General features: G+C 43.8%; 2 long non-coding RNA genes across 3 annotated transcripts; both read left to right on the top strand.

The window, feature by feature from the left end:
* The first annotated feature begins 23,250 nt into the window (after positions 1–23,250).
* LOC118494103 lies at positions 23,251–38,024 on the top strand. Its single transcript, XR_004896160.1, has 3 exons — positions 23,251–23,263; positions 23,463–23,465; positions 37,951–38,024. It is a non-coding gene; the product is annotated as an uncharacterized LOC118494103 (long non-coding RNA).
* A 25,597-nt stretch (positions 38,025–63,621) lies between these two features.
* LOC116046754 lies at positions 63,622–64,043 on the top strand. 2 transcript variants are annotated; one of them, XR_004896156.1, is made up of 2 exons: positions 63,622–63,653; positions 63,958–64,043. It is a non-coding gene; the product is annotated as an uncharacterized LOC116046754 (long non-coding RNA). The 2 variants fall into 2 exon arrangements; XR_004104204.2 differs by having other exon boundaries at positions 63,641–63,693.
* Positions 64,044–72,089: the final 8,046 nt, after the last annotated feature.

Below are 72,089 nucleotides of genomic sequence, written 5' to 3'. Positions count from 1 at the left end.
GTGCCCCCTCTTCGGCCCCCTTGGTCCCGGTTCCCCCGCGCATTCCCAGCTCCCTCGCCATCCTATTCCCCGCTAGTTCCCTCACCATCCTAGCCCTACAGTCTCCCTCAGCATTCCCTCACCATCCTACTCCAGCCCCAGAGCCCCTTCTCCTGTCCCCGATGTCCGCCTCTCCACTCCTTCCTCTTCCCTCTCCTTTAAATAAACTTGTTTGTCTGCTGAGCCTAGCGTTTGGGTCCATTCTGTCCTCACCCTCACAGAGTGACCTTGTTATTTGTACATGCTGTGACTCTACAAATCACAACATGTAAATAGGAACATGTTGGCGTTATTTTGTCACTTATTGGGAGCAGTAGGCTAGATGGAGCCAGTTACCTCCAGGATCTGTGCTAAGCTAGGCTAGATGGAGCTGGTTACCTCCAGGATCTGTGCTAAGCTAGGCTAGATGGAGCCAGTTACCTCCAGGATCTGTGCTAAGCTAGGCTAGATGGAGCCAGTTACCTGCAGGTTCTGTGCTAGGCTAAGCTACCGGTGGAGCCGTAAGACAGAGTTACAACACGCACAGACACGAGAAGGGTATGTATCCACTTATCTAACTCTGGGGGTTATGGTGAATAAGCTAAAGTCCCAATAAGTCGGCGTGTTCCTTTAAAGTCTTATCAGACGATAAGATGTTCTGCAGAAGTAAACCGGTGATTGTTTGATGGACTATACAGCTTCCTGATTGTTGTGATGTTAATCAAAGTGGGACAGAGTAAATTGCTTCAGCTGTTTCCTCAAATATCTCAGTTTCCGATGATGTACCCAGAAGGCACATTAGCGTTATATCACTTCGGATACACAAAGCCAGTATCAGATCTAGAGCTGTCCCAAAAGGGGAAACGGTTAATCTAGCGATTATTATTTCAATTAGTCGACGATTTTAAAATCCAGAAACAAAACATCAACAGATTTCCCTAACATTAGTTATTTGTAGTTATTTATGTTAGGTTCAGGGAAGTTGAGGACCCAAAGGCAGAGAGCAGGCAGGAGAAAGTTTGAGGTGGAAGATTTATTAGTCCATTAAAACAAAGTACAAATAAACAAAGGGAGTCCTGAAAGCGGCAGGCAAAAACTAATCCAGAGTGTAGAAAACAAAAACAGGGAATCCAAAAAACAAGAGCAGAAAACAAACCAGAAACTTGAAAACAAAGGAACCACCATCACGTTCCCGTCTAAAGGGTAAAAACACAAAAGTCTGAAGACAGCGGTGTGGAGAGAGACGAGAAAAAGGCGTCCAGGTACTCTGTTGTTACGGAGTAGGCTACAGAAATTATAGGCTCCTTTATCTAAAAGATTTTCAATGTAATGGCTCAATATTTAAATGATTTCGACAATGTGGATAAGGTTGTTATAGTTCAATGACCATATGTAGGCTGTTCATGTGAGCCAGAGTAGGCTACAACGTTACGGATGAAGAGAAAGAGAGAGGGTGAGTGCCAGCGGTCACCCTCCTCTGCCCGCTGCCTCTCGCTCTCAAGCAGCGGCTCAGGATATTAGTAATGCTCCTGTGGGTGCTGTGCTGTGGCTTATCACGGTCAACTGTGCCGGTCATCATCAGACAAACATGCAACTCCACCTCCTCGTCTGTCCAGACCATAGACAGTATATATAATGGACCAGCAGGTCCCGTGTCTCTGGACGGAGACCAGTGAAGTCTCTTTCCCGGTGATGGCTGAGCGTTACTGAGCAGCCTCCAACTGAGCTTGAAGACGTAGATGTGACGTGAGCAACCTGTCTGAAAGTTGGAAGTCTTCTGGTAGCTGTGCCAAGAGAAATCTCAATCATTCCCAATCTAGCAGAGACGGAGAGCGTAGGTATATGTAAGGAGATAACATAGACACAGGCTAATTATTGATCACTAAAATGATAGTTAACATTAGTAATTAAACTTAAACAGCTAATGGAAGTCCAAACTGCCTGAGAGCTTCTCCTGTACTATACGGTAATTCCTCTACTATGAGACAGTAAGTCTCGTGGTTATGACCCAATCGTTAGCCTATTTTTATAAAAACGTCTGCTACGGAGCCATAACGTGAGGTACAAGGTAATGGAGCCTTTTATACATTGTCGTGTTTCTTTAGAAATAAACAATGGACAAATAGAGTCTTTAAACTCTTCAGATGTAAAGTTATTCTCTGTCAAAGTGACGTCAGAGCAGGGGTCATGAATGCCGTTACCGATAGTTTGGAAAATGCCTAATATCGGCCAATAATATCGGCCTGCCGATATATATCGGTCCGGCTCTACTAACGATTAATCTAACGATTAATTTTTCAATTAGCGATTATTTTCCCATTTCTCAATTATTAACAATTTACACAAAACTAATTTCAATAACATTCAAATCTGTCACGATTCTCTAAGGCGGAACCCAGAAGCAGACCAGGACAAGGTGAGTTGAGTAAAGGTGATTATTTATTTAAAGACTTAAATGTGGAAGCAGGAGAATCCAGGTGACGGAGCAGGCAGTGGAGGTGAGTAGGTGGGAGGGAATGAGCAGATCCAATGTTGTTTCTGAAGCAATCGATGACCAGGCAGAGGTGGAGTGAATATCCCGGGAGAGTAACTGCTGACAGAAGAAACGGAGGTAAGTGCACAGCAAACAAAAGAAACAGAGCAGCAAAACTAACTCTTTGAAAACTGAGGCTGATACGCAGGCACAACATACTGTTTATGGCTAACGATCCGGCAGGGAATGGAAGTCAGGTCAGAGCTTATGAAGTGGAGAGGTGATGATCAGGACCAGGTGTGCAGGTAGCTGATGAGATGCAGGTGTGGGTAGTTGAAAGATCTCCCTCCCAGCAACGTTGCCAGGCAACCAGACAGGGTGCGTTCAGGAAGCTCAGGAAAACAGACTCCAGGACAGAATACAGGCAACTCAAGCAGAAAACAGACTCATTTCATTTCATTTTCATGACAAAATCTCTATTTATTAAAATTGTTTAACACTGCACTGTTCAAGTAAAATGAATTTGTAGTGCAACCTGAAGCCAGATGTAGGTTATCAATCCAACCACAAAATAAAGTCACTTTCAGGAGGAATACACAAATAAAAACTTAAAGTAAACAGAGAAAGTGCAAAAAGAGTAGCCTGTATTTGCTTTTTTTTAACAGTAGTAGGTAAAATAATGAATAAGCTCTTGTTTAACATCCAAGCTCTTCTCCCTTTAATCTTACTGTAAAAAGTGCAATTTAAGCAACATATGAAATCAGATATATCAAATAAATTCAAAAATAAAACAAATTAACATTTCAAGTCACTTTCAGGAGGAATACACAAATATAAAACTTAAAAATAAAAATGCAAATTTCTAAGGGAATTATGAGCCCAAACCCGACAATTTTTTAATACGTGGGCCGTTATAACTTACGTTATAAAGGACTCGTGAGATATCTGAAACAATCTGGCCTTGTTGCGAAATTATCGAAGACAGTGCTACAAAATAGGGAGACGCAGCACAGTTTACCTCACAGTCAGTGCAGGACATACTGTATACGGGTTTAGGTTACTTTATTTGTACCTGGACTTCACTCCCCGAGACGCAAGAAGAAAGCAAAATATGAATAATGAATAAATAACTTTAATCTGATTACTGGTTCGGAAATAGCAACGCATTAGATTACTTGTTACTGAAAAAAGTGGTCAGATTAGAGCATCACTGAATTTAAAGGCCGTTACACACCGACCAGACGGCCGTTACACACCGACCAGACGGCCGTTACACACCGCCGTTACACACCGACCAGACGGCCGTTACACACCGCCGTTACACACCGCCGTTACACACCGCCGTTACACACCGCCGTTACACACCGCCGTTACACACCGCCGTTACACACCGACCAGACGGATGTTACACACCGCCGTTACACACCGACCAGACGGCCGTTACACACCGCCGTTACACACCGCCGTTACACACCGACCAGACGGCCGTTACACACCGCCGTTACACACCGCCGTTACACACCGCCGTTACACACCGCCGTTACACACCGCCGTTACACACCGCCGTTACACACCGACCAGACGGCCGTTACACACCGACCAGACGGCCGTTACACACCGCCGTTACACACCGCCGTTACACACCGCCGTTACACACCGCCGTTACACACCGCCGTTACACACCGACCAGACGGCCGTTACACACCGACCAGACGGCCGTTACACACCGCTGTTACACACCGCCGTTACACACCGCCGTTACACACCGCCGTTACACACCGCCGTTACACACCGCCGTTACACACCGCCTGTCAGGGTTTTGGTATTTAGTGGTGTGTATTATTTTTGTAGTCGGTTTCTGTTCTGTATTTTGCTTGTTTCCTGTTTTTACTTTGATAATCTGTTCTCTATCTTGTCTTGTTTTACTATGTTTTCCCGCTCTTGTGATTACCTTTTGTTTTCCACCTGTTCCCAGCCCTTGTGTCACCTGCCTCTTGTTTCCTCGTTACCCTGTGTATTTAGTCTTTGTCGGATCATTGTTTGTGTCTGGTTGTGTTCCTGTCAGCACGTCGTAGCCTGTACCATTTCTGTGGATTCCTCCCTGCCTTATTTTTGTAAGTTTTTCCGCTGAGTTCTTCATTGTGTCTCCAGCCTCGGTGCTGCCGTTTTCCCGTTGTCTAAATAAATTCCTGAACTCAAGCTATCTCCTGCCTGCCTGCCTCTCCCTGCATTTGGGTCCACTATTCCTCACTTACCATGACAGAATGATCCGACCAACTATGGACCCAGCAGAATTCAAGCCAGTTTTTCATCCACTGGACTCGGATGGAAAACTTTTGATTGGGTTTTACCGCTCCCTCCATGAGGAGGACCCCGCCTTCGCTAGGCACCTTATGGAGGTACGTTGGCAGGCCACAGCACAGGAGTTTCGCCTCCCCGTCTCCATGCCTGTTTTTTGTCCTGAGCCTCAGCCGACCTGTGTACCTGAGCCTGAGCTAACCTGTGTATCTGAGCCTGAGCTGACGTGCAACCCTTCTGTTCCCGAGCTGACGTGCAACCCTTCTGTTCCCGGGCTGGCGTGCAGCTCTCCTGACCCTGGGTTGACGTGCAGCTCTCCTGATCCCGGGCGTACGTGCAGCTCTCCTGACTCCGGGCTGACGTGCAGCTCTCCTGAATTCAAGCTAGCTAGCAAACCCCCTGAATCCAGGCTAGCTAGCAACTTTCTTGAGTCCCGGCTAGCTAGTAGCCTTCCTGAGCCCAGGCTAGTTAGCAGCTCTTCTGAATCCAGGCTAGCTAGCAGCCTTCTTGAGCCCCGGCTGGCTAGCAGCCCCCTTAAGCCCAAGCTAGCTAGCAGCCCTCCTGAGTCCAGGCTAGTTAGCACTCTCCCAGATCCCAGGCTTGCTAGCAGCCTTCCTAGCTTCCCCGAGTTTCCTAGTGTTCCCGAGTTTCCTAGTGTTCCCGAGTTTCCTAGTGTTCCCGAGTTTCCTAGAGTTCCCGAGTTTCCTAGTGTCCCCAAGCTGCCCAGTTTCCCAGCACTGCGCAGCCTTCCGCTGACGTGCAGCCTTCCAGAACCGCCGCTGACGTGCAGCCGCCCAGAACCGCCGCTGACGTGCAGTCTTCAAGAGTCGTCGATGACCGCTCTTCAAGAATCTACGATGACCGCTCTGCTAGAGTCTTCCAGTCGTCTAGAGTCTCCGATGACCGCTCTGCTAGAGTCTTCCAGTCGTCCAGAGTCTCCGATGACCGCTCTGCTAGAGTCTTCCAGTCGTCCAGAGTCTTCGATGACCACTCTCCCAGAGTCTACGTCGACAGCTCTTCCAGAGTCCATGTCGACAGCTCTCCCAGAGTCCACGTCTACGGGCAAGCCAGAGGCCTTGCCGGTCTCCGGCGTCCAAGAGACTGCCCCTGAGGCTTTGTTGGTCTCTGGAGTCCCAGAGACCTCCCTAGTGACTTTGCCTTTGTTCTGCCCCCATGAGACTTTGCCTGTGGCGGTCAGGCCGACTCCTGCCCCTCGTGTCCTGTCGGCGGTCAGGCCGACTCCTGCCCCTCGTGTCCTGTCGGCGGTCAGGCCGACTCCCGCCCCTCGTGTCCTCTCGGCGGTCAGGCCAACTCCTGCTCCCCGTGTGTTGTCGGTGGTCCGGCCGACTAATGCTCCAGTTACCCTGTCGGCGGAGTTGCCGACTCCTGACCCTGTTGTCTTGTTGTCTGTTACTGATCCTGTTACCTTGTTGGCAGACACTGACCCAGCTGACCCGTCGCCTGTCTCCAGCCCAGCTGACCCGTCGCCTGTCTCCAGCCCAGCTGACCCGTCGCCTGTCTCCAGCCCAGCTGCCCCTTCATCTGCTGAGCTTGTCTGGCCACCAGAGGGGATTCGCCTTCGCCGCCGGTCTTCAGAAGGAATTCGCCCTCGCAGACGGCCTCCTGAAGGATTCTGCTTTCGCTGTCGCCCTCCAGAGGGGTTTCGCCTTCGTCGCCGTCCTTCAGAGAGGCTTCGCCTTCGCCGCCGGTCTTCAGAAGGGATTCGCCCTCGCAGACGGCCTCCTGAGGGGTTTCGCCTTCGCCGCCGGCCTCCAGAAGGATTCTGCTTTCGCTGTCGCCCTCCAGAGGGGTTTCGCCTTCGTCGCCGTCCTTCAGAGAGGCTTCGCCTTCGCCGCCAGTCATCTCGGTGCCCTCGACATCCTGTACGGCCACCAGAGAGATTCTGCCTTCGTCGCCGGTGGCCAGAAGGGTTCTGCCTTCGTCGCAGGCCGCCTGAAGGTTTCTGCCTTCGATTCTGCTCTCTGCCCCCTGTTGCCGAGGCCTCTCTGCCCCCTGTTGCCGAGGCCTCTCTGCCCCCTGTTGCCGAAGCCTCTCTGCCCCCTGTTGCCGAGGCCTCTCTGCCCCTGTTGCCGAGCTCTCTCTCTCAGCCCCTGTGACTCTCTGTTCCCTGTGACCCAGGGCGTTGTGCCCCAGTGACTCTCTGCTCCTTGTTGCCGAGGCCTCTCTGCTCCTTGTTGCCGAGGCCTCTCTGTTCCCTGTTGCCGAGGCCTCTCTGTCCCTGTCCCGGGGCCTTCCTGTTCCCTGTCCCGAGTGGTCTCTCCATTCCCTAGCCCCACTTGACTTGTTTGCTGACCTGTTTGGCCCTCCTCCGGTCCCCCTCCGCCCTCCCTGGGTTGTCTTTTTGTTCTGTTTTTGGGCCATCTGGGATCTGTCCCTTGGGGGGGGGTACTGTCATGGTTTTGGTATTTAGTGGTGTGTATTATTTTTGTAGTCGGTTTCTGTTCTGTATTTTGCTTGTTTCCTGTTTTTACTTTGATAATCTGTTCTCTATCTTGTCTTGTTTTACTATGTTTTCCCGCTCTTGTGATTACCTTTTGTTTTCCACCTGTTCCCAGCCCTTGTGTCACCTGCCTCTTGTTTCCTCGTTACCCTGTGTATTTAGTCTTTGTCGGATCATTGTTTGTGTCTGGTTGTGTTCCTGTCAGCACGTCGTAGCCTGTACCATTTCTGTGGATTCCTCCCTGCCTTATTTTTGTAAGTTTTTCCGCTGAGTTCTTCATTGTGTCTCCAGCCTCGGTGCTGCCGTTTTCCCGTTGTCTAAATAAATTCCTGAACTCAAGCTATCTCCTGCCTGCCTGCCTCTCCCTGCATTTGGGTCCACTATTCCTCACTTACCATGACACCGCCGTTACACACCGACCAGACGGCCGTTACACACCGCCGTTACACACCGCCGTTACACACCGACCAGACGGCCGTTACACACCACACACCGCCGTTACACACCGACCAGACGGCCGTTACACACCGCCGTTACACACCGCCGTTACACACCGCCGTTACACACCGACCAGACAGCCGTTACACACCGCCGTTACACACCGCCGTTACACACCGCCGTTACACACCGCCGTTACACACCGACCAGACGGCCGTTACACACCACACACCGCCGTTACACACCGCCGTTACACACCGACCAGACGGCCGTTACACACCGCCGTTACACACCGCCGTTACACACCGCCGTTACACACCAACCAGACGGCCGTTACACACCGCCGTTACACACCGACCAGACGGCCGTTACACACCGCCGTTACACACCGCCGTTACACACCGCCGTTACACACCGCCGTTACACACCGCCGTTACACACCGACCACACCGCCGTTACACACCGCCGTTACACACCGCCGTTACACACCGCCGTTACACACCACCGTTACACACCGACCAGACGGATGTTACACACCGCCGTTACACACCGCCGTTACACACCGCCGTTACACACCGCCGTTACACACCGACCACACCGCCGTTACACACCGCCGTTACACACCGCCGTTACACACCGCCGTTACACACCGCCGTTACACACCACCGTTACACACCGACCAGACGGATGTTACACACCGCCGTTACACACCGACCAGACGGCCGTTACACACCGACCAGACGGCCGTTACACACCGCCGTTACACACCGCCGTTACACACCGCCATTACACACCGACCAGACGGCCGTTACACACCGACCAGACGGCCGGCCGTCGGCAGTAAAGCCAGTGTGACTGATCAGTCTCCCCGAGTTGGTCTAAAAAGTTCCTCAGAACACACCAGAGAGACGAGACGTAATACGTCTCCATAACAGCAGGCGGCGCTAATCTGTATTGTCGCCCAAAAAAATGAAAGCTGATTGGACGAACGCGTCATGTGGGTCTGGCTGCTGCTTCCGGATTTTGGATTTTTCAAACGGCCATTAATGGTGACTCGTTCAGAATACGATCTCATATTGGACTAAAATAGTTCACTGAAACGTGTTTCTGAAAACATTTGAAGAGAGAAATAGGCCGTGCAGTTGCTGAATCTGTCTTCATTTCAGATCAACAAAGGTCAGTTTAAAAGATTTTCATCAGATTTTGAGAGACTCTAGTCACGCTCATCCCGCTCGCAATTTCCGGGTGAGTCCCGACTGCCCTGTCTCCGACTGAGCATGTTAGGTCGGCCAAAATGACGACGGACGACGGCACGGAACACACCGACCAGACTCGAGTCACCGACCTCGCCAGACTGTCAGACGGCCGATTATCGGCTCGGTGTGTAACTGCCTAAGGCTAAAAAAAAGTTCCTTCAAATGTCAAATGCTGAGAAAAAAAGGTAGTGGAAAGTCATTCGTAGGTCAATCTACTGTGTTTTCAGATCCATTTTTGGTGCGAGAGTGAGAGATAATTCACCTTTTTTCAGTTCACACGCATGCAATGAGCCACGGCGATAGGATTAAGCGCCTGGAATGATGGATCCAAATCTTTTAACAAGTTAATCTGAGTCAGGATACACTCTGGCCCCTTTGGGCCTCCTTCCTCTTGATACTTCCACATTTTCTCTCTGACATTTGTTTTGAATCTTCAGGCGCTGGTTCACACAGGAACACTGGGAAACAGGAAATGTTCATATCTCTGTGTGGAGATTAGATCTTTGGACCCCTGAGGTGCCACATGAATGTCCTAACTCGACCTATTGTCAGCCTACAAAGTCACACACCAACAACCCAACATACCCAGAGTGCACACAAAGTTGAGCAAAGGGCAGGAAACATTAGTATTTCGGACCCTTTTGGCAAACATTTTCAAAGTAAACAGACTGAAAATCGCAGAACAATACTTTACTGGTCACACAGGCACAGATGTTATTGACTTCACCTATTAGCTCCGAGCAGTTTCCTCTTTCTTTGCAAAATACAGAAAACATAAATCCGGACTTGTTTAACAAGGCGCCCCAGTTGTTGAAAATCCATCAGTCTGACATGACAGTTGAAACCTCATCCACACCTTTATTTGGGGGTTGTTGTCAGATGAATGTGATGGATAATCGTGGGAGAACAGGGCTGCCTCGGAGCTGTTCGCACCACCCTGAGTCTCTCACGTTAGCCTGAATCTGACATGGGTCGGCTTTCATCAGTGGTGTAGTCTACGTGACACGCAGGTATACGCAGTATACCCACTAAGAAAGCGCCAGGATTTCCATATACCCACTTAAAAATGTACTTTCCATCATATTTTTGACATATTTTGAATTGTCATGTGTGTTTTTTTCTTTGCATAGGCTAAATAAAGGGATTTCAGCTGTGAATTGGTGCATAAAATAAGGTAGTGTATAAAAATGCAGGAAATGAAGTCCCCCCAATGTCCCATTCTGGCCCATACATATACATACATGTATACAGTACAGTATACCCACTACAATGCATTAGACCAGGGGCTTTCAAACTTTTTGTGTGTGTGTGGACCACTATTTGTGATCAAGAATTTTGAAAAATGGGTCAAACTTGACCCAGTAACATCAGGAGGGTTAAGCTAAGGATCCCGTATCTGAGAGAGGGACGGAGCAAGGACGCCCTACTACATATTTTATAAAATGAAGTTGCATATTAAACTGGGCCTGCAATACAAGCCTAAAGCTTTCATACATACCTTTTTAGTGCATAGAAAACTAAGCTATTAAAACAATTGTTGGTATGATTTTATAAATCATGTTTTAGTGTTAAACAAACATGTGACAGTGAATCCTGTATCTGTGAATCTTAGTGACTACCTGACATATACACCAATAAGCCTACAATGTAATAAGGATATTTTCCAAAAAAGAGATTTGGTGCCTAATCTTAACTTTCATCACGGCAAAATGCTCATATTTTGTGGACTACATTTAACCGTAATCTCCACCAAAACAAGCGGCAGCTCGCGGTGCTCTGTACCCGGCTGAAAGTCACCCATTTTCGGCTTAAGACATCTCCTAACTGCTGTGACGGAGGTCCGTAGCAGGCGTTGTGAAGCTCTGTATCGGCTTAAACAACAAGCAACTGCCGCTCGGCGTCATGGAGCTCGTAGCCAGCCAGCGGTCTCCTTATTTCCAACCCGTTCTCATTCCGAACTCGTAGAATAAGGACGTTTGGACAGTGGCTGTCAGCGTCTGATGCGACGAAAAAGGCGTCTTTCAGCGTGTTTGTGTAACTCACCGGGGAGAGCAGCAGTTAGAGAGGATTTAGAGAGTAGTATGTAAGGAGGTTGGTTGGGGGGGGGGATGGGTCAAACACAGGACTTTCACCAGGAGAGAGGGGTTCACGTCCCGCTGGTCACGCTGGCTATAGTCGCTTTTTACTTTCCTCCCGCGTGTCCCAGAACCGTACGCCCACCCACGACCTTTTCCTTAACATAACTGCGTCAAAAGGGACGGCAATAGTCCCGACCACGCACGTTTACCACCTGACATCTCTACACATGACGTGACCAGCAGCAGCAGCCCTCCACCTGAGGAGCGGTCGGCTCGCCGCCTCTCAAAATCTGACGAAAATCTTTTAAACTGACCTTTGTCGATGAAAAAAACAGAAGATTCAGCAACTGCACGGCCTATTTCTCGCTTAAGATGTTTTCAGAAACACGTTTCTGTGAATTATTTTATACTTACTACTATACTTAAAATACGAGCTCGTATTCAGAACGAGACGCCATTAGAGTCTGTTTTGAAATTCGGGAGCAGCAAGAACCACGTGACGCGTTCGTCCAATCAGCTGCCATGTGTTGCGTTCGTCACGCTCATCCCCCTCGTCGTTTCCAGTAAGTGTTTTAACATAGGTGTATAAAGTGGGCACTACGGCAGTAAGTGGTAAGTGCACGTTAACAGTGGACTGACGGACTGAGACAAGTGAACTGGACGGTTCGGATGTTTTTTCATGAACCGTACCACCCCTAGTATCTGTGGATCTTAGTGACTACCTTACACATTCACCAATAAGCCTACAATGTAATCAGGATATTTTCCAAAATGTCAGATTAATCCTTTAATTTCATACATCATTTGCACTTAAACTGAGCAAGAAGGAGATGTAGCCTACTCACTGCTAGCAGGTCAATGGTGGGTCACAGATTTTACGAAACAGCCGGCTTCACATCATATCGAGTGAACCTAGGGACAAGTGTCATAAATCATTTTCTATCTGTCCCTATCTAAATAAACCTTTAATAATAATAACCTACTTCAGATAAACCGTAATCCGGGAAGGGACGGAAGAGCTATTTTTAGTCTTTGTAGCCCCATGCTCAGATCTGATATGTCATCTTTTGAATTTACAGACTCAAAGGATAGCGAGACAGTGAGCAGAAAAGGCTTAACAGTCTGGCACTGTTCCTCGGCACCATTCCTCAGCATGACGCCTCCAGGATTTCATTCATCACCACAGGCTATGTGTGTGTGGGCTGGCCAGCACCCATCAAGATGCAACCCACAGTGTCTCTGTCCGTCTGATAGAAAAGAAACCTGCTTTCCGTTACTCACTCCCACATCGGCAGCCCCACATCAACACTTCTTGCAGGATCCCTGTTTATACGTACACAAAACAAGCCTTCTTCTAAAACCATAAGAGTAAAGAAAGATCACCTGAGTCATAACCATAAACTGTTATTTCTTATCTACAAATTTATATCGTATACACAATCTCTTCTGAATCTGCCTGTGTTTGGCATTGTTTATTTTGGCACCATGCTGCTTCTGGAACTGCTTCTGAAAACGCCACTTTCGCTCACAGAGAAATGTGCTACTGTGAAATGTTTGTCTTCAACGTCTCCCTTGGGAGAAGATATGTTTATATTTGGTATTTTGGAGTCTTAAACAGACTTGACTGAGAAAAGCCCTACATTTATGCACACAGCTTCCTCACTTTGTCCAGATTCCCACGTAAACAGAGCAGAGTGCAATCTGTTCTGCAGTCAGGGACGAGTCTCCGGGTGCAGGTGCCTTGTTTTAGTTGTGGGCTCCCAGGAGATGTACAGCGGAAATTAATTTCTTTGGAAAAACTGTTTTTCAGAAATGATCTAAACATATGATGACGAACGTCCAATGAATTCTGTGTCTGAGGGTAAACAGACAACCCGGTCTCACGCCAGTTCGTGAAATAGTCACGTAATTTTGATTTATTGATTTGTACAGGTCACGATTTTCTCGTTTATTTCGTGTACAGATTTTCTCGTTTATTTCGTGTACAGGTCACGATTTTCTCATTTATTTCGTGTACAGGTCAGGATTTTCTCGTTTATTTCGTGTACAGGTCACGATTTTCTTGTTTATTTCGTGTACAGGTCAGGATTTCCTCGTTTATTTCGTGTACAGGTCAGGATTTTCTCGTTTATTTCGTGTACAGGTCAGGATTTCCTCGTTTATTTCGTGTACAGGTCAGGATTTTCTCGTTTATTTCGTGTACAGGTCAGGATTTCCTCGTTTATTTCGTGTACAGGTCAGGATTTTCTCGTTTATTTCGTGTACAGGTCAGGATTTCCTCGTTTATTTCGTGTACAGGTCAGGATTTCCTCGTTTATTTCGTGTACAGGTCAGGATTTTCTCGTTTATTTCGTGTACAGGTCAGGATTTCCTCGTTTATTTCGTGTACAGGTCCCGATTTTCTTGTTTATTTCGTGTACAGGCCATGATTTTTGAACGTGACCATTTCACGAAATGCCATGACACTGGGCTGCACTGGGGGACGCAACAACGGGGAAAATTAAACGGCACACGCCAGCCACAACAACGGGACGGACCGCCAAATGCAGGACGCGATTGTCGTGCTGTGATCATGAAATATGCTTCCCATTTAAATACATTAAATTAAAATTCGTAATCACCACACGAAAAAAAACGACATAATCGTGTCCTGTTCATGAATCAATACATTCAATAACGTGACCATTTCACCAACTACTGTGAGACTGGGCTGAAACAGAATAAACAAACTTGCAGCTGGTAGGAAATGGATTGCACGTTAAACAAGGTACTGACATTTAAATACCTGACATATATTAAGTATAAATTTTGATTTAAAAAAAAAAAAGCTTCCTCCCCCGTCCCCTGAAGTCGGAACAACTAAGAAAATCTGTAAAGTCTTTGACACATGGCTTGCCGGTTGGCATCATATTAGGCAGTAACATGGCTGACGAAAGTATATATTAGGTTAATAAAAACAGTTAAATCCTTTGCTCACATATAATTTATAATATGGTATTTTCTAACCGCTAGCTTCTGTCCACGTAGAGCAGTGGTGTAGTCTAATGTATTTTAGTGGGTATACTGTACCATATATATATATATATATATATATATATATATATATATATATATATATATATATATATATATATTTGACCCCAGAACAACAGGACAAAATAAAAAAGGCTACTTATGTTAGTCTTAAATGTGGTGAAGGGAGGATGCTGGCGTTAGTGTAGGCGGAGCATTTGGGCTACGTACAGGGGCGGATTGGCCATCTGGCAATTCTGGCAAATGCCAGAGGGGCTGGACCATTTGGTTATAATAATAATAATTATTATTATATTAATAATAATAATAAATATTAAGCATTTGGCCAGTCTCTGTTTGCAGGGTTCAGGCTGTACCGGGCCCTCCCGGTGATCATGCTGCTCTGGGGGACCGGCTGTGCAGCGAGAAGCCGCTGCTGACGGGTGCAGAGCTTCACCGGAGCTCTGACTGCTGTCTGTCCGCGCGGCCGTCTGACGGCATCAGTATTAAATTGACAGTTTCATTACCGGTTAAAAATGTCTCGTTGTCACGTTAAATAGTAGTCTAATTCAGTGTTTTGGTACAGTTGGTTTTAACGCCTGATGCGAAGTGTAGGCCTATAGGAGTACACATGAAAACCTCTGCTCCGTCTTTCTGCTGTGCCCCATTCACGTAGTGTCAAGTTTTACACTATGTAGGTTAAACTCTGCAATTAATCCGCGGTTCACATGTATGCATGAACTGTGGTGGTCCATTACACCGTAGTCTCAATATCACTGATCATTTTTGATCAATAGAATATAGAAAACATTACACTTCATAACGTTTTGTATCCATAACATTATTGTGTTATTGTATAATTTAGCAGTAAAAGCAGTAGCCTCTGTAAGTCAATCCTACATTTTTCAACTTGGGAGCAAAACGTGCTCCTTGGGGGAAAAAAGTTACCATAAATCCCTGTTCATGATATTTAAACAACTGGACCTTTGGGTCAAGTATCCGGCCCATGTCCCTGATGGGGAAGCCCACTTACTGGACTACTGAATATAATAATATTCCATTATATTTTGTATATTTAATTGTTATCTGCCACCAGAATTTTGTGATTTCCTTGCCATAAATATAGATGTTTTTACCATAAATTGGTGCCTAAAAATGTATCAGAATGCAGGAATTGAAGTCTTTTACCCTCAAAACTTTATGTGTTCCCCCAAAGGCCAATTATGAGAAAGGAAAAACCCTGAAGTATAATCACAGCCATAAAAACATATTTAAATTGCAGAATTAGAGAGTTAAAACAGATGAAAAGATGGAGAACCAGACAGACAACAGTGTCAACAGAGAGAAACACGGACAATCGAACAGACAGACAGACAGTGACAACAAAGATATGTATATGTATATGTACATACTGTAGAGAATGACAGTAACAGCATACAAACGGCATAAACAGGCAGTATGTGTAAATTTGTTATAAACGTGTGCTTTTTAAAAAGTAGTAAGCATTGTTTGCCAGTTACTTACATTAATGGTTTAAAAATCTGTTACATAAGGTACTGCTTATATTATTTCACAATCTGTACACAAATGTAATTAGTGAATGCACCTGTCCGTGGGTGGGGCTGCATGGGCGTGGTAATGTGGGCTGGTGTGGCTCCAGTGCCCCAGTCCCAGTCTGCCCCTGCCAGAGTCTGGTAGGACCAGGCTAGAAATACAGCTATATTGTGAGAAAAATAGAGGGTTTTTTTTAAACATTAGAGGAAGTAAACATGTACTTGTAGAACCCAACATGCAAGCATAAACCTATTTATATATATAATATTTATTTATATAATATGCCTATTAAAGCAAATGACAGTGTCGCACTAAACTCCCTGCTTAGTTGCATCACTGATATTAAGCTGTGGCTTTCAGAAAACTTTATTAATTTGAATGAAGATAAAAAGGAGTGTATTATTTTCAATACTTCAGGCACGCAAAATGGTCCAGCTTTGAGTTTGGGAGCTCTAGCATCCTACACTAGGTCAGCTGTCAAAAATTTGAGGGTTACTTTTGATTGCAGCATGAAATTTGACAAGCAGATCAGTGATGTTGTTAGAATGAGCTTTTTCCAGCTTCGTCTCCTGGCTAAAGTTAAGCCTTTCCTCAACAGGCACGATCTAGAAAAGGCAATTCATGCCTTTATTAGTTCTAGGTTGGATTATTGTAATGCTCTTTACGTTGGTCTGAATCAGACCTCCATCGCACGTCTTCAACTTGTGCAAAATGCAGCTGCTCGCTTTTTAACAAACACATCTAGACGTGCACATATCACTCCTGTTCTCTACACCCTTCATTGGCTCCCTGTGCGTTTTAGAATCAATTTTAAGATTTTATTGTTTGCTTTCAAGGCCTTAAACGGTCTGGCCCCGGAGTATTTGTCCGAAATTTTAACTTTGCGGGAGCACAACCGGTCATTGCGGTCTTCAAACCAGCGACTTTTAGAAGTGCCAAGGTCTAGATATAAACGGTGGGGTGACCAGGCTTTTGCAGTTGCTGCCCCGAGACTCTGGAACAAGTTACCCCCTGATATCCGCACTATTACAGATGGAGCTCTTTTTAGGTCCAAACTTAAAACGCATCTGTTTAGTCAGGCTTTTAATACGTAGCAGTGGTGTGACGATTTCATTCTTCTGTTTCTCTGTAACTATTTCTGATTTTACATGTTCTTTCTTTATTTTGTATGATATGTGTTTTTATTCTTGGTTTCGATGTTAAGCACTTTGGATACCTGCTGGTTGCTCTAAAGTGCTATATAAATAAAGTTTGATTGATTGATAAACCTGAAAATGAGCATGATATGTCTCCTTTAAATAATTAAAAAAAGTGCAGGCAACAGGCAGTAAAACGGGATAGCATCTCAAACATGATTTGAGATGCTCCTGGAATGCAAAATGAATGAAAATCACTTGCAGCGCAGTCCCATCTTACCTGGGTCCTGACTTAGGCTAGAGCCAGCACATAGAGAAATGATGGCCCTCTTTAGTTAAGCTCAGTGGGTCTATGAGGTAATAACCACCGTCTGAAGAGGTGGATGCTGATTGACCGCAGCCTATAAAGATCCAAAGTCTATAATCCCTGCAACAAGATGACAGGGAAACACATTAGGCTCTGTAAATGCCACTTGTTCCACAGAGAGCATCAAGGGTTGCGCAGCTTTCTCGTAACTCTGAGTCACCATGTAGCCTTGGCTCTTATGGTTTGTCAGCTGGATATGTCCCATTAATGTCTGCTCTAATTCAAACACCAGATGCCTTTCTGGATTCAGGATTGGAAATGTTGAAGTCCTCGGCTCCCTCTTTGCAAAGCTGGGTTTCACTTGAAGTGCTAAAGTTGTCGTTAAATGTTAATGGGGTTTTTTTCAGTTGCAGGGTGTTTGCTGAGCTGCTGCTGATTAACATATGGTATTTAATAGAAGATCTATTATAACAAAAGGGCAGAATTTTAAACTCAAATACAATCCGTAGGGATCATACATTTAGCTCTGTGCTCTCACATTTTATAAATTATGCTTATTGGACTCGTGGATGCTGTAATTAAAGGTCAAAATGTCATGCTTTGAAAAGCCAGAACTGCTGTAGCAATGGTTCAATAATGATGAAACTTAGAGAGGTAGGGGATAGTACTACTGACAAGCCCATAGACTGTAGAAATAATGGACAAAGCTTCCGGGTCTGAGAAGTAATGTAGGGTGAGGGTGACACAGGAATCAATTGTTGCTCCTATCCCATCCTGAGCCCACGAAAATACTCCCGTCATATCCCGATCACGTGACTGCCCTCACCCAGAAAATCCTGTCCTGCAAAATCCTGAGAGAAAAGAGAAAGACTCCCAAATCCCGTACCGCTCCCGTTTGGTTCCCTATGTTGTCTAAAGTTATCAGACTCTGTCGCGGACACGCGCTTAACACCGTGAGCAGGCTCGCACGCCACCCGGCGGAAGAGAGAGAAAGAAAAAGAAAAGTCTCTGTCTGGAGGAGAACTAGCCAGTTGATATCGCGTGTGTGCGTTTGGTTAATCACGGTCAAATCACTGAGGTTGCCTCAGAAATGTAGGCTACACTATACATGCATTACCTGCAAGTCTAGGTAACATGTATTACCTACAGGTCTAGGTAACATGCATTACCTGCAGGTCTAGGTAACATGCATTATCTACAGGTCTAGGTAACATGCATTACCTGCAGGTCTAGGTAACATGTATTACCTGCAGGTCTAGGTAACATGTATTACCTGCAGGTCTAGGTAACATGCATTACCTACAGGTCTAGGTAACATGCATTACCTGCAAGTCTAGGTAACATGTATTACCTACAGGTCTAGGTAACATGCATTACCTGCAGGTCTAGGTAACATGCATTATCTACAGGTCTAGGTAACATGCATTACCTGCAGGTCTAGGTAACATGTATTACCTGCAGGTCTAGGTAACATGCATTACCTGCAGGTCTAGGTAACATGCATTACCTGCAGGTCTAGGTAACATGCATTACCTGCAGGTCTAGGTAACATGCATTACCTGCAGGTCTAGGTAACATGCATTACCTGCAGGTCTAGGTAACATGCATTACCTGCAGGTCTAGGTAACATGTATTACCTGCAGGTCTAGGTAACATGTATTACCTGCAGGTCTAGGTAACATGTATTACCTGCAGGTCTAGGTAACATGCATTACCTGCAGGTCTAGGTAACATGCATTACCTGCAGGTCTAGGTAACATGCATTACCTGCAGGTCTAGGTAACATGCATTACCTGCAGGTCTAGGTAACATGCATTACCTGCAGGTCTAGGTAATTGACTCCTGTACCGCGGGACTCCCGTGGGTCACGGTATTCCCGTGGGAATCCCGCAGTAATTTCACTGTTTCCCGAAAAATTGTCACCCTCTAAAGTCAAGCCGATGCTGAAGCTCCTTAAAGCTGCATTCTCTGTAACTTCCAGCAGGGGGAGACTCCTTAAAGCTGTATTCTCTCTAACTTCCAGCAGGGGGAGACTCCTTAAAGCTGCATTCTCTCTAACTTCCAGCAGGGGGAGACTCCTTGAAGCTGTATTCTCTCTAACGTCCAGCAGGGGGAGACTCCTTGAAGCTGTATTCTCTCTAACTTCCAGCAGGGGGAGACTCCTTGAAGCTGCATTCTCTCTAACTTCCAGCAGGGGGAGACTCCACTGGCTCCTGTTTCTAAAGAAGTCTATGAGAAAATGAGCCTACTTCTCTCTTGATTTATTACCTCAGTAAACATTTTCATAATGAGTTCATGGTCTCAATCACTAGTTTCTTGTGCAGTAGAAAATACAGAGCAGACTCCCCAGACTAATGTTCAATCTTAAAAGACTGAGCTTGGTCTGGTGATAGCCAGACTACAATGAAGCGTTAATACTTGACAATGTCCATAAAAAAAGATACTGTGATGAACCACACCAGTGTGAGTGGGAGGAGTTTCATCCTCATTGCCCAAAAATATAGAGAAATTCTCTAGAAGGTTCCTAAACATCTTGTCTGTTATTCTTCATCCCTCACTTGTGGATTCTGTTGGACGCTGGTCGTTATTTTCTGCAAAACAATCAGTGGAGCAAATGCTTTACGAGACATTACGAGGCCCGAGGCTGAGAGACGTTTTACACTGGCAAACTGGAGCCCGTCCAGTTTCAAAAGCGTAGGCGAAATGAGTCTGGTCAAAGCTATTTCCGTGTTATTTACAGACCTGTATCTAACAACAAGCTTTCAGCTCTGCGAGCCAGTATCGATCGGTGCTGATGCTCTCTGAAGTCTGGGGATGCATTAAGAAGAGGAGCGCTCCCAGAGCCACTCCACGGATAATAAGCAATACACTGAAGTGTTAATTAGGCACCAGGGCTATAAGAATAGAATAGACTGCAAAATGATATCAGTGATACTCTCAGCTGAAACACTCTTTTTGGTTTAATTATGAATGTGGTGTGATTTTTTTCTTTTACTATGATTCATATTTAAATGTTTATTGAACGCCTGACAACGTGGAACCAACAAATGGTTAGAAATTAGACTCCTAACGGCTGAATATTGGTCTTTTTGACGGGATTGGGTTTCTGCCGAACCTTCGATTTTTTTTCCACCGAACCGAACCCTACACTTGCACTACGCGCGCTACGCTGGTCGACGTCGGCGTACCCCCACAGACCCCTCTGCATCGCCGCGAACCCCTCTCCGAGCCCTCCGACGTAGCTCGACGTGCACCTCCAAAAATGTGTAACTTTGCGTCGAGGCGACGCAGACCGCAAGGACTGTGATTGGTCAACTGGTCCTGTGTGTTGATAGTGGGTGTTTCCAGCAGCCTACTGTGGGAAGTAGCAACATGCTAGTTCACTGACATCAGCTTTGCAAATAAACTCAGACATATTTTGGTTACATGACGGGGTTATCTGTTTGTAAAGGGTCTATATGTCAGTAACGTTTTGAAATTAGCCAGCAAGCAGTACTTTGTGGGCGGTTGTGCTAAAGTTAGTTTGCTAACATAACATAAACTGGCTCTGTCTCTTTCGCCGGAAATGGCAGAGTTTCGCGATTGATCATCCGGAAACCACACCCCCCCTAGCATTGTGAAATGAACCGCGATGCAAAGAAACGTGTTCAACCCTGACGCAGAATTCCAAAAGGGTCATGACGCCGTAGGAGCGATGGTGTAGCTACGGCGTGGAGTTGATGCAGAAGCATAAAACAGCCTTTAAAGCTCATGAACACACTAAGTTGGAAGAACGACTTCCCATCTCTCAAGGAGCACGTGGCTGCAGCATAGTGTAAGCTGCAAATGTTAACACGTCTGGCAAACTAGCTTGACGATAGCAGCAACTTAACCAAGGCCAGCGTACGTCACATCTATGTCTTCAAGCTCAGTTTGAGGCTGCGCAGTAACGCTCAGCCATCACCGGAAAAGTGCTGCTAATAGACTCCACTGGTGTCGGTGTCACTTTGTCCATTCTTTTACTGTCTTTGGTCTCTGTGCTGCTTGTGTGTGTGTGTGCTGCTGGCCACCAGGCTTGCTTGCTTGTTTGCCCGGCGCCGCTGAGTCACGTGACGGTACAACATCAAATCACCAGAGGGGGGAGGAGGAGCAAAGTGTGCCTGCTCTACGCTGTGACAGGAGCGGCACTTACCCCCAATTTCCACCAACTTAGACACTCTTTCTCATGGGCGGGCTATATTCTCTGGGTGGGTAAAGCAGAGAAAGGGGAGGTAACCTTTCCCCTTATGACCTCATAAGGAGCATATTCCAGATCGGCCCATCTGAGCTTTCATTTTCTCAAAGGCAGAGCAGGATACCCAGGGCTCAGTTTACACCTATCACCATTTCTAGCCACTGGGGGACCATAGGCAGGCTGGGGGAACTCATATTAATGTTGAAAAACCTCATAAAGTGACATTTTCATGCCATGGGACCTTTAAACAACAGTTGGCCATGGCCGCCACTACAACCGAAGCTTCCAATACTCACTATTGATTAGTACCGAAGCTTCGAAGCGCAAAAAATAGTATATATGATTATATATGATATATCTGATTCGTCCAACTCAGTTTTACCATGGAAATGTTTACAGTACCCGCGAACCACGAACAGCTATAGAGTGAGCATCTACCATTGAACTATGTTAGTTTCTCTACACAGTCTTGTACCTTTTTCCCTTTTTTGCCATTTTCAAAATGTTTTATTGCGCTGAATCAAATGTTTTATATTCCCGATTCATCTCGTAGCACATCAAACATGATTTGGCCTCTGAAAAACAGCAAATTGCAATCAATGCTGGCTTCTTATTCTGGGGAAATCTGGAACCAACTTAGTTTAATTACTGTGATTAGGAATCAGTCCGTATGAAGTCATTTAAACCTCAATTAAGATTAATATACAGAATGTTATCAGTGACTTCATAATAGCCACTGAGCTAATGAGCTAAAGAAAAATCTATTTTAACAGCGATTTGGTTGATGAGTTCACTTTCACAGAAATACAAGTATTTATTTCCAGTCACTGTTCCCTACATGGTTATTATAATGTTACTTCAAAGTCAACTCAAGTTTAACCCAAAACAAGGTGCTAGCTAAAAGGTGCATTTGACTTCTGAGGAAACGTACTACTAGACAGCTAGATATTAAGATAAGTACTTACTTTACTTGGGTTCTGCTGCTTTTTCTACTTTTTCTACTTCTGCTGTGTGTGTTTGCTGGATTTGCTGTGTTTTTTGGCAAGAATATAGGGGTTTTACTTAAAATGACTGAAACTGTTTAGTTTCAGCCTAGCTTAGTGTGAAGTGTGGAGTTGGGAGTGGAGCTTAATGACTGTCCAGGTGCTTTGTTGACTGATTAGCTGGGTGGGACCTCCTCACCTGCAGCCAACACCAACCACCTCCTTGTATTTAATATTGGCATTTGCGTGAAGTGGCAGCGGACGAAGACTCAGAGGACAAAGACAAAGGAGTCTTCGCAGGAGTCTTCGTGGGCGTCTTTGTGGGAGACTAAGTGGGAAATTAAGTGGGCTTGATATCTTCTTGATATCTCAAATCTTACTTACACTGCTCGGTGTCTTTATCTGTTTTTTTCTCCAAATCAAATTCTTACTTTGATTACGTCTGCCCGCCCAACCATCTGCCCGCTGGATCCTATCCCTTCTCACCTTCTCCAGTCCATTGCTCCTGACCTCCTTCCTTTCCTCACCCATCTCATTAACATCTCCTTGTCAACTGGCTGTTTCCCGGATTCCCTCAAAGAGGCAAGAGTGACCCCACTGCTCAAAAAACCAACACTCGACTCGTCTGAAGTAAATAACTACAGACCCGTCTCCCTTCTTCATTTCTTTCCAAAACTCTTGAGCGTGCCATTTATAATCAACTCTCTACCTATCTCCACCAGAACAACCTTCTTGATCCCCACCAGTCTGACTTCAAGGCTGGCCACTCAACAGAAACTGCCCTCCTTGCTGTCACTGAGCAACTTTGCTCAAATCTTACCTGGCAGACCGAACCTACCGGGTAACCTGGAGAGGATCTACCTCAGAACCTTGCCCACTCAAAACTGGGGTTCCTCAGGGATCAGTCCTGGGTCCCCTCCTCTTCTCTCTGTACACCAACTCTCTCGGCTCTGTCATTCAGTCGCACGGATTCTCTTATCACAGCTACGCAGATGACACCCAACTAATTCTCTCCTTTCCTGAGTCTGAAACTCAAGTAGCAGCACGTATCTCGGCCTGTCTGACTGATATTTCTTCTTGGATGTCTACACACCATCTGAAACTCAACCTTGACAAGACTGAGCTCCTCTTCCTTCCAGGGAAAGGCTCTCCTACCCAGGAGCAACAGCTAAATGACATGTAATGTAATGTAATGTAAATTTGTTGTTACGGTTTAGGGATATTTCTGTTTCCAGTTTGTTCATTTCTGTTGTCTTTATTGTTTATTTGTGCATGTTCCCTGTGTTTGTATATTCTGTATATTTCTGTTTAGTTATCTCCTGGTTTAGTATATTTTTTGGTTAATTCCTGTGTTCTGTGTTCTGTGTTGTCAAGTTACTGTGTTTAGTTGATTTCAGGTTTTTGTCAGTGGTTCCTGTTTCCTGTTTTATTTTGATAGTCTGTTTTCTGTCCTGTCATGTCTAGTTTTACTTTTTGTGTTCCCGCCTTTGTTGATTGTCCTGCCCCGCCCTGATGTGTTTCACCTGTCATGTCACCTGTCCCTCATTTGTTCATTACCTCATGTATTTAACCTCTGTGTTCCCTTTGTCTCTTGTCAGATCGTTTTGTATTCCGTTGTGTCCTGTCCCTGTAAGTTTGCTTCTTTTGTTTCCTGCCCGTGTTGCCGTCAGCCTGTGTTTTTCCTGTTGCTTTCGTATTTTTCTCTGAGTTTCTTCGTATGGTTTTTCCAGCCTCTGAGCTGCCTTTTTTGTTATCAATAAATCCCTGAACTCAAGCCATCTCCTGCCTGCCTGCCACTCTCTGCGTTTGGGTCCTTTTTCCCCTGCTGATTGCAACATTTGTTGTGTTAACACTGTATCTTACAGCCTTTTTACAAATTATACAGCTTGCCGTTGTTTCATTTTTGGCCTGAAAATATAGCCACACGGCGCTCCTCTTCCTCTCTGCCATTCTTCTGCTCCATCTCTTTCAGTGGTGTAGTCTAATGTATTGTAGTGGGTATACTGTAGCCTACTGTATATACATATACAACCCGTTCTCACTCCGAACTCGTAAAATACGGACGTTTGGACAGTGGCTGTCAGAATCTGAAGCGACGAAAAACTGTGTCAAAAGGGACGCCAATAGTCCCGACCAAGCACGTTTAGATAAATCGCGTTATATGACGCTAAAGGAGACTTTTAGCATCAATAACAACGACAAAGGCACCTGACCAAGCGTCCGTATTTTACGAGATGGGAATCTGCCTTTGGTAGGGGGGGGCATATCATAGTGGGGGGGTCTGGGTGTCCTCCAACAGGGAAGTTTTGAGCGTCAAAGACTTCATTCCCTGTATTCGGATACACTTTTATGCACCAATTTACGGTGGAAATACCTTTATTTAGCCTATACGAAGATGAAAAACACAGATGATAACTCAAAATATATCAAAAATATCATAGAAAGTATGTTGTTGCGTGTCATTGGGCATTTTTAAGTGGGTATATGTAAATCCTGGAGCTTTCTTAGTGGGTATACTGCTTATACGAACCGCTCCAGAGTCGGATTGAAAGCGTACCGAGACCTGCTTGAAGAGGTGGTCTCGGTACGCTTGTTTGGTCCCCTTTTGGTGCACACCAGAGTTTGATTGCCGCGTTCTCACCTGCCCAAACGAACCGCACCAGCGGGGCAAACAAACTCTAGTTCGATTCAACTGAACTAAAGGCTGTCGGTATGAAAACGCCCTAAAACTAAAGTATCCATCTCATTACACTGGTATTGATCAATATCAATACCAACGTTGGTATTGATATTATCGATATTTGGATCGATCCGCCCACCACTGCTGTTGAATTTCTGGGAGGTTCACACTGCAGCAGCCCAATGCCATGATGTTTACACCGTACAGTGAATATGACACCAAACATGATTTGGCCTCTGAAAAACAGCAAATTGCAATCAATGCTGGCTTCTTATTCTGGGGAAATCTGGAACCAACTTAGTTTAATTACTGTGATTAGGAATCAGTACGTATGAAGGCATTTAACCTTAATTAAGATTGATATACAAAATGTTATCAGTGACTTCATAACAGCCGGTGAGCTAATGAGCTAAAGAAAAATGTATTTTAACAGCGATTTGGTTGATGAGTTCACTTCCACAGAAATACAAGTATTTATTTCCAGTCACTGTTCCCTACATGGTTATTATAATGTTACTTCAAAGTCAACTCAAGTTCAACCCAAAACAAGGTGCTAGCTAAAAGGTGCATTTGACTTCTGAGGAAAGGTACTACTAGACAGCTAGATATTAAGATAAGTACTTACTTTACTTGGGTTCTGCTGCTTTTTCTACTTTTTCTACTTCTGCTGTGTGTGTTTGCTGGATTTGCTGTGTTTTTTGGCAAGAATATAGTGGTTTTACTTAAAATGACTGAAACTGTTTAGTTTCAGCCTAGCTTAGTGTGAAGTGTGGAGTTGGGAGTGGAGCTTAATGACTGTCCAGGTGCTTTGTTGACTGATTAGCTGGGTGGGACCTCCTCACCTGCAGCCAACACCAACCACCTCCTTGTATTTAATATTGGCATTTGCGTGAAGTGGCAGCGGACGAAGACTCAGAGGACAAAGACAAAGGAGTCTTCGCAGGAGTCTTCGTGGGCGTCTTCGTGGGAGACTAAGTGGGAAATTAAGTGGGCTTGATATCTTCTTGATATCTCAAATCTTACTTACACTGCTCGGTGTCTTTATCTGTTTTTTTCTCCAAATCAAATTCTTACTTTGATTGCGTCTGCCCGCCCAACCATCTGCCCGCTGGATCCTATCCCTTCTCACCTTCTCCAGTCTATTGCTCCTGACCTCCTTCCTTTCCTCACCCATCTCATTAACATCTCCTTGTCAACTGGCTGTTTCCCCGATGCCCTCAAAGAGGCAAGAGTGACCCCACTGCTCAAAAAACCATGACTATGACTATAACAATTGATAACTCTGTGGTAGTCCCCACCCAGACTGCTAGAAACCTGCGTGTGACACTTGACGACCAACTGTCCTTCACTGCCAACATTGCTGCAACTACCTGATCATGTAGATACATGCTGCATAACATCAGAAGGATACGTCCCCTTCTAACACAGAGGGCGGCTCAGGTTCTGGTTCAGGCTCTAGTCATCTCACGTCTAGATTACTGCAACTCCCTCCTGATTGGCCTGCCTGCATGCTCCCTCCTGATTGGCCTGCCTGCATGCGCCATCCGGCCCCTGCAGCTCATTCAGAACGCAGCAGCTCGACTTGTCTTCAACCTCCCCAAGTTCTCTCACACTACACCTCTCCTCCGCTCTCTTCACTGGTTACCAGTTGCTGCCCGCATCTGCTTCAAGACACTAGTCCTTACATACAGGGCCACGAACGGATCAGCCCCAGCTTACATCCAGGACATGGTCCAACCCTATACCCCAACCTCCCCCCACTTCGCTCTGCATCAGCCAACCTGCTTGCTGCCCCCTCACAGCGAGGAAGAATATATATATATATATATATATATATATATATATATTTCTTGATGCTGCACTTTCATAGGGCTCTTTGTAGTTTTACTTATTTAAAAGCTAATGTACTTGCACTTACTACTTGTTGTCTGGAGTTTGCACCTTCAAGGTTGAACGCACTTAATTGTAAGTCGCTTTGGATAAAAGCGTCAGCTAAATGACATGAAATGTAAATTTGTTGTGTTAACACTGTATCTTACAGCCTTTTTACAAATTATACAGCTTGCCGTTGTTTCATTTTTGGCCTGAAAATATAGCCGCACGGCGCTCCTCTTCCTCTCTGCCATTCTTCTGCTCCATCTCTGTCAGTGGTGTAGTCTAATGTATTGTAGTGGGTATACTGTACTGTATATATATAGATATACAACCCGTTCTCACTCCCAACTCGTAAAAAATACGGACGTTTGGACAGTGGCTGTCAGAATCTGAAGCGACAAAAGGGACGCCAATAGTCCCAACCAAGCACGTTTAGATAAATCGCGTTATATGGCACTAAAGGAGACTTTTAGCGAGAAAGGCACCTGACCAAGCGTCCGTATTTTACGAGATGGGAATCTGCCTTTGGTGGGGAGGGGGCATCTCATAGTGGGGGGGTCTGGGTGTCCTCCAACAGGGACGTTTTGAGCGTCAAAGACTTCATTCCCTGTATTCGGATACACTTTTATGCACCAATTTACGGTGGAAATACCTTTTATTTAGCCTATACGAAGATGAAAAACACAGATGATAACTCAAAATATATCAAAAATATCATAGAAAGTATGTTGTTACGTCATTGGGCATTTTTAAGTGGGTATATGTAAATCCTGGAGCTTTCTTAGTGGGTATACTGCTTATACGAACCGCTCCAGAGTCGGATTGAAAGCGTACCGAGACCTGCTTGAAGAGGTGGTCTCGGTACGCTTGTTTGGTCCCCTTTTGGTGCACACCAGAGTTTGATTGCCGCGTTCTCACCTGCCCAAACGAACCGCACCAGCAGGACAAACAAACTCTAGTTTGATTCAACTGAACTAAAGGCTGTCGGTATGAAAATGCCCTAAAACTAAAGTATCCATCTCATTACACTGGTATTGATCAATATCAATACCAACGTTGGTATTGATATTATCGATATTTGGAAGTTCACACTGCAGCAGCCCAATGCCATGATGTTTACACCGTACAGTGAATATGACACCAAACATGATTTGGCCTCTGAAAAACAGCAAATTGCAATCAATGCTGGCTTCTTATTCTGGGGAAATCTGGAACCAACTTAGTTTAATTACTGTGATTAGGAATCAGTACGTATGAAGGCATTTAACCTTAATTAAGATTGATATACAGAATGTTATCAGTGACTTTATAACAGCCACTGAGCTAATGAGCTAAAGAAAAATCTATTTTAACAGCGATTTGGTTGATGAGTTCACTTCCACAGAAATACAAGTATTTATTTCCAGTCACTGTTCCCTACATGGTTATTATAATGTTACTTCAAAGTCAACTTAAGTTCAACCCAAAACAAGGTGCTAGCTAAAAGGTGTCTGTGCTCTTTTGTTTGAAAGAAACAGCACTCAATGTCGAACATGAGTTCTAATAAATTCCCAGCTGCATGCCTCTCTTCTCACTCACAGGCTTCATTTCTTCTATCGCATATTTGTTTTCACACATAAACTTTTTTTGCTTGGATTATTTGAAGTCATCGATGCCTGGTTACAGGAAATGGTGTTGGTTTTAAATGAGGCCAAACATGTGCTCCATGTGTGCAATTATTAACATGTTTCGGTGCCAAATGAAAGCCCAGGTGTTGGAAATTACATGGAGGCTGGTTATCCATCCAGTTCGTTTAGACATGCTTTTAAAAGAAATAAATACTGGCAGCTTAAATTAGGGCTGGGTAGCGAACTTTGATACTTTTAGGGGGAGCGTGCCTATGTAAGAATTATTTTTTTCACTGAAAATTAGGCCCTATGTTCCCACAGCCCTATGTTCCCACATTTCTAAGATTTTTTTCAAAATTAGGCCTTATGTTCGCCTAACCCTAACCCTAACCCTAACCCTTGAAGGGAAATGTAGGAACACAAGACCTGATTTTAAAAAATGTCCTGGGTGCCCTGATGGCTCGGTTGGTGGAGCGGGCGTCCATATATAGAGGTTTACTCCTCGACGCAGCGGGCGCGGGTTCGACTCCGACCTGCAGCCCTTTGCTGCATGTCATTCCCCCCTCTCTCCCTTTTCATTTCTTCAGCTGTTCTGTCAGTGAAGGCCTAAAAATGCCCCCAAAAATAATCTTTATAAAAGAAAATGTCCTTGAAATGTGGGAACATAGGGCTGTGGGAACATAGGCTGACCCCCTTTTGCACCAACCGAATTTCCTCCAAAGTATCGAGTATCGAAAAACCAGGCCTCCAGGAGGAGCGCCAGGCTTTAAAACCAATTTGACATAGCTGCCAAACATGGAATTGCAACTCCCTGTCCATCACGTGATGCCCTCTGGCCCAAAAAAGGCTTTTTTTTCCCCATAGAGTTACATGGCGAAAGAGATGCCTGTAAACCAGTGGATACATTTATTTTTGAGTGTCACAATGTCACAACCCCCATGAATTACTTGTGTCCCTATCAGAATTTGATCCATTCGGTCCAATAACATTTGGAAAGTCTAATAGAGCTGCACGATTAAATCCTTAGTCCCCATTCAAGTTAACGGAGCGTCAAACAGGAATCGACTCAGCGGGCCGAGGTCTCTAGTGCGCCTGCTCTATGGGCCGCACAGTGCAGAATCAGAGCCGCTCATCCGAGTCATTTAATACGCGGAAGTTGAACTTTTTTGGCTTCATGAGCCACTGCGCATCTCTCATAGGAATGAACGTGGCTCGGCCTCGAATGCTGTATCACATCCATGGGAAAAACTCTACGTTATGCACGGAGACAGAGCTCACAATGTGTGTTGTGGTGTTTTGAGAGGCTTGACTACAGTGTGCGTCACATAGGTAATGAGCATAGGTGCCAATACCGTGGGTGCTCGAGGTCCGGAGCTCTGATACTGAGCACCCACGTGAGCCAGACTGCCAGTAGGCTCCATTCATTTCAAATTAAACGTTGCAGTTGGTGCTAAGTGGAGCGTCTGTCATAGTGTGATTGGTTATGTCGCTGTCAGTCCCCTGCTCCATATCCTATCCACCAATCACAGCGTCTCTCGGATGAAAACACCTCAACATTTGGTAGCTTTGTGGGCCTAGGTGGTCGTGTGGACTTGTGTGCTATCTTCATGTAACATCGATAGCCAGGCCTACTAATTCATGTTTAGGCCTAGGCTACTAGATAGGTGGCATTGATTCTTAATTTCCCACGAAGCTGATCATGGTTACATGTCAGTTAAACTTCTCCAATCCTATCTGTATCTGTGAGAAGTGGTGCTGTCCTGAGTTGAAAGCCTACTTTACGGCTTTATTATCAAGTTAATAGGCGTGTGTGTTCATGTCGGCCGCTGTCCATTTCCTAAGGTTCTGAAATACAAAAATTTTTTGACTACTATTTTTTTTTTAAAGGGCGTGCGCCCGTGAGCGCCCACGGAGGAAACATAAATCGTCGCCTATGGTAATGAGTAATGTTGCCATTTCTTTTATTGTTAAAATGGATTTAAAAAAATTGGTATTCAAAAAAGTTCAGGAAGCAGTATCGAATGCACGGCATCTGTACCAGTATCAAATTGTTTTAATGATACTGTCACTACCCGATGTGAGTCGAGCATGCGTCACTTTGCGACTTCAGGCAGATCTGTTTTGCTGTTAGCTACAGAATAATGAGAAAGGTACATTACATAGCAGTAATTAATTATTTAGCGTAAAGCATCATATTTTCACGGCATGATCCCTGATGTCAGTTCTAGATTAGAGGCTGAAGTAGCCTCCAACAACCTGCTAATGAGAGACTTCTGTAATGTCAAGACAATAAAAATGGACCTACATAACGAAGCGCCCATGGAGGAAAACATAAATCGACAAGAGAAAAACGTGCCCTTGAACACGTATCAATAGATTAAAAATAACGTGACATTTACACGTAAAAAACGAGAAAAACGTGCCCGTGAACACGTATCAATAGATTAAAAATAACCTGACATTTACACGTAAAAAACGAGAAAAACGTGCCCGTGAACACGTATCAATAGATTAAAAATAACGTGACATTTACACGTAAAAAACGAGAAAAACGTGCCCGTGAACACGTATCAATAGATTAAAAATAACGTGACATTTACACGTAAAAAACGAGAAAAACGTGCCCCTGAACACGTATCAATAGATTACAAATAACGTGACATTTACACGTAAAAAACCAGAAAAACGTGCCCGTGAACACGTATCAATAGATTACAAATAACGTGACATTTACACGTAAAAAACGAGAAAAACGTGCCCGTGAACACGTATCAATAGATTACAAATAACGTGACATTTACACGTAAAAAACCAGAAAAACGTGCCCGTGAACACGTATCAATAGATTACAAATAACGTGACATTTACACGTAAAAAACGAGAAAAACGTGCCCGTGAACACGTATCAATAGATTAAAAATAACGTGACATTTACACGTAAAAAACGAGAAAAACGTGCCCGTGAACACGTATCAATAGATTAAAAATAACGTGACATTTACACGTAAAAAACGAGAAAAACGTGCCCGTGAACACGTATCAATAGATTACAAATAACGTGACATTTACACGTAAAAAACGAGAAAAACGTGCCCGTGAACACGTATCAATAGATTACAAATAACGTGACATTTACACGTAAAAAACGTGCCCGTGAACACGTATCAATAGATTACAAATAACGTGACATTTACACGTAAAAAACGAGAAAAACGTGCCCGTGAACACGTATCAATAGATTAAAAATAACGTGACATTTACACGTAAAAAACGAGAAAAACGTGCCCGTGAACACGTATCAATAGATTACAAATAACGTGACATTTACACGTAAAAAGCGAGAAAAACGTGCCCGTGAACACGTATCAATAGATTAAAAATAACGTGACATTTACACGAACTGCCGTGAGACTGGGTTGTAATGGACATTACTTTCCTGCTGCTTTTCTGATATATAGGTGATGTGTATTATGTAATGATGTATTCCCCAGAACTGTTTAGTTCATGTCTCTCCATCACCAACACAGTCATACCAGCAGCAACACAACATGTTTTCCACTCCTTGGCTTACATAAACCAGATCAATGAATGTGTTTATGTGTGAGATTTCGGGCGCGTGCTGGACTGTTTAGTCATCACGCTGGACTCATTTGGGTAGGTGTGTTTGATTGTTTTCTTTCTTGTTTTGCCAAATTCCACGCCGAAAACTTTGAGAAAACCAGCATCATCAAAACTTTATCAGGGAGTTGACATCATGTCTGTTTGAATAATGTTGTTGGATTAACTTTATTTAGATGTGATTCCAGCTTCCAGATGTTTTGTCGTGAGAGTAGTGAGTCATGCTGCCGAGGCTTCACCTCTCCTTCCCTCTCCACCCCCGTCAAAGACTGGCGAGCTGTTAGCCCTCCTAAGGAAATAACTTTTCATCCAACACCTTGGCTAACCTTTAGACTTAGACTTAGACTTCTCTTTTTTGATCCTTTTTTCCTGCAAGGAAATTAGATTTCCAGCAGCAGATTTTAGCAGCTTACAAAACACTCTTTAAATAAAGAGATATAAAAAAATACAATATAGTAAAAATACAGTATAAGAATAACAATAACAATAAACTTTTAGCTAAATATTTTTTACAAAAAGTAAACAAACAGTAAACAACAATAAACTACAGATAAATAAAGATAAATATATAGATATATAGGACTGTGTATGGTATTGTGTTATTGTACAGTTAATAAATAAATGACATTTAGCATAAATAGTTAGCTAGTTTAGTTAGGAAAGGAAGATATGGCCACTTTCTGACCGGAGGCATTTTTGCAGTTCCTAGAACCCTTTTTTTCTCCTGTTCCTATTGGACCAATTTGGGTATTATTAAAGTGCCCATGTTATGAAAAAAAATTACTTTTTCTGGGATTTGGGGAGTTATTTTGTGTCTCTGGTGCTTCCACACACATACAGACTTTGAAAAAAACCGTCCATGCTGTTTAGAGTGAGATACGGTTTCTGAATGTGTCCTGCCTTCAGTCTCTGGGTGAGCTGGTCAAAATCTGCACGGCTTTCTACGTCACTAGCTGAGACGAGGGGGCTAGGGGGCTAACTGTTAGCATGCCTAGCATAGCGTTACCTGTTGTTCTGTTTCCGGTTAGATCCGGTGTGGTGTTGTAGTAGTTGTTGCAACAGCATGTGAAAAAAACTACAAAGTTTGCTAGGCCAAAAAGAACGTTAATCTCGCGATAAAAAAATTGACACCGTTAAAATGGGTTTGCGTTAAGCTATTAATAACGCGTTTAACTGACAGCAAATATATATATATTTCTTGAAGCTGCAATTTCATATGGCTATTTGTAGTTTTGCTCATTTAAAGGGTTGAAAGCACTTAATTGGACGTCACTTTGGATCAAAGCGTCAGCTAAATGACATGTAATGTAATATAAAGTAGTTAGTAGAACTGTTTAGAAGTGGACTGTTCCTATAACTACGTTCCTGTAACTACTTGGTCAGAAAGAGGCTATAATCAGTGCTTCCTTAGACAAAAATATGTTTAATTTTGAATCAAAAGTGGAATTTTTGGGCCTGTCGTTGACCTGTCCTGAGATGTGAAGTAACCATCCTTTATTAGATTTTAAAAGTACAATGGTAGACACAAAATTAAAATGCTTCTTGTTTTTTTTATTTTAATGACTAGTTTAGACTCAATATTTTCAGCATGCGCTGTGTTTACCCTGTCTGCAATCTTTGCTTGACCTGCAGTCTCTCCTCTCAGAGCGGAAAGGCGAGAGATTGTGAGGATTGCTGGGAATAACACATTACGTAAACTAATGGCTCCGTAATGGAGCCTTTCTACGTTGCAGTGAGAGACACAGCGGATGCCATAGATGTGACTTTGAACAGGACTGTTCAATGTTAAAACATAGAGGGAGGAAACGTGTAAAAATAAGTAGTCACGCAGTAAATAAGAGTATATTTTGGGATTGTTTATATTGTTCTAAGAATATGTATCACATCCATTCTCTGTTCTTATAACTGCTCAGAGGAAGTTGCTCAAAGTTCATTTAACTTTTGTGACCAACACCATTGTAATTTGGGCTTGAAGGGATAATTCGGATGTGTGTTCAGTGTGGTTGTATATGAGCTGCTTCTCCATAGAGTGTTGGCAACAGTAGCAGCCCAGTCTCACAGCAGTTCGTGAAATGGTCACGTTATTGAATCTATTAATTTGTGTACTGAACACGTTAATGTCGTTATTTTCGTGTGGTGAGCACAAATTTTAAAGTAATGTGTTTCAATGGGAAGCATATTTCGTGATCACAGCACGATTACGGTAGCGAGTAGTATTGATAAAGCCTGGTTCACACGGGACAATTTTAAAATTGTCGGCCGATTTTCCAATCCTGAGAGACTCCACACACGGCGATAAAAAATCACGGTCTAACAGTTTTGGTCGTACAGCGTGTGGTGCAACACATCACACACCAACCGATCTGACTCCCGAGCATTCCCAGGTCAGACGGGAAATCTCGCAAAATCCCTCGAGATCAAACGTGACTTCAGAGTAAACAATCATGGCGGACGAAGAGGACGCAGTGGCGATAATTTGTAGTTTGTTTTTAACCGAAAAAAAACGTTATCAAAAGAAAAGGCGATGGTCAAAGAAGTGGAGACAACGCCAGCATGGACTATACTTGTTCTACTTATCTCCGACGTCCACCGGACTTTCTGGTGCGCCGTGCCGCCCCCTGTTTTGATGTTGTTTCCCGGTGCTTTCCTCGCCGCCTCGTCACCTCTCTTTCTGATTGGCTACACGCCACAGTCCACAGGCTGCGTGCTCGTTTGTCCCCGGGGGACACCGCACACGAGGAGGAATCGGGCCACAACAATCCAACATGTTGGATATTCCCGATTTGAGATGGGAGCGGTCCCGACGTCCTTCTGAGCAGACGAGAGCAGTCTTAACACACCACACACGGCAGGAACATCTGATCAGATTATTTTACCATAATCGGAGCATCCTTAAGATTGTCAGAAGGGGGGAATCGGGGCTAAAATCAGCCTCATTATCCTGCCGTGTGAACCAGGCTTAAGGCGAAAATCCACCCAGGGAGGTTGGTCGGGGGGGTGGATGGGTCAAACAGCACAGGACTTTCACCCTGGAGACCGGGGATGGCGTCCAGCGTGTTGCAGTTCCTTTCCGCGTTATTCTCTTCCTAACCTCAACCGTCCCATTGTTGTGGTCGGCGTGTGGTGTTTCATGTCCCCGTTGTTGCGTCCCCCAGAGCAGCCCAGTGTCATGTTATTGTCATGTTATTATCTGTATTTATATTTTTCCTTTCCGAGTACTTACTTTTTCAATATTATTTATATTATAGAATAGAATAGAATAGAATACACTTTATTGTCCGCAAGGGGAAATTTGTCTTGGACATAGTGCTACAATCTGTTGCTTCACAACATAAACAACAAAAACATTCTCAGATTAACATAAAATAAAATACAAATACAATACAATAAGATAAAATCAACATGAAAGTGAGATCAGCACAGACGACACAACATCCTAAGAATGAACTGTAATAATTAAAGTGTGAGGTGCAAAACGTGCTGGTGTATTTACTGCACCCCTGCTCTGCTGGTCACACTTCAATAACATTTATATTATGGTTAATTACTTTTGCTATGTTATTTAATTACATATTATTCAATCTAATTTCACGTCAATTACTTACTTACATTACAATATTTTTCGTACTATGGCCACTTTACTTTACAATACTTTTTATATAATGCCACTTTACATTCATTCAGTACTTTTTGCACATTGTTGTTTGTTTGGTTGTTTGTTGGTTGGTTTTTATTGTGAAAAAACTGCTGCTGTAACAAGTGAATTTCCCCATTGTGGGATAAATAAAGTATTATCAAATCTAATCTAAAGGCAGTTTGTGAAATGGTCACGTTTGAAAATTGTGACCTGTACACGAATCAATAAATCAAAATTACGTGACAATTTCACGAACTGGCGTGAGACCGTGTTGACAGTAGATTGCGGTCGGTCGGTTTGGGAGCGGAAGCTACACCAACACGGAAGCTAAGCAATATCCAGCTGTGGACGGGGGCAGCAGCTAAACGGATTTTAGACACCTAGTTCCACGTAGGGTTGGGTACCGAAACCTGGTACCACTATGGAACCGGTTCCTATGCAACCAGTAGGAATCGGACCGGATTAGAACGCAAATTTCGGTTCCTCATTACAGTTCCACTTAATGTGTCGACTTAAATATTTTCCCTCTGTCGTTCCGAAACAGACGTAAAAATATCCCCCTTTCTCTGTAGTCTACCGTTAGCTAGCTACCGTAAATGTAGGCTACTTTTAAAATGCTAGTTAACGTTAGTAATTAAACTTAAACAGCTAATGGAAGTCCAAACTGCCTGAGAGCTTCTCCTGTACTATACGGTAATTCCTCTACTATGAGACAGTAAGTCTCGTGGTTATGACCCAATCGTTAGCCTATTTTTATAAAAACGTCTGCTACGGAGCCATAACGTGAGGTACAAGGTAATGGAGCCTTTTATACATTGTCGTGTTTCTTTAGAAATAAACAATGGACAAATAGAGTCTTTAAACTCTTCAGATGTAAAGTTATTCTCTGTCAAAGTGACGTCAAAATGAATGGCAGTCAATGGGATGCTAACGTAGGGTGAGTGCTTATTAGCACTTGCATTAGCAAGGTTTAACCATGTATCAGCTCATTTAAATATCTCACGTTACTGTATTGTGTCAACAGTTAACTTCATTTAATATTATATGTGGCGTTCTCTTTTGCGGGGTGCAAATGTTCCACCAAAACAAGTTCCTTCCTGAGACTATTTAGCAGAGCCACCATCACTGCGTCCGGAGCTTAGCGCCGCCCAAGACGACTGCGATTGGTTTACAGAAATGCAAACAAGCCAAAGTGTTTTTTTTCTCCTATCCCAGAATGCATCTGTGGGGGCGCCCAGATAGCTCAGTTGGTAGAGCGGGTGCCCATATATAGAGGTTAACTCCTCGACGCAGCGGGCCCTAGTTTGACTCCGACCTGCGGCCCTTTGCTGCATGTCATTCCCCCTCTCTCTCATTTCATGTCTTCAGCTGTCCTGTCAACTAAAGGCCTAAAAATGCCCAAAAAATAAGGCAAAAAAACGCCAAACTTTACTCCACAGCGCTGTGCACATGCGAGACTAAGAACTAACAAACAAACTAACCCATCGATGCAGCACATTTGACTTTTGTAATTACACAAAGTAGACTGAAATGCTCAGTCTGCAGACCTTCATGGATGGTTTGAGGCGTCTCATTTATTGTCATTATCCTGTCATTCCTGATCCCGATGTCACCCAAACTATAACAGTGTGATGACAAGATACCGTCCATGAAAGGCATAACAGGAAATATGTGGAGCCAAGATTTCAGTAATTGGCTTTTCCTCATTCCTCCAGCCTTCAGGAATCTGGCTTCATGAGATGCAGAGCCCTTTGTCCTCACTTCATGACATTTTTTATGTATTAGAGGAGCAGAGGAGGCTTTTTACAGTGAGGCTCCACAGCTGTGTGGACTAACACGGAGTCCGAAGCCTGACCACAAAAGGAAAAATACAGCAGGGACTCACACAGTCACACCGTAAATTCAAGAGAGTGAGAGAGAAGATTATCACAGCAGAGTGAAGTCATGCAGGCCTCTGTAATGAACACTGCAGCGTGCACAACTAGTTTCAATCACCTTTACGATATCTGTAAGCTAGAATATTTATTTGACCTTTTTCTTCCCTTACATGCTATCACAGTTTGACTTGGCTCATTACAGAAAATGTGAGACATTTAGGCACTGATTATCACAGCAGTATTAAGAAACAGACCATGCATTTGTTTATTTTAAAGCTCTATTAATCAGTATTTTCTAAATGACCAATGAGTCAAATGACTGCATGTATTTCAAACATTTCAAGTATGCTTGCGTGGCTTTTTCCAAAGACGTGAAAGTGGAGGTAATACACGGGCCTCTGATAAAGGGGCCTGTGTGATACCATTTAGACCAGGGGTCTCAAACTCAACTTACCTGGGGGCCGCTGGAGGTAGCGTCTGGGTCAGGCTGGGCCGCATCAAGTATGATGTTATATTCCTTGTACACTGCAACTTTCTCTGTGCATATATGACATGTAGGGGTGCTCCTGTGCTCGAAAAAAAAATATTCCGTCTCCCACTTTCCCTGAAATTGCCTGTGCTCGTCGCCAACCTTTCTCTTCACGGCATGTTTTGAGAGACATGACTGGAACTGGGTGATGGCATATATTTTCCGTCACTCATTGATACCTGCCCAGGTACTTAATTGACAACAAACGCCGCTGTCAGGAGACCGTAAGTGACACATGCAACGACTCAGCAAAAAGGTACCTTTCAGAACAACGCGAGGGCCACATTAACACTAAACTTTGATGTCAAGTAGGGGGCCACAAAATATCATCCTGTGGGCCTCATTTGGCCCCCAGGCCACGAGTTTGAGACCCATGATTTAGACCAACCACTTCTGGACAAAACGAATTGTCAATAATAGGAGGTAAACTCTGGAATAGCTCGCCCCTCCCAATAAGAGAGAGTCCTACATTCACACCTTTAAAACTCACTTAAAACAAACCAGAGATGCACTCACATTTCATCACCCGTACACTTTCACTGTTAAACTGAATGCAGTATATATAGAGGTGGATGAATAATGTCTTTGTCATCATGTATTTTTGTTTTGCTTGTTTGTTGTATATGTCACCATTATGTGTACCTTTTTAATGTATAGTGAATGAGTTAGTGCTTGAATTATCTTTTAGTCTTTAACTTCTACACAGGGAAAATGCACTAACTGGCAGAAATGAATAAAGTAATTGCACAGCCAAACTATGTTCTAGTCTTATTATGTGCACGTATTGATAACAACACCTGGGTGTTCAGTCGTCTTGTGTGTTGAACCGTGGAAATAAATAGACCAACAATTTTGGAATTTGCACTGAGATGTTGTCAGGAAGCCTATTCACTGAATATTCTACCATCAGAGATTGCATTGTATTGCTGACAGGTGTTTCAAAATATCTGGGAACTTTTCCGGAGCTCTGAATGGCAGAGGATAGCTCCAGATGTATTTATATTTAAGATGTATTGGTGGTATTTACCTCAAAAGCACATTAAGCTAAAAGCAAGGTGACTTCTTCAGACTTGCGAGTGCTAATCAAAGTCATCATAGTCAAATGGATCGTATGCAGGTTGCTCACACAGCCTAGTGGTGTGGTGGTGAAGTGCAGTCATGCTGCGTTCAGGAGCGTAGGGTAGGCTCAGGTCTACGTCCTGTAGTAGCCTATATTTTATATTTTAATTTAACATCTTTAATGATAAGATACCGCTCAGGGAAGGATAATTGTTGGAGCGTTGTTTATGATTAAATTACAATGCCACACATGGCAGACACCTTCAGATGTGAGAGACCCCCTCAGATTTTTGACTTTGTTGCTTTCATGGGAGCCAGTCCTCACTCTATGGGAGCTCGGCTCCCTTCGGCTCCCACGTAATTCGAGCACTGGAATGAGCGCTGTATGACTGCTGACTGTCTCTATGTTAGTCCTATGTCACCTGCCTAGGGACTGCAGATGAAAAGTAGTTATTTTTTACTAATTCTGGCATATTTACATGGTGTTTTCTATACAACAATGTTCATAAATATGCACGGTCCCTATCAAATAAACCAATAAAATAAAAATAAAGTAGTAGGCTATGAAAGTTGTATTGATGAACCGAACAGAATTGACTTTTAGTGCTGCGCCTGTCAACTAGCCTTGGGTCCTTGATTTCAGACAGAGGTAGACAAAGGTGTGTGTCTAATTTCTAGCAGCAACTGTTGATTTTATCAGCTTTAGCTAGCTAGCTAATCATAGCGCTAAGTGGTGTTAGCGCCATGATTAGACACTGTGGAACTTTTTAATGTTTCAGGCGGACAGAGGCTATAGCTGCTTACTTTGCACAGCAGCTGGATTTGATATCATGAGATCACATATAACATGAAAAATCCATCTGGTCAGGATTCAAGTAATGTGTTTGTGTGATGGAGGTATTGTAAGAAATGTATACAGCATTCGAGGCCGAGCCGGCTACTTCCTGTTTAGCGCTCCGCTAACCTAAATGGGGATTAAAGTGCTCCTATTCTGCTCATTTTCAGGTTCATAATTGTAATTTGAGATTGTACCAGAATAGGCTTACATGGTTTAATTTTCAAAAAACACCATATTTTTGTTGTACTGCACATTGCTGCAGCTCCTCTTTTCACCCTGTGTTCAGGTCTCTGTTTTAGCTACAGAGTGAGACCTCTCACTGCTGGAACATCTTTGTTGGCAGTCGCACATGCTCAGTAGCTAGGTAAGATCACATGATCAGTAGCTAGGTAAGATCACATGATCAGTAGCTAGGTAAGATCACATGCTCAGTAGCTAGGTAAGATCACATGATCAGTAGCTAGGTAAGATCACATGATCAGTAGCTAGGTAAGATCACATGCTCAGTAGCTAGGTAAGGACTATATGAGCTAGCTAGCTGTTTCTCCAACTTCAGTAGTACAAGGCAGGATTAGCCGGGAGACTAAACGAGAGCTCACTTCCAACTTTGTGTGGAATACCTGCAGAACAGGGACATGGAAGTAGTTCTTTTGTAGATTATGGTGAACTAGTGTGTGTTGTAGCAGTGTTTTGCCATTGAGAACGAGCTAGCATGCTAACGGTTAGCCCCCTAGCCCCCTCGTCTCGGCTAGTGACGTAGAAAGCCGTGCAGATTTTGACCATTTCATCCGGAGACTGAAGGCAGGACACATTCAGAAACCGTATCTCACTCTAAACAGCATGGATGTTTTTTTTTTCAAAGTTTGTATGCAAAATAACTGGGCACTGTAACGATGATGTGAGCAGAACAGCTGGCCTTAATGAGGAGTCTGCAGCTACTTATGTTGTTAATAAATAACAAATTGTTGTTGTACCAGCAATCATAGGTGTCGATTTCGGTGGGCACGGTGGGTACGCGTACCTGTCAGATTTTGTCAAAAGTCATTTTGTACCCACCACTTTTTTTTAAAACCTCGAGCTCAATTTAGTTAAAAAAAAATGAAGTTCATAACACATATAATTGTTGAGCGACAGATGCCAACAAATCCACAAAAATCTCTACTATCCCCACAGGGCAGACACAGACACAGCCGCTCTGTGGTGAACTATGAATATTCTGCAATACATATTGCTGCACAATATGAGTGAAGGCCTGAACCGTTATTTCACGGGACGGTGCGTAGGCTCAGCCGCCTGCTCGCACTTCAACACCGCTCACTTGCGTTCTAACTTTTTTCCCTACACATCTCCAAGGAGCCGGGGACTTCTGCTTTGTGTTTGTCTTTCTCAAGGGATTGTCAGATTCCGTTTTGAAATGTTTTTTTATCGGAGTTGAATTGAAACTTCCCCTGATCTGTAACTGTACGTCCACACCGCCGCCGACTTGATCTTCTAAAGATACAGGAAGTCATTCATTTTCAATGGAAGCTGCTTCTCTCAGCTGCAAGGAGTGGAAAATCTGTCGGCGTCGCGTTTTGGGCGTTTTGAGCGACCAGAGCGTCAATCAGAAAGTTGAAAGTAGGTCAACTTTATGGTAATGAGCTATGACGCGGTTCAGCGGCAACCAATCAGAATATAGACGTCCTTCACGCTGGCTGATTCCAGAGAAACATACGATGTAAACTTTGGTTCCTACCAAAACATTAGTTCAGAGAAAAAGGAGGAGAAGCTCATCATGGCCGTTGCTGGGTTCCCTATCATTTATGATATTTGCGTATAGGGACCAGTTAACGTTACCTGCTGGTCACATGGTCTCTAAACAGTCCGCTCACGGTGAAGTCCTGCACGGATCAACAGCTGGCGGCTGCTCCCTCTGCCTGCACGCTGCTGCGGTTCAGCGGCTAACGAGCGAGCTAACTGCTAACAGACACCGCTGCGACCAACAACCAATCCACATTCTGTCATTATATATGTCATTTATAAAAGGTTTCTAGTGTCAGTGTATTGGCCGTGCAGTGGCTGCTTGATCTTTTTCCATGATGAACATAGAATGCTGCTACGTCAGAGCGGCCAAAGCCTCAAACAGCTTCCCCGGACTTTCTGACCAGCGTCTTTGACCGGGCGGCCAGAGCTTCTTTGCAGCTCAACTCGGTGGCGGTGTGTACGTACAGTAAGAATCATGCTCTCCATTCAAGAGGATTTTGTGTTTGCATTGAAAACCCAGAAGCAACTCGTTCCACAGTTTAACTGTTGTACTGTGACAGTTATTCAGTGTCCCAAAAGTACTCCAGAAGTATTATTTTTTCATCGTGTGTAGCTCCTCTCTCTGAGTATGATGTCACGTCATGGTACATGGTTACATGAAGCAGAACATAGTGGGTCATATGTCTAATGCTTTTTGAAAACGAAAGGCTTTCTTCTTCATAAAACGTGTCGGACATCATCACATTTTTGTATACATTTTTATTCATTTACATTAGTAAGCTACAGGACAGCGTCTTTCAAACCATGACCTGCACGAAAGAGAAAAAATAAATGAATGTGTCATTGTACCCAGCATTTCTGAAAATGCACTTCCGAATGCGTCTCTGTCCCCAGCACATTTCAAACCAAACTGACGCCCATGCCAGCAATATCTCCAACTTTTGGTTTTCCCTGTAGAAATCTCAAATGTCATAATGATTTTCCAATGCAAAAGAGTCTTGGCACCTTTTTTCCCCACTCAAGCGCTGCATGTAAGTCTATGGGAACAAGTTTTTTTGGGCCAGAGGGAATCACAGAACGGGCCCGAACGAGTTGAAATTCCACTGTTTGGCAGCCATGTCAAACTGGCTTCAAAGCCTGGCGCTCTCTGGGCCTGGTTTTTCCTGCTTACATACTCTGATGGCAATTCTGTCAGTGCCTAAAAGTATTAAAGTTGGCTACCCAGCCCTAATTAAAACTGCCAATATATATTTATTTTAAAACTATTAACTGAGTGTGGCCGGTTTGCTCAGTTGGTAGAGCGGGCGCATGTATGCAGAGGTGTTTTCCTCGACGCAGAAGGTTCCCGGTTTGAGTCCGACCTGTGATGGTTTTCCTGCATGTCTTACCCCCTCTCTCTCTTCTTTCATGGCTCAGCTTTCCTCTCTAATGGAGGCAGAAATGCCCAAAAATTAAAAAACTATTAACTGAGCTGGAGTAGCAATTTACTTTAGGGAGTAAATACTACACAGTGTATGTGTTAGTTATGAAAGGGGCTTTTTTAAAGTTAATAATGAGCTATTGTTGATCTGAAGGTAGTAAGCTAGTTAGCTGGACATGCTTGTTGCATTAGCAAATTCTGATTTAGTCTTAGTCTTTTGAATAACACACCATTTAGTTTTAGTCTAATTTTAGTCATCTGAAATCGTTTAGTCTCAGTCTAGTTTTAGTCGACCAAATATTAGCAGATTTTAGTCAACTAAAACTACAGTGGATTGTTGGCCACTATTCTATATTAACAATTTATTCCCTTAACAATACTGTCTCGTGACACCCGTCTAACCTCGCTGGTCCTTGGCTTGAGGCTGTGGAGCGTGTGAGTCCCTACGGCGGCAACACAAAAGAGGTGTTGAGTGAAAACCTAGACCCTCCCTTGTTTATCTCTGCACATGTCTGTGAGCGAGGTTCTCCCAGTAGAAGTCCTGTTATTAACTCCTATTGTACTGCACACAGAAATACAGTGAGCCAGCAACACAGCGCCTATCCTAAGATGAAGGCTTTTGCTGATTGCTTCCCGTGACTTCATACAATGACGTTATACCACTTGAGAATCGACAGCACGCATGCTTCAAGATGCACAACTCTTTTTCATGGTTGTTGTTATGTCTGCATGAAAAGAGAGCCAACATGAGGGTGCATTGGCTTACATTTTCATCTGACAATCCTGAATAAGCATGTTTTATTTTGACAAACTGTAACTCAAACACATAGCTCAGCGTGTTGATATTCATAATAGCTGGGGGGAACCAGAGCAGCGAGACTTTCCCACTATTTAAAAATCATGATGGAACAAGATGTCGTGCTACAAAAAAGAAAAGAAAAAACGGACTGGTATGACTGAATGCAAAACAAATACATATTTGAGGCTTCTGGCTGCATTTTAGTCCTGCAGGAAAAGGCTCTGCATTTGACTTTGTTTAGATTCCACTGTGTGAAGGTTTTGATGGAAATCTCCTTTCCATAAGTGTGAGGGATTCCTCTGAGAGTCTTTTTCAAGTCAAGTAAAGTTCAAGCTTCCAGTAGGACTGTGATTTTGTGGTTTGTTTGATTGTGGTATTTTCCTTCAGGTTACAGTCTCTCAGACTTCTGTCTGTCTGGTTTCTAGACACGGCCTGAAAATAGTTTTCTCATATTTGGCTCTTTTTCTTCCCATCTTTTGGGTAGCGTTTTAGCAGCAATCCTTCCTGAAAACCATTTGCTTGATCAATACATGCTAATGATGGTGGCTGCCTCTGGAGTGTGATGTTGTGGGCTATTGAATCAGTAACCATTACCTCATCTAAAAGGCATTGGGCAAATGAACTCATTCACACCCTAAAAAGCCTCTTTTCCAGTTGGAGCATAAGTGGATGTGCTTACAGAAATTGTCAGTTAATGCCAAAACATCTGGAGACAACAAACGACTGGAAACAAACTGGAAGCAGCTAAAAACATGACACGTGTTGTTCAGATTGAGTTTGTCTCGGTTCACTGATTAGTCCACACTATCTTTTTCTTTTTTAGATTATTTTTTGGGCATTTTTAGGCCTTTATTTGATAGGACAGCTGATGACATGAAAGGGGAGAGTAAAACCTCTATATATGGGCGCCTGCTGAGCTATCCTGGCACCCGAAAGTCCACATTTTCTGCCGGGAATAAGTCACTTAACGTGTGTTTTACATCCATCAAATCATCTTTTGAAATTTGGCAGTGGATAGATGGTGGGAGAGAGATGGGGGATGACACGCAGCAAAGGGCAGGAGGTCGGATTTAAACCCGCGCCGCTGCAAAGGACTCAGCCTACATGAGGCGCGCGCTTTTACTGGCTGAGCTAAATGTCGCCTCAAAAGTTTGCTTTTCTGATGTATTTGAGCCTACTCTCTCTGTGAATGGGTCTCCATGCTATGTTGCGAGACCTGAATTCTCAACCAAAATGCATTCAAAACTGTCATTTATAATTGCCAACGCAGCCTCCATAACTCTTCGAGCGTGGAGAGGCCAAAAAAAGATGCAGAGGGTAGAAAAAAAACATTGCAAAAGGACTAATATTATCACAGGCCACTATGTTTGCCAAAATGTGGTAGGTAATTTCGTCCTAAACAAATAAAAACGGCTGTATAGGTCGATTGTGCAAGCATCTTATAACGACCCATACAGGTAGTGTTTGTGGCCGTTCTAATTATCGTGGGCGCAAACCAAAGAATAAACAAGATAAGACCCCCCAAATTCAGGGAGCAAGGCCAGGTTGGTGATGGGTCAAACAGACACACCCAGGAGACCTGTTTTCGTGTCCGATATGAACCCAAAAGTCAACACTGGCTTTTTTTGTTACTGTCTGAGACGTAACGTCCGTGACTCATTTTAAGACTATCTATGATCTTTTCCTAAGTCGAGAGAGACGACAGACCAAGGCCCGCCTTGAGACCCTCGAGAGGAACGAGAGACGAATAAGAGAGTGTTCAGCAGTAGATAGCTCAGATTATAGATAAATACATAGATATATAGATAGATAGATCGATCAATAGATAGATAGATAGATAGATAAATACATAAATAGATTGATCAATGGATAGATAGATAGATAGATAGATAGATAGATAGATAGATAGATAGATAGATAGTAAATATTAGCATGAGGCTTACCGTAGCCAGCTCTCGCTTGCGGCGGGCGACACCGATCTCAGTGCTTCCCGGTCTCGGGGCAGGGCAGGCAGAGAGGTGCGTGTGCACAGACGGCATGGCGGTCTAAGCCGTGCCTGGCTCAGCCTCTTCAACCCGACAGAAACCATCCAGATATCTCCTGGGTCGTAATCCTCCCTGAAATATGTGCTGCAGATCTTCGAGTTCTTGGTGACGGAGGTCATTGAAAAATTTGAACTAACAACATGATCACTGTCACTAGATATAAAGAAGAAAACGTTGCCTTTCACTCGGTGCTATTCACTGACAGTAACAAAAAATATGTGTCGTTATTGTACTCATTTGATTTGATTTTATTGGGATCTCCATTAGCTGGGGCCGTAGCCACAGCTATTCTTCCTGGAGTCCACTCACAACTTGTGCAGCTATACATTGCCGTGCATCATTACATTAAAAACAACCACCAAAAACAACATTCAATACATCACTGAAAGAAAAGCAAGACATAACAACATTCAACACAACACACTACAACACAGGACCTAGTTTAAATTATTCATAGATCGTAGAAATGAGATTATAACATTGTTCACTAATAATATGACCAAGCAAATGCACACAGAGAACCCTCAATGATACTGACAGCATTCATTAAATGTCAGTTCTGCTCAGCTAGGATATGTTCTTTAAGTAATACTTTGATTTGAGGTTTTCTATTTTCTTGAATGACATGACTAGGCATTGCATTCCAATTAATCATGGCTCTATATATTAGTTTTTTTTTGTTTATTTGTTCTTACTTTAGGTAATGTGAATTTGCCCTCCGTAGCATGCCTAGTACTGTAGTCATGTTTATCAGAACTACGACTAAGTTGCTGATACAACACCCTCGGCTGTTTAGTCACTAAAATATTCTGAAGTTGAGCAATGAGGCAGTTAATCTGTTCCTTACCCTTGACCAGGATAAGCAGCCATGCATTGCATCAATGCTTGATCTGAGTGGGCACCTTAGTACACAGCATTGCTGTTCGTAGACTAGCTCATACATGTTCTTAGTGGTTCTTGCCATATTCGCCCTACGTAGTTCTAGTACTAGGCTGAGGCTAGTCTCCTCCACGTCTCCCCAACGTTATGTCATCACCGAATTGCGTTAAAAAAACCCCGCTAATACAAAAAACGACAACAACTGGCCTTTAACACCATTTGGAGACATTTTTAAAATGATATACATATCTTAAGTGCTTTATGTACCAATTAATCGACATTGGTGGTTAACCTGCAACATGGGCTTTAAGTTTTCTGTATCGTCTGCCTGAGGGCAGAAGGTCAACGAGATGGCGCGTCATTCGGTATATTTGTTGTTTTCTGGAGGCAGCGGGAGGTGAAGATGTCTTCCAAAGCAGGTAGGTGTGTGTCTGACACACCGAGCCGATAGTCGGCCGTCTGACAGTCTGGCGAGGTCGGTGACTCGAGTCTGGTCGGTGTGTTCCGTGCCGTCGTCCGTCTGAGGGGCCGTCGGCCTTCATTTTGGACGATTTGACATGTACTGGACGGGCACTGCCGGCAGTCAGAATCAATGAGCCATCTGATTGGTGGAGAGCTAACCAGGAAACGGGGAGCAGGATGAGCGTGACTAGAGTCTCTCAAAATCTGATGAAAATCTTTTAAACTGACCTTTGTTGATCTGAAATGAAGACAGATTCAGCAACTGCACGGCCTATTTCTCTCTTCAAATGTTTTCAGAAACACGTTTCGGTGAACTATTTTAGTCCAATATGAGATCGTATTCTGAACGAGCCGCCATGACAGTCTGGCTGTGAATTTCTGGAGAAACCAGACCCACGCACATTTTAATGTTGATAAATTACTTGGCTTCCCAGCTTTTTCCCAGGGTAGATGAATCAGATCCCGGGAAAAGACGACCCATTTCCCGGGATCTGATTTCTCTAATTTTCGGGGGAAATATGAAACCGTAGTGTGTGTTGGTTATTTTCTGAGCAGCTTTGATTACCTTCTGCAGGACCTTTTTGTCAGCTGCAGAGCTGCTGCTGTACCACACCAGGATGTCGTAGGTCAGGACTCTCTCAATGGAACAGCAATAGAAGGATACTAGCAGATGTTGGGATAGATTGACCTTCCTGAGAACTCTCAGGAAGTGTAATCGCTGCTGTGCCTTCCTGATCAGGCAGTTGGTGCTGTGTTTCCATGTGAGATGTGTGTGCACATACACATGCACATGCACAGGCACATGCACATGCACAGGAACTTAAATGTTGATAGCCTCTCCACAACACCCCCATTTCTCACCAGAGGCTGGTACTCCTCCTTCTTCCTCCTAAAATCAACATCATAGAGGTCCCCAGATAATACTGGTCCCGTGTGAATAGGGCTTTAGTTTTGTTAAGAGATATAATCACTTATATATTCAGCCGGATTGATATCTGGCCCTTCCTTCCCGTCAGAAACAGAGTATTAGAGCAGGCATGGTTGCAGCTAAAGAATTAAGTCTCCACTGTCCCCATGTCTCAGGAGGTGGCTCAATGAAGTACTTTCTATGGCTACTGTAGGATGGAACAGATTCTTTTTAACAAAGGGAATACACAAAAATACTTCTTGAAGTTGTGAAAAACATTTCTTATATTACTCGATGAGACTTAAATGTCTGATTTGTGTGTTTGCTGCAATACTACGTCATCAATCTGAGCAAACTTTGATCTTGCACTCTGATACTCTGGCAGCCTTCCGTGTGTGTGTGTGTGTGTGTGTGTGTGTGTGTGTGTGTGTGTGTGTGTGTGTGTGTGTGTGTGTGGTTGTTTAACTATATTCGTGGGGTCCAAAAACCAGGAGTCCAGTATACTTGTGGGGTCCCGACAGCTTTGTGGGGCCAAAATGCTGGACCCCACAAGGTTAAAGGTCTGTTTGAGGGTTAAGACTTGGTTTTAGGATTAGGGTTAGAATTAGGTTATGGTTAGGGTGAGGGTAAGGGTTAAGGTTAGGCATTTAGTGGTGATGGTTAAGGTTAGGGTAAGGGGCTAGGGAATGCATTATGTCAATGATGGGTCCCCACAAAGATAGTGCCATACACTGTGTGTGTGTGTGTGTGTGTGTGTGTTTTGGATAACTGTTTTGTCTAGTTTGTTGTGTGACTGTTTTAACAGCACATTTGTGGTTTTTAATTTGTTTTATCCAGGTCAAAAATTGCCTTCAGTGAGGCAGGAGTACACACACTGATACACACTATGAGCTGAAGTTTATGTGAGTTGCAGAGACAGCAGAAGCTCTCAGCACTAAATTGCAAACCTGTAACTGAGCCAAAGGGAAACAAACTTCGGATCTTATCAGTGGATAGAATTCAATTATCCATCCTATTTGCCAACACACTGATGGTTATGAACCATTTGTTTTCAGCCTCACACATACAACGCTGCTCTGATCTGACATCCACATTCATTTCAAGGTCCAAAGACTTTAAACATCAAGAGTGACAAATGAAGTCCCTGCAGCTGCTGACAGCCTTGTTTGCAGAAGCATCCTAAACTGGAACAACAAGCACTCACTCAGCTCTGGGCTACTTTTAGGCGTCCTTATTGATCAACAGATGAAGAACACATCGACAACAGTGCCCGTCCTCTTCGCTCATGCTTTTTTTATTAACTTCCGACCCGTTATAAATCCCAATTCGTCAAATTCAGTGGCTCTCAGTATCAGATACCAACATAAAGGGCACCCTTTAGCGTGTATATGAGCAGCTGCTCGACCGCGACCCTGTAAGATAACGTAGTACAACGACAACAACAGTAGTAGTACTTAATAAAAGCTTTCCACACAAACAAACGTACATGTGGCATTAGCATAGACTGTATATAAACTGGACCAGCAGGTCCCGTGTGTCTGGACGGAGACCAGTGAAGTCTCTTTCCCGGTGATGGCTGAGCGTTACTGAGCAGCCTCCAACTGAGCTTGAAGACGTAGATGTGACGTGAGCAACCTAAACATTAGGAATTACACTTAAACAGCTAATGGAAGTCCAAACTGCCTGAGAGCTTCTCCTGTACTATACGGTAATTCCTCTACTGTGAGACAGTAAGTCTCGTGGTTATGACCCAATCGTTAGCCTATTTTTATAAAAACGTCTGCTACGGAGCCATAACGTGAGGTACAAGGTAATGGAGCCTTTTATACATTGTTGTGTTTCTTTAGAAATAAACAATGGACAAATAGAGTCTTTAAACTCTTCAGATGTAAAGTTATTCTCTGTCAAAGTGACGTCAAAATGAATGGCAGTCAATGGGATGCTAATGGGGGGTGAGTGCTTATTAGCATCAAAAGGGCACCATAGGAGGTACGCGTTGTGAGGAGAAGCTTACCCCCTAGGTCATTAGTATGAGAAAAAAATTAGATTTTAACTGTGTTGGACGCGGGCCGGGCTCGGATAGAAAAATGCGTCCCGATCAGCACTCTAGTTGCAACCCCAACAACTTTGTGTTTCAGGGGATTTCTGTCTTCATGCTCCTCCTTGTTGTTAGTTTAGCTTTTGGCCTTCTGTAAATAAAACTATGCAAATAGGACATCCTGGAAAGGTCCAAAATAGTTGTTAAATAGGTGCTTAAAAAAAAAGAGCACTCCCCTGAGGAGGGCCCATTATATTGGGAGGTCAACAGGAAATTGCAGCAGGTGATTGGATGAATGGTACAGGAATGGGAGTGAATAGGAACATGGAGAGATAGTATCTTTCAATGGTGTTATTGTATTATTTTATCAGTGGGGAATCTGTGCCAGATATGGACAAAGAATGACTTCACGACTTCATGACTGCAGCTTCTTGCCATGTGAGTTTCTACACAAACCGGCCTTCGTCATTCAAACATATCATAAGTGTATGAACCCATGCTAAAGTTGACTAAAAATAGGAATAAAAAAATCTTCTTTTGGAAATTGATCTTAATGCCTTAATTAAAAAAAATGAGGAAAAATCTGACCTTTAAGGACACCAATTTTCTTTGTGAATGAATAATGTATCGTAAATAAATAAATGTTCTTCCTTAAAATACAGGAGCATAAGTCAGTCCACCCCTATGTTAAATTCCCATAGAGGCAGGCAGACTTTTATTTTGAAAGGCCAGTTATTACATGGATCCAGGATACTATGCATCCTGATAAAGTTTCCTTGGTCCCCACATCATCACATACCCTTCACCATACCCCCACATCATCACATACCCTTCACCATACCCCACATCATCACATACCCTTCACCATACCCCACATCATCACATACCCTTCACCATACCCCACATCATCACATACCCTTCACCATACCTAGAGATTGGCATGGGGTACTTTCCATAAAATCATCTCTCAATGCAAATCAAACCAGCTGTTAGGCTAACTGAAATAAAACCATGCCAAGCCGGCTGAAAAGAGAGACAAATTTCCGGCAGCACCTGAACAATCCCGGAAGTGTAACGTCGTGGATATTCTAACTCTCCAATAACGCCGGCCAAACCTGTTATCCGAAATAACGTTATGTTCACCAACCACACCAATTAGTCCTTAGCTTTAAAAGCTTTTTCTCTCATAATGTTTGAAGTGGGTTTTCACTTCAGCATGCATGTATCTGGACTGGTTTAAAATGCTTTCTTAAAGTGCCCATATTATGAAAAATTATTTTTTTGTGTCTCTGGTGCTTCCACACACATACAAACTTTGATAAAAACCATCCATGCTGTTTAGAGTGAGATACGGTTTCTGAATGTGTCCTGCCTTCAGTCTCTGGGTGAGCTGGTCAAAATCTGCACAGCTTTCTACGTCACTAGCTGAGACGAGGGGGCTAGGGGGCTAACCGTTAGCATGCTAGCTCGTTCTCAATGGAAAAACACTGCTACAACACTAGTTCACCATAATCTACAAAAGAACTACTTCCATGTCCCTGTTCTGCAGGTATTCCACACAAAGTTGGAAGTACGCCCTCGTTTAGAAGAAGTCTCCTGGCTAATCCTGCCTTGTACTACTGAAGTTGGAGAAACAGCTAGCTAGCTCATGTAGTCCTTACCTAGCTATATAAGAATGGACCAACAGGTCCCGTGTCTCTGGACGGAGACCAGTGAAGTCACTTTTCCGGTGATGGCTGAGCGTTACTGAGCAGCCTCCAACTGAGCTTGAAGACGTAGATGTGACGTGAGCAACCTGTCTGAAAGTTGGAAGTCTTCTGGTAGCTGTGCCAAGAGAAATCTCAATCATTCCCAATCTAGCAGAGACGGAGAGCGTAGGTATATGTAAGGAGATAACATAGACACAGGCTAATTATTGATCACTAAAATGATAGTTAACATTAGTAATTAAACTTAAACAGCTAATGGAAGTCCAAACTGCCTGAGAGCTTCTCCTGTACTATACGGTAATTCCTCTACTATGAGACAGTAAGTCTCGTGGTTATGACCCAATCGTTAGCCTATTTTTATAAAAACGTCTGCTACGGAGCCATAACGTGAGCTACAAGGTAATGGAGCCTTTTATACATTGTCGTGTTTCTTTAGAAATAAACAATGGACAAATAGAGTCTTTAAACTCTTCAGATGTAAAGTTATTCTCTGTCAAAGTGACGTCAAAATGAATGGCAGTCAATGGGATGCTAACGGGAGGTGATGGCTTGGTAGCATCAAAATGGCGCCATAGGAGCTACACGTTGTGAGGAGAAGCTGACCCCCTTGGGAGATACAGCGCTGTGTTGGGCTGATGAGCTGCAGAGGGAAGAATCTGCAGCATCTGGTCTCAATCTAGCCGACCACAGGCAGGACTACTACTCTCTGGCTGGCACTTTGTGAATGAGGCCTTTATGAGAGGTTTGGACACGACACTGTGAACCCAAAAACAGCCAGTTCAAGCCACACTCTGACATTTAAATTAGTTGTTGGCCATGAACACAACATGCTGCCACACAAACATTTTGGTAGGCGGGTGAGTGTGGTTCACAAAACAACATTCAAGTGTATATTTAGTGAAGAACTTAACCTTTCTTTATTCTAATGCTTGTCTCTGTAAAATTAATATAATCGCGTGAGTGAACATGCTAAATCAGCACAGGATGCAAATGTTATGCTTCCAAGTTTACATGAAAAATATGTTTCTTTTGAGCAGATCGGCACTAAAACCCTCCTGAAATATGTATGATTATATTTTATTTCCTGCCGTCCTGTTTTCTTTTCACACCTGCTGCTGTTTCAGCAAAGTCTGCTTTCTAAATTGTAACTTTTTGTAGACTTTGCATTCTGATACTAAAATATATAATTCAAAGAGAATGTCAGAGATAGAATATAGTTATGCTAGGAAAAGAAATAATTGATAAAAAATTTAAACAAATAATTTATATAATAAACTGAAATTCTAAACTACATTTAAATTAAACTCTGTTATAGGCCTATTAAAAACATGACAATCGTGTTTCGGAGCTGCAGGAAAATACAACCTTTCTGGAATGGTATACATGCTGTGCTGTGTGAGGTACTAGGTTACAACATCCCCCAAACCTGCCTTGTTCTAAAATAAGGACGTTTGGACAGTGGCTGTCAGCGTCTGATGCGACTAAAAAGGCGTCTTTCAGCGTGTTTGTGTAACGCACCGGGGAGAGCTGCAGTTAGAGAGGATTTAGAGAGTAGTATGTAAGGAGGTTGGTTGGGGGGGTGGATGGGTCAAACACAGGACTTTCACCAGGAGAGAGGGGTTCACGTCCCGCTGGTCACGCTTGATATAGTCGCTTTTTACTTTCCTCCCGCGTGTCACAGAACCGTACGCCCACCCACGACCCTTTCCTTAACATAACTGTCAAGAGCTGCGTCGAAAGTAGGCAAGGTTGGAACCCAAATGCAGTTAAAGAGTTTTATTTATGACAGGCAACACTTACTGGGAGCAATAATCCAGAAAACAAGGAAATCCACGACAGGGAACGCAGAACCAAAAACAGAACGCACAGCAAAAAGACGAGACGATCCGACAAAAGACAAGGGGAAGACAAAGACTAAATACACAGGGTAACGAGGAAACAAGAGGCAGGTGACACAAGGGCTGGGAAACAGGTGGAAAACATCAGGTAATCACAAGAGCGGGAAAAAAGATAGTAAAACAAGACAAGACAGAGAACAGATTATCAAAATAAAACAGGAAACAAGCAAAATACAGAACAGAAACAGACTACCAAAATAAGACACACCAAAAACCCTGACAATAACTGCATCAAAAGGGACGGCGATAGTCCCGACCAAGCACGTTTACTTATAGCGCTAAAGGGACGGCAATAGTCCCGACCAAGCGCGTTACTTATAGCGCTAAAGGAGACTTTTAGCGTCAATAAGAACGACAAAGGCACCTGACCAAGCGTCCAGATTTTACGAGATGTGTGTGAGAACGTGTTGATACCTGGGATATTTGGAAGGATCTGTGCATAAAGGAGACCAATATTTGGTCCAGATTCTTCTTGCTGCCGCAAAAAAGGCCATCACTAAGAACTGGCTTCAGACTGATGCACCTGAACACAGACAATGGCTGATCACTATCAGTGACATTCAGATGATGGAGAAACTCACAAATAGATTAAAAACTATGGACTAAAACTCATTTTCTAAAGGCTGGCAGAAATGGCTAATGTACTTGGCAAAAAAGAGACATAAGTGTAAAATATGTAATGTATAATGTCCCCCAACAGGCACTGTTCTCCTTTCATTTCCCTACTTCCAAACATTACTCTGTATTGCTCTATTTCCATCTTTGATATACTTCAAAAAAGCAATAAAGGAAATAAACAATTACTTTTTATCTAAATGTCTAAAATTATGAGAAATTAGGTCAAACCTTTGACTTTTTAAGTCATAGTTATGAAATAATAATTCAAAACTTACACTGTTTACATCATAGTTATGGAAAGGTAAGACAATTAGTTATTAGGTTGAAATTAGTTAATACTAAGTCACAATTATAACAATAATTCAAAATGTTGACTTCTTAGGTTTAAAAAAAATATTTTTAGGCTCAGAATTGTGTGCAATAATTCCTAATTTTGACTTTTGGGCCATACTTTCCATGTCAACATCATGATTTACTCATTAACGCATCATTTTCTATGTATTATGTCATAATTGTGTCTTTAAATGGTCATAGTTTACACTTATGTCATAATTGTGAGTAATTGTAATTGTAATTGTTCAAAAGTAGTTTTAGTCGTGCAACAGAAAACTCAGACTGGACAGATAGTCTAGCTAGCTGTCTGGATTTGTTTAAAGATATAAAGGCTATGATGCATCTTCTTGTGAATCAATATGAATATGAGCTTGAACATTTGCCCATGAAGTGTAATTATCTGGAGCAGAAGAGGAGACATGCTTTCATTTTGAAGTTTCCCAGCAGTTCTGCTGTTGAGTCAAAACAAACTATTTGAGAGTTGATAAGCAGAACAAGCATTGCAGCTCTGTGCTCAGACTCATGTAGGAGTCTGTGAAGCCCAGTGTGCCCTTCACTGGGCGAGGTTTACTGTGCGGGGCATTTAAGCGTTTTTCCTTCAACTATGAAAGACCAGATTGATCTAAAAATAAAAACTTCACTTCACTGAGAACTTGTTGTCCCGGTCAGGGAGTATTTGTGAAACAGTTAAGTGCAGTTTTTACAACTGCACAAGTTTAAAATGTGCACAAAACAGGGGCTAACACTGTTTACACAATGTTACAGTAACACAAAGATACTGAAATGTGAGAAAAATGTATTGTAAAAAAATAAGATTTCGGATTCAGCCTTATACTACTCAATTCATTGTTGGTTTGGATACAGTCATGTAGGAACTGTTATGAGTGAAGACAAGGTTGTTGTCTGACAAATGAGAATTTAGGAAATTGGGGGCCCTATCCTGCACCCAGTTCAGCGCGGCGCAAAGCCCGACGCAGTTTCCCGTCCAGCGCCCACGTCGTTTAAATAGGAAATGCACCTGCACCCATCTGTGGCCCATTGGCCAGTCCCTCCAGAAAAACATGATTATGCGATCGCATAATTCAACGCATAATCAGCCAAAGTCTGCATATTTATGCAGGGGGCCGCATTTTTTCAAATACGCCGCACTTTCGCCGCATAAATTGCCGATTTCCGCCCAAAATATGCGGGGCTTGCGTGATTTCATAATCCCCGCATTTTTGTTGCAAAGAAGTCACACATATCTTAGCAGAAAGTTGAAAAATGTTGCGTTTACTTCACACAAGAGCAGCCATTTCCCCCTGTTGCCATGGGAATGTTATGAAGTGACGTAATTACGCGACGTGAACATCATCGAAAAGCTGCAAACCCCGCGATGAAGCCACGATGAAACCGCAGTTTTTGCAAGTTCCCGCAATTTTTGCAAGCATTCTGGGTGTGCTGGTCTTACAGGGAGGTGTGTTCAGGTGCATTCTGGGCGTGCTGGTCTTACAGGGAGGTGTGTTCAGGTGCATTCTGGGCGTGCTGGTCTTACAGGGAGGTGTGTTCAGGTGCATTCTGGGCGTGCTGGTCTTACAGGGAGGTGTGTTCAGGTGCATTCTGGGTGTCCTGCTCTTACAGGGAGGTGTGTTCAGGTGCATTCTGGGCGTGCTGGTCTTACAGGGAGGTGTGTTCAGGTGCATTCTGGGCGTGCTGGTCTTACAGGGAGGTGTGTTCAGGTGCATTCTGGGCGTGCTGGTCTTACAGGGAGGTGTGTTCAGGTGCATTCTGGGCGTGCTGGTCTTACAGGGAGGTGTGTTCAGGTGCATTCTGGGTGTCCTGCTCTTACAGGGAGGTGTGTTCAGGTGCATTCTGGGTGTGCTGGTCTTACAGGGAGGTGTGTTCAGGTGCATTCTGGGTGTGCTGGTCTTACAGGGAGGTGTGTTCAGGTGCATTCTGGGCGTGCCGGTCTTACAGGGAGGTGTGTTCAGGTGCATTCTGGGCGTGCCGGTCTTACAGGGAGGTGTGTTCAGGTGCATTCTGGGCGTGCCGGTCTTACAGGGAGGTGTGTTCAGGTGCATTCTGGGCGTGCCGGTCTTACAGGGAGGTGTGTTCAGGTGCATTCTGGGCGTGCTGGTCTTACAGGGAGGTGTGTTCAGGTGCATTCTGGGCGTGCTGGTCTTACAGGGAGGTGTGTTCAGGTGCATTCTGGTCTTACAGGGAGGTGTGTTCAGGTGCATTCTGGGCGTGCTGGTCTTACAGGGAGGTGTGTTCAGGTGCATTCTGGGCGTGCTGATCTTACAGAAAGGTGTGTTCAGGTGCATTCTGGGCATTCCTTCCTGAGACTATTAGCTTATATATAGAGCTTAGCGCCGACCAAGACGACTGTGATCCGTTCAAAAAAATGCAAAACAACCCAGAGCGTTTTTTCTCCTATCCCAGAATGCATCTGTGGTGTAGCCAGACCTTCCTCCACAGCGCTGTGGAGATCTTGCAATGTGAGACTATTGTAAAGGCAATGAATAGTCATAACCTGATTTCATATTCATAGATGATCTCTAAACATGTATGGGTACCACAGAAGATAATTGTGTCTTATATAATGTAACAAAAATACCTGATTACTAAGCTTTCCTCTGCGTGTCCTGAGCAGTTCTTTGCTCTGCTTGCATGCTTTGCTATTATGTTTGACTTGTGTTGACAAGCTCCGCAGCACGTGGCCCGGCTCCCCGTGGAAGAACTGAGCGCAGAGAAAAAACTGTAATTGCACAGGACAGACAATTTGGACTTCACACTCGAGTGAAAGTCTTCCCGTGATTTCCTAAAGGTCTCTTTTCAGCTGTGATGGTAAGTCTGATGAGAAACGCCAGCATGATCTGATGTGGAGTAGTTGAAGCCAATGTCCTTTAGGCCATATTGCTCTGTGTTTTGTAATGCATTTCCCCTTTTTTCTGTACCGTGATACTTTTTAAGAATGTAATAGTTAAGAAGGAAGGCAAAAAAAAAACATTTCCAAACTGGGAAGATTTTAGAAGCAGAATCAATAATGATTTAACTTGATGATGAGTTGTCACTTAGAAAACTTTAAAGCTGCTCAGACAAATGGATCAAATGTTACGTGTAATGTTAAAGCTTTAGTGCGTAACTTTTTGATATTAATTGTTTGTGGTATTTTCATGCAAATATACCAAACATTTGCTGGTTCCATCTTAACAAATGTTTAGTATTAAGTGTGAACGGTGTAACCGGCAGCCACAGACCGGGCTGCAATGTAACCCTATCGGGGAAATGTTCAGCATCAGTTTGATCCACTTAAAGTTCTGTTGTTGCCGCTGACAAGCTCAGTTTATTATTCTAAGTGTCTGACAACATTATGGAAAGGATCCCTACGTAAAAAGACCTCTTAAAACCTTTCTGTTTAACCAGAAACAGCTCTGAAGTCACTACCACTAAACCCACCAGACTCCATTTAAAAAAGCAATACTTTTAGCATGTATAGAGCCAACATATTTTCATATGTAAATCGGTAAACTATGTGTTTATTTCAACCAAAACTAGAGTTGTAATGGTTGGAAAAGTGGAAAGACGACCCAAAACGGCTTTTCATAGTTTTATTTAGTTTCTGTCGACTTTGAATGAAGCGTATTTTACGATGCTAAAATTACTGTTTATTTACATGGAGTCTGGTGGGTTTAGCGAACGCAATTTCTCGGATGTTTTCATGTTCAAAAAAAGGATCTCACTCTTAAACAGAAAGGTTGATCTCCTTAGAAATCCTTTCCATACTGTTGTAAGACACTTCGAATAATAATCTGAGCCTGTCAGCGGCAAAATTAGCACTTTTGTGAAGGTAAATACAAGCTGGACAGTTGCCCTATTAACTTATATTGTAGCTTGTTTCTCCGCTGCCGACTGCAGCGATCTCGCTTAATGCTGGACCTATGTCAAAGATTGTTGTTCCCATCAGTCACTTAGACACAAAAACAACAAGAAAATCCAGGTTGAAAAAAACGGTAGTTACCCTTTAAGGACAAGTTAACTGAGTACTGAGCACTTTGTGTGTCATAGCAGGATATTTGGGAGTCATTCATTTCATGATGCTCATATCCTACAGGCTAACCGTTACATAATCAAATACTCCACATCACCAGCCTCCATAAACCGACGCTATTTCTCCCGGCTGTAACTGCAGAAGACCCATTAGACTTTGTCGTATGCATTAAATGGAGTTATTTATCTGCAGTGATGACTTCAGTGGCTGACCTTTTCAGAGTAATGGCACGCCTCTCACACACTCTATTGAGCCTTTTTTCACATTTATCATCATCAGTAATGGAGTTTAAATTTGATTCATACAGTGTCTGAATTATAAGAGGCCTCGGCTCTTGTTCTGCCACTATTTCACACTTCGATGAGTCAAGGAAGCGGTCTTTCATTACGTACACCTGATGAACGACAGCAATGATAATGCTGCAGCCCAGGGACTTCTGTTCATTCAAGCAGCGAAGATTATATATAGGCATAGCCAGCCATACATGATGGACAGCAAGCAGAGCATCAGTCATATGAGTGTGTTTGACATTGACATTTATTTGGTAAGTGCGTCACCATGCATAAATAATGGCAGTGATGACGCTGAGGAGCGAGACAGACAAGTCAGCCGAAGCACTTTGCATCCAACGGTGATATTACATTACATTACGTTACATGTCATTTAGCTGACGCTTTTATCCAAAGCGACTTACATTTGCTATATATATCAGAGCAACTGGAGCAACTAGGGATTAAGTGTCTTGCTCAGGGACACATTGGTTGATGTATCGCAGTGGGAATCGGACCCAAAGGCATGTGTCATATCCACTGCGCCATCTCCACCCATATTAGAAACAAACTACATCGATGCTAAAGCCTCACTAAATCAGTGGCTGCACTTTTTTAACAATCGTTGACTGAACCGAAATGGTTACAGCAGACAGTATATCCAAGGGGGTAAGCCAGCCTCCGCAACCCGTAGCTCCTATGGCGCCATTTTGATGCTACCAAGCCATCAGCTCCCGTTAGCATCCCATTGACTGCCATTCATTTTGACGTCACTTTGACAGAGAATAACTTTACATCTGAAGAGTTTAAAGACTCTATTTGTCCATTGTTTATTTCTAAAGAAACACGACAATGTATAAAAGGCTCCATTACCTTGTAGCTCACGTTATGGCTCCGTAGCAGACGTTTTTATAAAAATAGGCTAACGATTGGGTCATAACCACGAGACTTACTGTCTCATAGTAGAGGAATTACCGTATAGTACAGGAGAAGCTCTCAGGCAGTTTGGACTTCCATTAGCTGTTTAAGTTTAATTACTAATGTTAACTATCATTTTAGTGATCAATAATTAGCCTGTGTCTATGTTATCTCCTTACATATACCTACGCTCTCCGTCTCTGCTAGATTGGGAATGATTGAGATTTCTCTTGGCACAGCTACCAGAAGACTTCCAACTTTCAGACAGGTTGCTCACGTCACATCTACGTCTTCAAGCTCAGTTGGAGGCTGCTCAGTAACGCTCAGCCATCACCGGGAAAGAGACTTCACTGGTCTTCGTGGGAAGTCTACGGCGTAGCTTTGTTCATTAATTTTACTGTCTATGAGTATATCAGATAAATCATTCATTTATTATATAGTTTGACCCAAAAAAAACAATGCTCACCACAAAACTATTAAGTTAAGTGGAGGCATAAGTTTATCTTAGGTATGTAACGATGACTGGTATTCACTTCTGATAAACCAAAAAAGAATTATATGAATACCAGAGAAGGGAACACCAGTTCCAGCTAAATTACAGATTGTTTCTGAGACATATAGCTAAGTCTTGAAAACATCAAATCCAGGGGGCCTGTAAAGATAGATGATTCAAGACGAAATGCCAGAGATTTTGCAACAAGAGTTAATCACAACTCATTATCAAGACTAGCACCTTTTTTTACCAAACATGCACTCCCCCTGAGACAGTGAACAATTGAATTTAAAGGCCATAAAAACCAAGGAGCATGACATGCATAACTGTACGAATCATGGTCATTATGAGGTTTTCAACAAATAAATCCTGGAACTTCTCGTGGCTGTTTCTTTTCTTTTTTATTTCATACAGTAAATCCAGAGAATGGTGCGACAAACAAACTGCAGCCAACCATATCTGACCAGGCTGCCGTGTCTTTTCTGCTGCTGCTGTGGATTATTTGAGGATGTGTCCAGGGGGCAAAGCCGTAATTTGGAAAGTGAGAGGGATAGATTATTCAGGAGGAGGATTTTTTATTGACAGATCCTCTCCCATTCGTCTCTCCAAATCATGGATTCCAAGTAGCCCACATTTCATTTATGATTGATGGAAACTCGAACGACATTTCCATAAACCGTTCCATACTATTTTACTGCCGCATCTGGGAGACCTGCTAACATTTTAACTGGCCACAACGGAGGTGGAGCATGCCAATGAACCAAATATGTGTACAAAGTTCCTCAAAATGTTTAAATGTTTGACATTTTTTCACATTTGAATCTATCACTCAGAGGGACGTTGGAAATATTTTGTGGTAGGGGGTGCTGTAAATATGTGTGTACGTGTTTGGGGGCGGGGGCTGAGTAAAGTGCACACTTGTCTACTTATGGTGCATTCAAATCAACTCAGACCTATTGTAAGTGTGGGGGACAGAGGGCACCATCATGTGAAGTGCAGGGGACATGTCCCCCGCATACCCAGTGTCCGCTACACCCTTGGCTGTGACAATGAGGAAGGTGACACAAAAAGAGTGCATTGTTAGACAAAGCAACATAGTTCAAAATTGGAAAGTTAGTGCACACGATGGCCCTCAGAAACACACAGCTTTCCATGCTGCAAGCCTGGTGTTTCTGTAAAACTGGGGGAGTTTTTACTGAGTCCAGGCTGTGCCATTCAGCCAGCGGATTCCTGTGTAATGAAGTGAGGCATTCACAGTCCAAAACACAACTCTGGAAAAGGTGGTGCTACTTGGGTCTGAGGCCTCTCAGTCAGGGTGGCTGTTTGAAAATGATTGCTGAACTGATGTATGTTGTTGTCCAGTGCACTCATTGTACAAAACACGAAACCACTCATAAGACTTTCTTTACAGCTGTTTTTCTGTGTGGTTTCCTGTTTTATGTGTCCCCTTTGTGCAAATAAACATATGCAATTAACATGGCTGCACAAGAAAATAGCATCCATGTGGAGTTAAGATAAAGCAGCAAAGACCTCGGAGGAACACTTTTTCTCTGGCGCTGTGTGAGCTGGTGATCGTCTTGCCATGATTCCTCAAAGCCAAGTGAATCAGACATAAAATCCTAACTCGCAAGTCTGGCTACACCACACATACATTCTGGGATAGGAGAAAAAAAGCTCTGGGTTGGTTGCATTTCTTTAAACCAATCACAGTCGTCTTGGGGCGGCGCTAAGCTCTGGTCACAGCGACGGTGGCTCTGCTAAATAGTCTCAAGAAGGAACTGGTTCTGGTGGAACATTTGCACCCTGCAAAAGAAAACGCCACATACAATATTAAACGAAGTTAACTGCTGACACAATCCAGTAACGTGAGCTATTTAAATTAGCTGATACATGGTTAAACCTCATTGGCTCTTACCAGAGTATCTCCGTGTGTACTTCGTCCACAACAATCCCACCAATCAGTCCCAAAACGTCCCAGTTAGAGAGGAAATGACCTAAACATATTCTTTAGAAATCTCCACAATTACTCCTCGAAAGAACCAAGCACGCCTGCCTCGTTGCATCTAAATTTTCTTCAAAACTTGACATTTTCTGCATGTAGCTTGCTTGAAGTTCGTTGTTTAGTCCCGAAACGAACAGAGTTTTGCAAGGCAAGGGACATCCGGTATCTGGTAAATGAGTTGTCATCCATCCAGACTACTTTAATTTAAACAAGTCTGTTTTGATTTTTTTATGCTCTGCTGCACGGCTTGCTTGCTAGCTGAATGATGAGCACGCTGTATATATCCACGACGTTTCCCGCAGCTTTTCCCGGCACTTAGCACCGCCCAAGACAATCAAGACGGGTTTGGGGCGGCCTCCAGCTCACCCAGTAAGAACGTTCGCTCCATGTTGGCCGAGTCCTGCAGCGGTTCGAATCTGACCTGCTGCCCTTTGCTGCGTGTCATCCCCCATCTCTCTCCCCCTTTCCTGTCTATCCACTGTCACTGTATTGAACATGGGAATTTCTTATTTGAATTACTTCTAATAACTTTGGTAGATTGTGCTGAGAAGTACATGTCCTTATTTATCTGTCATTTTAATTGTATATACATTACCGGTCAAAAGTTTGGGGTCACTTAGAAATGTCCATTCCAGACAGAATACCAGCTGAGATCAGTTGCATTGTTTTTTTAACCAGAGCAGCAGTTTTCAGATTACATCATATGTTCACATAATGTCTAAGGGGTTCTCGACTGTTGTTGACAGAAGTGGCTGAAGAAAGGCTTGAAATCCATGCTGGCATTTATTTCTCGCTTAAAATGTTTTCAGAAACACGTTTCAGTGAACTATTTTAGTACAACATGAGATCGTATTCTGAATGAGTCGCCATTAATGGCTGTTCGAAAAATCCAAAATCCGGAAGCAGCAGCCAGACCCACGTGATGCGTTCGTCCAATCAGCTGCCGGTTTTCATTTTTGGGCAACAATCCAGATCAGCGCCGCCTGCTGTTATGGAGACGTATTACATCTGGTCTCTTCGGTGTTCTGAGGAACTTTTTGGACCAACTCGGGGAGACTGATCAGTCACACTGGCTTTACTGCTGACGGTCGGCCGTCTGGTCGGTGGGTAATGTCTGGTTGGTGTGTAACGGCCGTCTGGTCGGTGTGTAATGTCTGGTCGGTGTGTAACGGCCGTCTGGTCGGTGCGTAACGGCCGTCTGGTTGGTGTGTAACGGCCGTCTGGTTGGTGTGTAACGGCCGTCTGGTCGGGGTGTGACGGCCATCTGGTCGGTGTGTAACGGCCGTCTGGTCGGTGCGTAACGGCCGTCTGGTCGGTGCGTAACGGCCGTCTGGTCGTCTGGTCGGTGTGTAATGTCTGGTCGGTGTGTAACGGCCGTCTGGTCGGTGTGTAACGGCCGTCTGGTCAGTGCGTAACGGCCGTCTGGTCGGTGTGTAATGTCTGGTAGGTGTGTAGCGGCCGTCTGGTGGGTGCGTAACGGCCGTCTGGTCGGTGCGTAACGGCCGTCTGGTGGGTGCGTAACGGCCGTCTGGTCGGTGCGTAACGGCCGTCTGGTCGTCTGGTCGGTGTGTAATGTCTGGTTGGTGTGTAACGGCCGTCTGGTGGGTGCGTAACGGCCGTCTGGTCGGTGTGTAACGGCCGTCTGGTCAGTGCGTAACGGCCGTCTGGTCAGTGTGTAATGTCTGGTAGGTGTGTAGCGGCCGTCTGGTGGGTGCGTAACGGCCGTCTGGTCGGTGCGTAACGGCCGTCTGGTCGGTGCGTAACGGCCGTCTGGTCGGTGCGTAACGGCCGTCTGGTTGGTGTGTAATGGCCTTTATTCTCACTCCCCTTCTCTCCCTCCTCCTGTTTCCTGAACCTGACCCACCAACCAATCAGCTGAACTAGCAACATTATTACCCCCCAAGAGTCTCTCCCACGTTTGCCCTGCTTCATAATGTTTTTACATCTAATCTGAAATGAACTCCTGTGTTTTTCTGTGTGCAGCTTTTTATTGTAGATACAGTGAGGTATTCATAACGCCTCGAGAGGAAATCTTTTGGATGTGAGGTAAGACAACATGAGCACATCTGTTGTTGCCGACCTGCGGCAGCTTTTCCTGTCAAAGAAAAAGAAAGAAAAGAAAAGAAATGTTTTCCTCCTTTTGCTCGAGCTGTGTTAATATCCAACACGGTCTCACAGCAGTTCGTGAAATGGTCACGTAATTTTTAATCTACTGATTCGTGTACAAGTCACGATTTTCTCATTTGTTTCGTGTATAGGTCACGATTTTAGAACGTTACCATTTCACAAACTGCAATGACACTGGGCTGCTCTGTACGGTGGCCGACGGGGGCAAACGCCCTGCAACTTAAGAAAACAAATTTTATTTGTTGCATTTGTTTTTGGCGTTTATGTATTTGGTTGTGGTATTTGTAACGCGTTTATGTATTTGGTTGTGTTGTGATATTTGCAGCGCGTTTATGTATTTGGTTGCGTTGTGGTATTTGTAAAGCGTATATGTATTTGGTTGTGTTGTGGTATTTGCAGAGCGTTTATGTATTTGGTTGTGTTGTGGTATTTGCAGCGCGTTTATGTATTTGGTTGTGTTGTGTGTATTTGCAGCGCGTTTATGTATTTGGTTGTGTTGTGTGTATTTGCAGTGCGTTTATGTATTTGGTTGTGTTGTGATATTTGCAGCGCGTTTATGTATTTGGTTGTGTTGTGTGTATTTGCAGTGCGTTTATGTATTTGGTTGTGTTGTGATATTTGCAGCGCGTTTATGTATTTGGTTGCGTTGTGGTATTTGTAAAGCGTATATGTATTTGGTTGTGTTGTGGTATTTGCAGGGCGTTTATGTATTTGGTTGTGTTGTGGTATTTGCAGCGCGTTTATGTATTTGGTTGTGTTGTGTGTATTTGCAGCGCGTTTATGTATTTGGTTGTGTTGTGTGTATTTGCAGTGCGTTTATGTATTTGGTTGTGTTGTGATATTTGCAGCGCGTTTATGTATTTGGTTGTGTTGTGATATTTGCAGCGCGTTTATGTATTTGGTTGTGTTGTGTGTATTTGCAGCGCGTTTATGTATTTGGTTGTGTTGTGTGTATTTGCAGTGCGTTTATGTATTTGGTTGTGTTGTGATATTTGCAGTGCGTTTATGTATTTGGTTGTGTTGTGATATTTGCAGCGCGTTTATGTATTTGGTTGTGTTGTGTGTATTTGCAGCGCGTTTATGTATTTGGTTGTGTTGTGTGTATTTGCAGTGCGTTTATGTATTTGGTTGTGTTGTGTGTATTTGCAGTGCGTTTATGTATTTGGTTGTGTTGTGATATTTGCAGCGCGTTTATGTATTTGGTTGTGTTGTGTGTATTTGCAGCGCGTTTATGTATTTGGTTGTGTTGTGTGTATTTGCAGTGCGTTTATGAATTTGGTTGTGTTGTGTGTATTTGCAGTGCGTTTATGTATTTGGTTGTGTTGTGTGTATTTGCAGTGCGTTTATGTATTTGGTTGTGTTGTGATATTTGCAGTGCGTTTATGTATTTGGTTGTGTTGTGTGTATTTGCAGTGTGTTTGCTGAATGCTGCACATGTGTTGTCAAATTAATGAAGATGTTTTCTTAAATTGCTTGTGTTTTGTCTATTTGCGTGTGTTTTCTTGAGTTGCAGGGCGTTTGCCCCTGTCGGCCACCGTAGCTCTGGGGGACGCAACAACGGGGAAATTAAACGCCACACGCCGGCCACAACAACGGGACGATTGTTGTTAGGAAGAGAGTAACGCGGAAAGGAACTGCAACACGCGATGCACGATCCCCGGTAGAGCTTAGATCGGCCCAAAAACTCAAGCCCGACCCTACCCGAGCCCGTTGTGTCCGAGCCCGGCCCGGCCCGACACATTAACTGTAATTATGAGCCCGAGCCCAATTTAAACCTGACAATTTTTTAATACATGGGCCGTTATAACTGACGTTCTCAACCACAATTCCGAGTTGTTTGAACTACAGAAATCTGTTTAGAATTATCTTAATAAATACCGGTAATGCGACAAGGACGAAGCATGTAAACTGCTGTTAGTTTATTCAGAACGGAACGGATCGCAAATGGATCCGAATGAAGAAACGTAAAAAAAAATAGTGAGGGTAACCAATCAAGGCAGCAACATGATCAAATCCCTGGAACCATACAGGAGACTTTCTGGTCTCATCACCTAATTAATACCGTCCTTCACCACGGACTCATCACCTAATTAATACCGTCCTTCACCACGGACTCATCACCTAATTAATACCGTCCTTCACCACGGACTCATCACCTAATTAATACCGTCCTTCACCACGGACTCATCACCTAATTAATACCGTCCTTCACCACGGTCTCATCACCTAATTAATAATTCAATTCAATTTTATTTATAGTATCAAATCATAACAAGAGTTATCTCGAGACACTTTACAGATAGAGTAGGTCTAGACCAAACTCTGTAGTTTACGAAGCCCCAACTATTACAGTGGTTGCCTCAAGAGCAAGCATTAGCAGTAGCTATTGCGACAGTGGCGAGGAAAAACTCCCTTTTTTGTTAGGAAGAAACCTCGGACAGACCCAGACTCTTGGTAGGCGGTGTCTGACGGCACCAGTTGGGGGAGTGGTGAATGGTGGCAATAATAGTCATAATAGAGATAGTGAAACAGTGATCACAATGGTAGTCGTAGTAGTTCATGTCATAGTAGGGCACAGCAGGGCGTTACGGGGTGTAGTGTGGCACAGCAGCCTGGGTGGACGCGGTTGGACGCGGCAGGACGCAGTTGGACACTGCGGGGAATCGTAGAGCGTAGCAGGGTGTAGTAAGTCCATAGCGTCAGCTGCACCCAGGACCCCGGTGTAGGTGCCACCCAATTCCAAGGCGATATTCTGGGTGAAGAAGAAGCAAAGGGACTCCGGGGAGAAAACTCCCCAGAGCTAGGTTAGTAACAGGCATTTCTGGGACTAAGATGCACACAAAAGGAGACAAGTGAAAAGAGAGAAGAGGGAGCAGCTCATTGTGTCCTTGGTAGGAGCTTCCCACAGCAGTCTAGAGTTATAATAGCATAACTAAGAGAGGCAGGCTAAAGAGAGGGGCCCTGGACCGGGCTCGTACTCTCCCCTGCCGGAACGGGCTTGTACTTCCTGCCTCCCTCTACTCTACTATGCTGCAACTCCTCACTCCCTAACTATAAGCTTTATCAAAGATGATGGTTTTCAGTTTATTCTTAAATGTGGCGACGGTGTCAGCCCCCCGAACCCAAGTTGGGAGCTGGTTCCACAGGAGAGGAGCCTGGTAGCTGAAGGCTCTGGCTCCCATTCTACTTTTAGAGACTCTAGGAACCACAAGTAGCTCTGAGTTCTGGGAGCGCAGTGCTCTAGTGGGACAATAAGGTACTAAGAGCTCTTCTATGTATGATGGTGCTTGACCATTTAGTGCTTTGTAGGTCAGGAGAAGGATTTTAAATTCAATCCTGGATTTTACAGGAAGCCAATGCAGAGAAGCTAATACAGGAGAAATATGATCTCTTTTCTTAGTTCTTGTCAGAACACGTGCTGCAGCATTCTGGATCAGCTGGAGGGTCTTGAGGGACTTATTTGAGCAGCCTGATAGTAAAGAATTACAGTAGTCCAGCCGGGAAGTAACGAATGCATGGACTAGTTTTTCAGCATCGTTTTGAGACAGGATGTTCCTGATTTTGGCAATGTTACGAAGATGGAAAAAGGCTGTTCTAGAGGTGTGTTTTAAGTGGGCGTTAAAGGATAGATCCTGATCAAAAATGATTCCTAGATTTCTGACAGTAGTGCTGGAGGCCAGGGCAATACCATCTAGGGTAGCTATATATTTAGATAATGAAGTTCGGTGGTGCTTGGGTCCCAGCACAATAACTTCCGTTTTGTTTGAGTTTAACATCAGAAAATTGTGGGTCATCCAGGATTTTATATCTTTAATGCACGCTTGAAGTTTAGCTAACTGACCGCTTTCGTCGGGCTTAATTGACAGATATAATTGGGTGTCGTCTGCGTAACAGTGAAAGTTAATTGAGTGTTTCCTAATAATATTGCCTAGAGGAAGCATATATAAAGAGAATAGAATTGGTCCAAGCACTGAGCCTTGAGGAACGCCATGGCTAACTTTAGCGTATTTGGATGGTTTATCGTTAATATTAACAAATTGGGATCGCTCAGAAAAATAGGACTTAAACCAGTTTAGTGCGATTCCTTTAATGCCAACTAAATGTTCCAGTCTCTGTAAGAGGATGGTATGGTCAATAGTGTCGAATGCAGCACTAAGATCTAATAAGACAAGTATGGAGACAAGTCCTTTGTCTGATGCAGTTAGAAGATCGTTAGTGATTTTCACCAGTGCCGTCTCTGTGCTATGATGCTTTCTAAATCCTGACTGAAAGTCTTCAAATAGACTATTTCTATGCAGAAAGTCACACAATTGATTAGCGACTACCTTCTCAAGGATTTTGGAGAGAAACGGGAGGTTAGATATAGGTCTATAGTTGGCTAAGACCTCAGGGTCGAGGGTGGGTTTTTTCAGAATAGGTTTTATCACAGCTACTTTAAATGACTGCGGTACGTGACCCGTTAATAAGGACATATTGATCGTATCTAGTAATGTGGTATTGACCACGGGTAGTGCTTCTTTAAGTAGCTTCGTTGGAATGGGGTCTAAGAGACAGGTAGTTGGCTTAGCTGAAGAGACCCTTAACATTAATTGTTGGAGGTCTAAAGGATAAAAGCCGTCTAAATAAGTATCAGGTCTTATCGTTCTCTCTAGCCCTCCTGCGCCCAATGGTGAGCCGTTAGAAGCTGTGGGCAAAAGGTGATGAATTTTTTCTCTAATTGTTATAATTTTATCATTAAAAAAGGTCATGAAGTCATCACTGCTCAGAGCTATAGGGATAGATGGCTCAACAGAGCTGTGACTATCTGTCAGCCTGGCTACAGTGCTGAAAAGAAACCTTGGGTTGTTCTTATTTTCTTCTATTAGTGTTGAGTAATAGTCTGATCTGGCATTTCTGAGGGCCCTCCTATAATTTTTTAGACTATCTTGCCAATCCACACGAGATTCTTCCAGTTTGGTGGAACGCCATTTACTTTCAAGTTTTCGTGAGATTTGTTTTAATTTGCGAGTTTGGGAGTTATACCAAGGTGCTAGTTTCCTTTCCTTCATCATCTTCTTTTTGAGAGGAGCAACCGAGTCTAAAGTAGTCCGTAGGCAGGCCGTAGCAGCGTCTACAAAGTTATCAAGTTGGGAGGGACTAGAGTTAACATAACAGTCCTCTGTTATATTAAGGCATGACATTGAGTTAAGTGCTGTTGGAATATCTTCCTTAAATTTAGCTATAGCACTGTCAGATAAGCATCTAGTGTAGAAACTTTTATTTAATTTCGTATAGTCTGGTAGTAGGAATTCGAAAGTTATTAAAAAATGGTCTGATAATAGAGGATTCTGCGGAAATACTATTAAATCGTCAATTTTGATGCCATATTCTAGCACAAGGTCGAGGGTGTGGTTAAAACAGTGCGTGGCCTGATGCACCCTCTGACTGAAACCAATAGAATCTAGCAGTGAGTTGAAAGCAGTACTAAGGCTATTGCTGTCAACGTCCACATGGATATTAAAATCACCTTCAAACGAGTTATAATTTAGTTTAGGTTTAGGATTAATTAACAGACTCGAGTCAAATATGGCTGCAACTCCCCCTCCTCGGCCTGAGCCTCGTGGAATTTGGGTATTATTATGACTGGGAGGAGTGGCTTCGTTTAAACTAACATATTCGTCATGGCCCAGCCAGGTTTCGGTGAGGCAGAATAAATCAATGTGGTTATCTGATATCAATTCGTTTACCAATAATGCTTTCGATGACAGAGATCTAATATTTAATAGTCCACATTTCATTTTCCTATTCTGTTCTATCGTTGCAGTGGTTGTTTTAATTCCAATTAGGTTGTTTAGTATAGCACCTCTTTTGTTAGCGTTTGGTTTAAACGGTCTCAGTCGGGGGACAGACATGGTGGTTATGGGATTATGAATGGGTGATTGCTCTGAAGGGAGCACAGAGGGGCGTATAGCGCTGTATCTCTGATTATTGACTTTGGGAGAGTGTGTCTGGTCAGTGTGCTTGTGGGAGTGTTTACGGGATGTAAACAGTCAATCAGAGGTCTGGGTATGCAGGGCGTGGTGCAAATTTCCACGTAGCATCTGGCTTCCGCGTGTATTGGGATGAATCCCATCCCTGTTGAACAGGGAGCCACGTTCCCAAAACAGATTGAAGTTGTCAATAAAACCTATCCTGTGAATACTGCATGTGAGCTGGAGCCAGGTGTTAAGGGAGAGTAGTCTACTAAAGAGGCATGATCCGCGACCTAGAGATGGAAGTGGGCCCGAAATAAAAACCGACTTCCCAGTGCTTTTTAAAGCCTCAATGAGAGTGGTAAAGTCTCGCCTTGTGCGCTCACACTCCTGAATCCGAGTGGACATGTCGTTATGTCCACAATGGACCACGATGCGTTTGATAGAGGTCGGAAATGAGGGTATCAGGTCCATAACTTTAGCCAGGATGTCTGCAACTTTGGCTCCGGGAAAACAGTGTGTGACAGCATTATGAAACCGTAGGTCTCTAGTGATGGAGTCCCCAATAATTACTATGGTTAGGGGGAAGAGCGGACGAGGAGTGGGGGGGTGTGGGTAGCCGGTGACGGGAGCAAAACAGTCAGTGTCGGTTTCAGATGGGCAGGGAAAAGAAGAGGAAGATTGCTTACCGTTCGGTTGTGGGGATTGTTTTTGAGGAACGTTGTCATTTGGCCGATCCAGGCAGTGTAGGCCACCGGACCGTCTGACTACCGCATCCCTCAGAAGCTTTCGCCGCGCGGTAGCAATCGTCTTCCGTGACGACGGCTGGTCAGTCTGCTTTGAAGCGGGGCGAGCCCGGTGAGCCGCATTGGCCGCTACCGGCTCCGACTCCGACAAGGCATTGAAGCGGTTGGAGAGGCTGAGGGCAGGAGGCGATGGAGCCCTACCCGAGGCTCTCTTTCGGCCGCAAACCACCTCAGTCCAGGGTGGCTTGATAACCGGTGTCGAGCAGGACGATGGGCGTGGGCAGGCAGCTGGGTCCCATGGCGCGGTATCCTGGAAGGCCGCCGAGAGAGATGAGATCCGGAGCGACTGATTATGAGCCACGTCCAAGCAGGCGGTTAACAAAGCATCTTTGGTTTTTAAGTCCTCGGAAAGCCGACGAACATCTTCCCTGAGGTCAGCAATTTCTTTGTTTGTATTATTAAACAACGAGGAAATCCTGAGGGGGAGTGGGGACTCGCCAGGTGTAGAGGTTGCCATGAAGCTAGCGTTAGTTTAGCCGGTAGGCCTAGTCTTGATAAATTAGCGTGAGGCTAATACTTACTTACACGTAAAAATGTATCTTTGGTTTTAAAAACACTTTATTAGTATAATAAAAACTAGGCGATAGAGCCGACTGTTAGGTAGGAGGTTGAAGGCAGCTGCCGGCTTAATACCGTCCTTCACCACGGTCTCATCACCTAATTAATACTGTCCTTCACCACGGTCTCCATCACCT

The sequence above is a fragment of the Sander lucioperca genome, chromosome 21, assembly GCF_008315115.2.
Source record: "Sander lucioperca isolate FBNREF2018 chromosome 21, SLUC_FBN_1.2, whole genome shotgun sequence".
Taxonomy (NCBI): Eukaryota; Metazoa; Chordata; class Actinopteri; order Perciformes; family Percidae; genus Sander; species Sander lucioperca.
This window is presented reverse-complemented; position numbering and strand designations above follow the sequence as displayed.